Raw genomic sequence first — 72,089 nt, forward strand, 5'->3', positions numbered from 1 at the left:
ACGACTAAGTTAAAATGCATATACATATAGTGTATTAAGATGTATTAGTACACTTTTGAAAGACTTCATGACACATATCAAAGTACTTCAACTTAACAAAAATTCTTACAATTACATTCTCATTCATTTTCATCAACAATTCTACTCGTATGCACCCGTATTCGTACTCATACAATACACAGCTCCTAGATGTACATACTATTGGTATATACACTTAATGATCAGCTCTTAGCAGCCCTTAGTGAGTCATCAAACATGTGGAAACCATGATTTCTCAACTAGCATGAAATATCTCACAAAATTACAAAAATATTATAAATCATTCATGAATTATTTACAAGAAAACAAACTTCTAATCCATGAGTCATGACCAAAAACACATATAAACACTTTCATTCTTCAATTTTCTTCATCTAATTGATCTCTCTCAAGTTCTATCTTCAAGTTCTAAGTGTTCTTCATAAATTCTATAAGTTCTAGTTTCATAAAATCAAGAATACTTTCAAGTTTGCAAGTCTACTTTCAAGCTTTCTAATCCATTCCAAGTAATCATATAAGATCAAAAAACCTCTGTTATTTAGAGTAGGTTATCATTCTAATTCAAGGTATAATTCATATTCAAACTTTGATTCAATTTCTATAACTATAAACTATCTTAATTCGAGTAAAAATCTTACTTGAACTTGTTTTCGTATCATGATTCTACTTCAAGAACTTTCAAGCCATCCAAGATCCTTTAAAGCTAGATCATTTCTTGTCACTTCCAGTAGGTTTACCTACTAAACTTGAGGTAGTAATGATGGTCATAACATCATTCGATTCATATATATATAACTATCTTATTCGAAGATTTAAACTTGTAATCACTAGAACATAGTTTAGTTAATTCTAAACTTGTTCGCAAACTGTTTACAATATTTATTGTAATATTTAATGTCGTGTGGTTATTGTCTTGTATTAATCTAGTGGCGTGTGCATTTTAGTCTTATAATTGTAATAGTCTAGAATAGGCTATTTACCACGGTAATTTAGTATTAACAATGTGTTTGTAACTTGGGAGCTTGCTACTATATAAAGCAAGCTCCCCACCATTGTAAAAAGCAAGTCATTAATATTATTTTACTTTCTCTCACTTGCATCTCTCTTCAAGAAACTCTCTCAAAACCCACTAACACTATCAAGAACAGATCGAACACCCTAATTGTGGACTAACAATTGGTATCAGAGCGGGACTATACACTCGTGTAGTAGATCCTTGTCGCAAGGTGTTCATCGCGTTTTTAGTGTTCGTGTTTCATTCGGTTTTGGTTGGATCTTGAAAACTTACATGTGTTCTTATTTTTTTTTTCTTGAACTGATCTGCCCATTTTTTTTTTGTTTAAAATCTTCGTCTTAAAAAAAAAAAAAACAAAACAAAATCATCAAAATAGTTCTGATTTAATCATTCACATAATTACATTATTTTATCTTTATTCTTTATTTTCAGAAAATCAATTTCATGTTCATCACTTCCTGCTACTGCTCGTCATTTTTAACATGAACACAAAATTTGTAATCACAAATTATTGATCTACTTTACAAACTAAGACTAGATCTGAGTCCCTGAGCAATCTTTCAAGCTTTGTAAACCTTCAATCGAACCAAAACACAAGCAAAAATTTCCAGATCTATTTTTTTTTTTAAAGTCAACAATTCAATTCGAATGATTCTGTGATTCTTAGGTTACTTTGATGCTTGTAGAGTGTAGGCGCACGATTTAGAACATATCTAATGAAGGAATCGTGGTGTGAAAGTGTCTAGATTTGAAATTCAATTGTTGTCTTCATCTTCAACAAATAGGTCATGTTCATCATCAAATCTGCAGATTTTGATGTTGTTGGTGCTCGAGAACATTTGTCCTAAACATGATTTATCTGCTCGAAAATCTTTGATCTTGAAGTTTTGCTCGAGAACTTTGACCAAACTCACCCTGTGTTTCAATACTCCTGCTCGAAAATCTTTTTCTGTCCTCCTGCTCGAAAACATTTATCTTATGCTGGTGCTCGAAATTTTTTTTTGTGCTCTAAATTTATTTTATTGTGTTCTGGTTTTAGCTTCAAAGGGAAACAAATACTAAACAGATACGAGTTTGTGAAAAAGACGATGGCAAAATTGTAATTAAACTGAACTTTAGTGTTGGGTCTCACTGGTACACATGTGTGTCGGCTTATAACAAAAAAGGGGGATACAATTAATAGTAACTAGCTGGATGGCATGACCGTAATTATGTGGAACCTTTTCTTGTAGGTCCCACGAGTTAGTCTATTTGTTCCCCATTCCATTTCCATGTCAGCTGGTCCCACATTTTTATGTCATACGTTTTTAATTGGTGATTGTGAGGCTCAAATTTTGTCCACAATAAATTATGAATTCAAATGTTTGCAAGATAAATTCCTTTTGAATTGTTTTCCCACTACTACTCAAAAAACATTTCAAACTGTGTCCTAATAAATTGTTCTAAAACCTTGAAAAATTGTTTCAAACTTATGTTTTTTTTATAGATCGAAAACCTTCAAGTGTGGTCTAAAACATTGAAACTCCCTAAAACTTGTCCTAAAACATCTTAACAAAAGTAGATTGCTTAAAAGGTTGGACTTCCAAATTGTGAAAGAATAATTTTAGTGGTTTTCATGATAAAAGGTCTCTTCTTTGAAAAGTCAATGAGTTGAAATCCGTTAAAATAACACATAAAGTAAAATCTTAAGCTTATGTTTGAAATTTTACGGATGTCAAGGTTGCGGGTTCGAAATCTTTTGAAAAAGATAAACGTTTGAAAAACATTGATATAGCATTGTTCAAAAAGATTTGACCTTAAAACGTTGATCAAAAACCATTGCTCGAAAACTGGTTGATGTGAAACATTGACCGGAAACCTGTGCCCGAAATCTCAACTGAACGAAAACATTGTTTTTTTGACCAAAAACCTTGTCTGAAAACCTTTGTTGTTCGAAAACTTGGCCAATCATGTGGTTGCTCGAAATCTATGACTGAGAACCTTGGCCGAGAACCTTTGACCGAAAACCTTTGATGCCTTAAATCTTTGAGTGTACGAATTTTGATTGCCCGAAAGCTTTAACCTGATCGAAAACCTTTGATTGAAAACATTAATCAATAGGTTTTGACCAACTTCTATTTCGATCAAAACATTTGGTACTCAACAACGTCCAGTGTCTTAAGCGGTTGACTGACCAAAAACCAACGAAACCTTATTTTCAAAATTTGATTCATGTGAATCATATTTTGAGGGGGAGAAAAGTGATATTTCTTAAGTTTATTTGTTGTTTCATGGTTACCCATCCAGTTAACATGGCAAATCGTGATGATCATGTGTCCACCGATGTTGAGGAAGAGGTACAATTATACACTGATATTACTCGTGAATGTTACAACTCTGTGCAAAATAATTATGTGTTTATATCTGATGTATTGCAAACTTGTCCTGAAACACCTCTTGATAAAAATGATACAATTGCATGTAGCTCTGCTTGTCATACCCCACTCCCACATGTTCAAATGAAATCGCCCATTAAATCTGAATATGTGCCTGTTTATGATGAATGTGTGTTTCCTATGCTACCTGATATGTATGTAGACAACTTTGCCAAGATGAATAGAGACCTTAGATCATTTGCCAGTCAAATTAGCGAACTAAAAAATGAGAACTCTAGGTTGAAATCTGAATTGGAAATAAAAGTGTCAAATCATACATATTTGAAAATAAAACAAGATCTAGCTGACAAAGTAACTGAATTAAGAGAGCTAGAAAGTAGTGTGAAACCCCTACGGATAGAAAGGACAGATTTTAAACTGAGGAACGCAGTTCTCACGGAAAAAGTTAAGAACGCTGAAAAAGAACTTAAGAAACTTAATGATTCTAAGATACTTTTCCTAGAGACTGTAGAACAGAAAACTAGAAAGCCTTTGAGTGACCTGGCCGAGAAGACTTATGAATGCTCTAAGTTAATTACAGAAAACTTAGACTTGAAAACCCAACTAAGTTTACTTGAAGAAAAACTTTACAAAACTGACCAAGCTAAAGTAGTCTTAGATGGCCACATTTTCAAACAAGCTCTGTTCATGAATCGACCCAAAAACTCCTACCAAAAACACCAGGGGATAGGGTTTGAAAATCCTCAAATACAGTCCAAGATCTCCAAAACTGATTCTAGTTTATATGATGGTAGATATATTAAGATAGGTTTACCAGAGAGACTCACTTTTGCCAATGAAAGTGAGATTGAGGAGAGAATAGCCAATCGATCAACAAAAATGAAACGTGAGGTGTCGTTAATATATGACAAATTAAATGCAACTTACATGAGAAAAGATGGTTCATGTTATCACACCCCTCTCGATTTATTCAATGATTTTGAAAGTTTGAATGCTCAAAATAGTCCTAAAAAGCGTATAATCTATTTACCAACCTTGGTTTTAGAAAGATACATCATCAGTCTGGAGGACGAACTTGATAAAAATAAAATCAAATATTTTGACAACGAACTCAAATTTCAAATGATCATTAAGGCTTTACAACACCAAATCTCTGTCATTGAATCCCAAAACAACAAACTAGTCTCCAATGCTCATAAACTTGAACATCAAATTGCAAATCGGGTTGTTAATTTTTGTGAATTGGTTTCAACGAACAATGGATCACGGGACTCCAACCCAAGATCTGTGAATGACTCCACTAATTGTGAAGGTCTAGCACAAGAACTCAAAGACTTTAGTGACTCTCTTTTGACCATGTTTGACACTGTTGAACGTATGTTAGAATCATCTAGGTCCAAATCTCTATATCACTTCTTAGATACTCAACCCAAGATTCCAGAAGTTAAGGTAGAACCACAACCCTAGAAAGAACCTATCTCTTTAGGAGCTCAGGATGTTGAGACTGACCTTACTCAATTTGTTGACAAGCTAGAACGAGAAAACATAGATCTTCAGGTTATATGTGAGACCTACAAGAAAACTCTAGCAACAATTGAGAAGATGCCTGTAGTTACCAAAGTAGAACCTACTTATGATTTTAAAGACTCTGTTGTAGTTTCTATTGATGACCTTGTCTTAAAAATTCAAGAGTTAAAAGCTCATGTGAATCTACTTAAGGAAGAGAATGAGACTTTGCATGACCAATGTGATTCACTGGAAAGTATGAACTTCGTGACCAAGACCATATATTCAAAACCTGGTTCTTACAAGATCTGTCCTGGTACTGAGACCATACTGACCTCCACTAACACTCCAAACTCAAATGTGTCAGTTGGTTCCCTAGTTACAAAGTCTGAGTTGTCCAATGCTTCAATGTCTACTCTCAAGACTATGAAAAAGCATGTGACTTTTGCCAAGACCAATACCAAACCCATAGTGTATCAATCCTCAATGTACTTGAAGACTGCTTCACGTAAAACACCAAAGACCTTGGAGGTTCCAAAACCAAAAGACAACGGTCCTCATAACTCTATAAAGACAGTGAGGAAATCTCCCAAGAATTCAAAAGTTCACCTGGTTGCCCAACCCGAAAGGTCCTTAACCCTCGAACCAAAAGATCAGGGTCCCTCAAAGTCTGCAGAGAACCCAACCAACCACTCCAAACATGTTCAAAACAGGAGTGGTGAAATGTCCCGTTCTTATTGATTAAAAACGTTCCATATTAATTGATTTCGTTGCAAGGTTTTGACCTCTATATGAGACGTTTTTCAAAGACTGCATTCATTTTTAAAACAAACCATAACCTTTATTTCATAAATAAAGGTTTAAAAAGCTTTACGTAGATTATCAAATAATGATAATCTAAAATATCCTGTTTATACACGACCATTACATAATGGTTTACAATACAAATATGTTACATCGAAATCAGTTTCTTGAATGCAGTTTTTACACAATATCATACAAACATGGACTCCAAATCTTGTCCTTATTTTAGTATGCAACAGCGGAAGCTCTTAGTATTCACCTGAGAATAAACATGCTTTAAACGTCAACAAAAATGTTGGTGAGTTATAGGTTTAATCTATATATATCAAATCGTAACAATAGACCACAAGATTTCATATTTCAATACACATCCCATACATAGAGATAAAAATCATTCATATGGTGAACACCTGGTAACCGACATTAACAAGATGCATATATAAGAATATCCCCATCATTCCGGGACACCCTTCAGATATGATATAAATTTCGAAGTACTAAAGCATCCGGTACTTTGGATGGGGTTTGTTAGGCCCAATAGATCTATCTTTAGGATTCGCGTCAATTAGGGTGTCTGTTCCCTAATTCTTAGATTACCAGACTTAATAAAAAGGGGCATATTCGATTTTGATAATTCAACCATAGAATGTAGTTTCACGTACTTGTGTCTATTTTGTAAATCATTTATAAAACCTGCATGTATTCTCATCCCAAAAATATTAGATTTTAAAAGTGGGACTATAACTCACTTTCACAGATTTTTACTTCGTCGGGAAGTAAGACTTGGCCACTGGTTGATTCACGAACCTATAACAATATATACATATATATCAAAGTATGTTCAAAATATATTTACAACACTTTTAATATATTTTGATGTTTTAAGTTTATTAAGTCAGCTGTCCTCGTTAGTAACCTACAACTAGTTGTCCACAGTTAGATGTACAGAAATAAATCGATAAATATTATCTTGAATCAATCCACGACCCAGTGTATACGTATCTCAGTATTGATCACAACTCAAACTATATATATTTTGGAATCAACCTCAACCCTGTATAGCTAACTCCAACATTCACATATAGAGTGTCTATGGTTGTTCCGAAATATATATAGATGTGTCGACATGATAGGTCGAAACATTGTATACGTGTCTATGGTATCTCAAGATTACATAATATACAATACAAGTTGATTAAGTTATGGTTGGAATAGATTTGTTACCAATTTTCACGTAGCTAAAATGAGAAAAATTATCCAATCTTGTTTTACCCATAACTTCTTCATTTTAAATCCGTTTTGAGTGAATCAAATTGCTATGGTTTCATATTGAACTCTATTTTATGAATCTAAACAGAAAAAGTATAGGTTTATAGTCAGAAAAATAAGTTACAAGTCGTTTTTGTAAAGGTAGTCATTTCAGTCGAAAGAACGACGTCTAGATGACCATTTTAGAAAACATACTTCCACTTTGAGTTTAACCATAATTTTTGGATATAGTTTCATGTTCATAATAAAAATTATTTTCCCAAAATAACAACTTTTAAATCAAATTTTATCTTAGTTTTTAATTAACTAACCCAAAACAGCCCGCGGTGTTACTACGGCGGCGTAAATCCGGTTTTACGGTGTTTTTCGTGTTTCCAGGTTTTAAATCATTAAGTTAGCATATCATATAGATATAGAATATGTGTTTAGTTGATTTTAAAAGTCAAGTTAGAAGGATTAACTTTTATTTGCGAACAAGTTTAGAATTAACTAAACTATGTTCTAGTGATTACAAGTTTAAACCTTCGAATAAGATAGCTTTATATGTATGAATCGAATGATGTTATGAATATTATTACTACCTCAAGTTCCTTGGATAAACCTACTGGAAATGAGAAAAATAGATCTAGCTTCAAAGGATCCTTGGATGGCTTGAAAGTTCTTGAAGCAGAATCATGACACGAAAACAATTTCAAGTAAGATTTCCACTCGAAATAAGATTGTTATAGTTATAGAAATTGAATTAAAGTTTGAATATGATTATTACCTTGTATTAGAAAGATAACCTACTATAAGTAACAAAGGTTTCTTGATCTTGGATGATTACTTGGAATGGATTTAGAAAACTTGGAAGTAAACTTACAATCTTGGAAGTATTCTTGATTTTATGAAACTAGAACTTTTGGAATTTATGAAGAACACTTAGAACTTGAAGATAGAACTTGAGAGAGATCAATTAGATGAAGAAAATTGAAGAATTAAAGTGTTTGTAGGTGTTTTTGGTCGTTGGTGTATGGATTAGATATAAAGGATATGTAATTTTGTTTTCATGTAAATAAGTCATGAATGATTACTCATATTTTTGTAATTTTATGAGATATTTCATGCTAGTTGCCAAATGATGGTTCCCACATGTATTCAGTGACTCACATGGGCTGCTAAGAGCTGATCATTGGAGTATATATACCAATAGTACATACATCTAAAAGCTGTGTATTGTACGAGTACGAATACGGGTGCATACGAGTAGAATTGTTGATGAAACTGAACGAGGATGTAATTGTAAGCATTTTTGTTAAGTAGAAGTATTTTGATAAGTGTCTTGAAGTCTTTCAAAAGTGTATGAATACATATTAAAACACTACATGTATATACATTTTAACTGAGTCGTTAAGTCATCGTTAGTCATTACATGTAAATGTTGTTTTGAAACCTTTAGGTTAACGATCTTGTTGAATGTTGTTAACCCATTGTTTATTATAAAAAATGAGATGTTAAATTGTTATATTATCATGATATTATGATATATAATATATCTTAGTATGATATATATACAGTTAAATGTCGTTACAATGATAATCGTTACATATATGTCTCGTTTCGAAATCATTAAGTTAGTAGTCTTATTTTTACATATGTATTTCATTGTTAATACACTTAATAATATATTTACTTATCATTTAACATAATTAACCAAGTGTATCAATATCTTAATATGATTCATATGTACCTAGTAAGACGTTGTTATAACGATAATCGTTATATATATCGTTTTCGAGTTTCTTAAATTAATAGTCTCATTTTTATGTATATAACTCATTGTTAAAATACCTAATGAGATACATACTTATAATAAAATCATGTTAACTATATATATAACCATATATATGTCATCGTATAGTTTTTATAAGTTTTAACGTTCGTGAATCACCGGTCAACTTGGGTGGTCAATTGTCTATATGAAACCTATTTCAATTAATCAAGTCTTAACAAGTTTGATTGCTTAACATGTTGGAAACACTTAATCATGTAAATAAAAATTTCATTTAATATATATATAAACATGGAAAAGTTCGGGTCACTACAAGTGGAACACCGGTAAAACAAGAGTCCGAAACAACCAGAAACCTGCAACAATCAAAAATTCAACATCAGTTGGAATCTGCCATTGATAAGGTTGTGTGCACGGTATCTGGTGGTTTGTCAAAGAATCAAAAGCGAAATAGTCGCAAGCAAGCTCGTCGGGCCAGACAGTCCTACTTTAACATGATCCATGTTGAGACCAAGTCACCTGATGCTTCAACGACTACACCCAAGACGGTTGAAAAATGGGTTGCTTTTTCAAAGAACCCCAAACCAACCAATCAAGGATCTCCAAAGTCAACGATGACTTCGAGTAAAACATCCTTGAAACCTAAAGACCCTCAGGCTTCACAACCCGAAATTTACATTCCCCATAGGAAAAGAACTTACTCCAGTTACGAGACCACGATAAACCCTCCATTTCTGGAAACTACTTATGGGGAGAATGGGGAGATTACGAGGCTTCGCGATCAATATGGTTAGCTTCCACACAAACCCATTAAGCCATCCATAGGTCCGAAAAATACCCCACGCACCAAAATTGACCTTGTTTCTAAACACTCAAAGAATAATTCTGCTAAACAAGTGTCAAATAAGAAGTGGACAAATAAACCATTTTCAACACCAAAATCCACTTCTTCTTCATAACCAACTAAGTACTCTTCGTATGAGTTACTTAAAATGAAGCCGAGATCCGTTTCTCTGTCTAGGTTAAATGATTTTCCATTCTCATTGATTCCACCCGAACTACTTTCAAAGGATACACCGTGTATCAAACTCAAGTGGAATTCAACATCCATAAGTCAGATCGACAATGCCTATAAATGTTATTCAAATTTGACTTTCAAAAAATGATTTGAATTCATGATGGTTCTTAGACACAACGGTTCAAGACCCGGACTTAACCCACTAAAAACCCGATTGTACACTCAGGTATGACCCACTTGCAACCCCAGATGATCTGATGTGTTGTTTGAACCTATCTTTCCTCCAACCTCGTCCAATCCCCGGTTACTCCAAAACCAATTTTGCCCAAATCCATAACCTTTGGTACATCTAGTTCAGTATTTGTAGGCGAATCACCATCCGTTGAGAACTACTCATCCGAGTCTCTTCTCCTGGATGAACTTGACAACTGCATGTGTCTAGGGGGAGCAATGCATCTTCCTAGGGAGAGCAATGCATGTGCCTAGGGAGAGCAATGAGACCCGCAATGAAATGACGGTTATCAAAATCTGAAACGTCAAAATTTTTTTTAGGGGGAGAAGGGGGGAATGTGGGTTCCCATATAGATCATGATGGTTCCCATAATAGATCTATATGGGACCCACACTTCAAAGAAGGTTTTATCCATAACCTTATACAGTGTATGCACACATTTCAGTGTATGCCCAGATCTATATGGGACCCGCACTTCAAAGAAGGTTTTATCCATAACCTTATACGGTGTATGCACACATTTCAGTGTATGCCCAGAGTCTCAACTGTCTTTCTTTCTTTCTCTTAAAAACATTTCAATGGAGAAACGTCAAAATTTTTTTAGGGGGAGAAAGGGGGAATGATGGTTCTCATAGAGATCATGATGGTTCCCATAATAGATCTCTATGGGACCCGCAAACCAAAGAAGTCCCTGGAAATGATGATTCTCATAATTGATCTCTAAGGGACCCGCAAATCAAAGTAGGTTTCATCTAAAACCTTATATGGTGTATGCACACATTTCAGTGTATGCCCCATGTCTCAAATGCCTTCCACTCTTTCTCTTAAAAACATCTCAGTAGAGAAACGTCAAAATTTTTTTAGGGGGAGAAGGAGGGAATGATGGTTCCCATAGAGATCATGATAGTTCCCATAATAGATCTCTATGAGAACCGTACTGCAAAGAAGGTTTTCACCCAAACCTTATATGGTGTATGCTCATATATCCGTGTATACCCAACGCCTCAATTGTCTTCGAATCTTTCTCTTAGAAACATTTCAATGGAAATGTCAAAATTTTTTTAGGGGGAGAAGGGGGGAATGTGGGTTCCCATATAGATCATGATGGTTCCCATAATAGATCTGTATGGGAACCGCACTTCAAAGAAGGTTTTATCCAAATGGACCCGCAAAGAAGGTTTTCACCAAAACCTTATATGGCCCGCGTCTCAACTGCCTTACATCCTTTCTCATCAAAACCTATTTTTCTGTGTAGCAAATTGTCAAAATATGTTTTAATTCCAAATAAATCATATTTTGAGGGGGAGAAAAAGACCAAGAAAATAAAGGTTTTATCAAAACATGACACGTCATATATTGAGGGGGAGGGTAAAAGGATTAAAACCAACATGTGTTCCATCCAAAATGGCTACTACATACTTCTGTGTAGAACCCTCGTCTCAAAGTGGTGTCAAACACACTTCAAAGTGGTGTTAAACATCAAAACGAATTTTGCACAAATAACAGTGTAAAACCCATATTTACACACATAACTCTCCCAATAAACCAAAGCTAAAACGTGCAACTATCAAGGGAGAGTTTAAAGATTCAAATGTCAGTAATGACGGAGGATGTGTCCTGGTGACTGCCTCAAGAGGATGTGTCTAGATGACTGCCTCAAACAAAATAGTCATCAAATGACGGAGAATGTGTCCCAGTGACTGCCTCAGGAGGATGTGTCGAGATGACTGCCACAAATATGGAATGACCCAACAACTTGATGCAAATTAAGTGCTTGGAGTCTCGAACTGCTGAAGGGGTTTCGTAAAACCATGAATAGAAACCCTGCGTATCGGCCAGAAATCCTCTATCAACACCTTATGTTAGAAGGTGGGACCTCATACAGGGTCCAGAGGTCAGACTTATCTTAATGAGGGAGATCTGTCTAGTTCAACGGAGAGGCAATATGACAATGCTTAGGCTTACCTTGGTAGATTTATCAGACCTCCGTAAGGGTGATCACCTCAACGATTAGTCAGCATTTAAACCTGACCACACACACTCCTTAGAGAGTGCAATAACTGAAAGAGATGTGTCACCTCATGATATATCAATGACTTCAGGACGCGATGTAACATCTTCCTACATTACATCGATTTCGACCGACACTAATGCGGTGTTAGGTACAGTTGGAGGACTTGGTATAACCAAGAGCGGCATAGTCACACAAAAGTCCCATGATACTTTAATCATGGAGGTGGATAGCTTGCTAAAACCGACTGGAACTTCGGTGACCAGTCATCCTCAACATCCACCGAGGTTAAACTTGGACCTACCAATACCGGTGAGGCCCCCAAATACGGAAACGTTTTGGTTTCAGAAAACTTGTCTAGTGTAACAACTAGCATGCCTGATTTAAACCTGTCTAGTATAACAACTAGCTTGATTTTTATAAAACCAAAAATGGTTTCTGAAGATCCTATTTTCCCTAAGGATCAAATTTTACCTTAACCTCTTTGTCTCTTCTTAGCAGGTACACGTTACCTCTCCAGCGATAAACATATATTCTCACTCTGCTATTTTGTGATGAACACAGGATGCCATATTCATGCTACACATGCTGAACACGGTACACCATATTCATCATGCGAGGAGAATGACACACGAGTCAAAAACAAACCAATCACGATTATGAAAAAGACGACTCAACATTTGAGGGGGAGCAAAAGAGGTCTTCATAACTAAGAAAGATCATATCATGCCACTTTCAAGACCTCTTTGTCGGAACCCAAGAAGAAGATAAATCAAATCAAACATAACACTCCTGGATCAGTTCTTCATATGTGCAAATGTTCGTGTTCAAAGTTGATAGCATCAAAAGCTTTATAGCTTCAAACCGAAACCAAAGCCCAGAAGAAGGCTGCACAAGAAACTGCAAGAAAATGATCATAGGAGGTGTTAACATTTGTAAACATAACACTCTCGGATGAAAAATCTAAAAGAATCTACAAGAGTCACGGGAGGTGTTATATCTTAAAGAACCCATGCCACTGCAAAAACACAAAAAGAAGAAGACATGATCGCACCTTTCAAAGAAGAAAGATCAATGAACCCTATCAAGAGGGAAGATTGTTGAAAATTTCACGGATTACACAACCATAACACTCCTAGGTGAAGAGTGCAAGTACACGCACTCAGGAGGCGTTTCAACAAAGGTCGTAATCCAAAACCCCACGACAAGGGGGAGATTGTTTACAATATTTATTGTAATATTTAATGTCGTGTGGTTATTGTCTTGTATTAATCTAGTGGTGTGTGCATTTTAGTCTTATAATTATAATAGTCTAGAATAGGCTATTTACCACGGAAACTTAGTATTAACAATGTGTTTGTAACTTGGGAGCTTGCTACTATATAAAGCAAGCTCCCCACCCTTGTAAAAAGCAAGTCATTAATATTATTTTACTTTCTCTCACTTGCATCTCTCTTCAAGAAACTCTCTCAAAACCCACTAACACTATCAAGAACAGATCGAACACCCTAATTGTGGACTAACACAAACAAAGTTAATCCTTCTAACTTAACTTTTAAAATCAACTAAACACATGTTCTATATCTACATGATATGCTAACTTAATGATTTAAAACCTGGAAACACGAAGAACACCGTAAAACCGGACATACGCCGTCGTAGTAAAACCGCGGGCTGTTTTGGGTTAGATAATTAAAAACTATGATAAACTTTGATTTAAAAGTTGTTCTTCTGGGAAAATGATTTTTCGTATGAACATGAAACTATTTCCAAAAATCATGGTTAAACTCAAAGTGAAAATATGTTTTTCAAAATGGTCATCAAGACGTCATTTTTTCGACTGAAATGACTACCTCTACAAAAATGACTTGTAACCTGTATTTCCGACTATAAACCTATAATTTTTCTATTTATTTTCATAAAATACAGTTCAATATGAAACCATAGCAAGTTGATTCACTCAAAACGGATTTAAAACGAAGAAGTTATGGGTAAAACAAAATTGATTAAAAATGGTTAATTTGACTACGGGATGAATTGACAAAAATCTATACTAACCATATCCTAACTAACTTATATTGTATTATACATGTATTCTAACATATATTATGTAATCTTGATAGACCATAGACACGTATACTATGTTTTGACATATCATATCGACATCATCTATATATATTATTTGGAACAACCATAGACACTCTATATGCGGTAATGTTCGAGTTAGCTATACAGGGTTGAGGTTGATTCGAAAATAATATATACTTTGAGTTGTGATTGAGTCTGAGACTTGTATATACTGGGTCGTGGATTGATTCGAGATAATATATATTGATTTATTTCTGTACTACTAACTGTGGACAACTAATTATGGACTACGAACGTTGGACTGTTAACTTAATAAACTTAAATCATTAAAACATAATAAAACATATTGTGAATATATTTCGATCATACTTTGATATATATGTATATATTTGTTATAGGTTCGTGAATCGACCAGTGGCCAAGTGTTATTTTTCGACGAAGTAATAATCTGTGAAAGTGAGTTATAGTCCCACTTTTAAAATCTAATATTTTTGGGATGAGAATACATGCAAAATTTTTTTAAATGTTTTACAAAATAGACACAAGTACGTGAAACTACATTCTATGGTTGAATTATTAAACCGAATATGCCCCTTTTAGTCTGGTAATCTAAGAATTAGGGAACAGACACCCTAATTGACGCGAATCCTAAAGATAGATCTATCGGGCCCAACAAGCCCCATCCATGTCGCGAATGCTTTAGTACTTCGAATTTATCATGTCCGAAGTTGTCCCGGAATGATGGGGATATTCTATATGCATCTTGTTAAGGTCGGTTACCCGGTGTTTACCATATGAATGATTTTTATCTCTATGCAGTTTGCGAAATGCCTGATATGAGATGTATATTTATGAGAAATGAAAAGGAAATCTTGTGGTCTATTATTACGATTGATAAATATATAGGTTAAACCTATAACTCACCAACATGTTTTGTTGACGTTTAAAGCATGTTTATTCTCAGGTGATTAATAAGAGCTTCCGCTGTTGCATGCTAAAAAAAGACAGGATTGGAGTCTGCATGCTTGTACAATATTGTTTAAAAACTGCATTCGAAGACTTAAGTTGTTGTGTAATATTATTGTAAACTATTATGTAATGGTCGTGTGAAAACACTACATTTTAGATTATCATTATTTGATAATCTTCGTAATATTTTAAACCTTTATAGCAAATATAAAGGTTATGGTTTGTTTCAAAAATCGAATGCAGTCTTTGAAAAACGTCTCATATAGAGGTCAAAACCTCGCAACAAAATCAATTAATATGAAACGTTTATAATTATTATGAACGGGACATTTCAAACATAATACTAATACTAAATAACTTTAACTGAGGGTTTAAATTTAATGGTCTTCCACTAATTAAATAGGTTACAATCTATGGAGTTGAATTTATGCTAACTAGATAATATAATTATATTAACAGTTAAGAATTTAAAATTCTAATTAGTGAAATGACCCGTAGAATCACGGGTTTGTTTAAACGAAATAATTTAATGACATGTTTTAGGTATTAAGTGAATGTAAACAATTTAATGACATGTTTTAGGTATTAAGTGAATATAAATGCTAAAGTCATTTATTTTAATAACCCGTGGAACCGTGGATTCAACTAAGAAACTTGTCGACATATATTTTCGCATACGTATGTAACGTTGTTAATCTCGTAAATAGAATTCATATTTGAATATTGATAATATGATAATTATAATTATAATTATTATGATAAAAATAAATAATAATAATAAAGTTTGCTTAAGCATTTATATTTTTAATAATAATTATTAGTAATAATGAATGTTTTTTGAATTTTTTTAGTAAATTAAAATACAATTATTATATAAAGCTGTACAATATGCTTTAAAATTTGTAAATGTTTTCATTTGGTGTTCTGTAGAAGATTGTACAATTTGTTTTAAAGTTTGTAAATATGGTCGTGTGGGTGTTTTATCATAAAGTTGTATATAATGTTTCAATATTGTACATATAGTTATGTGATGTTTTACCATAAGATTGTATATAATGTTTCAAATAGTGTACATACAGTCATGGGGGTGTTTTAAGTTCTTTTCATAATAATCGTATAATTTGTTTTTATTTTGTATGTTATTTATGACATTATCGTGTTTTTTAATATTTAATTAATTAAGTAGAATTTAATAGAATTATTATATAAAACTATTGAAATGACCCGTGGAATCACAGGTTTATTTAAACGAAACATTTTAATGATATATTTTAGGTATTAAGTGAATTTAAACGCTAAAGTCATTTAGTTTAATGACCCGGCGAATTCCGATTAAGAAACTTCTCGCTGTTTTTACAAACACATTGATGTGCTTAACTTGGTCGGTTTCTCTCACCATCATCTTTCAACTTTTATCACAATTACTATTTTCGTAGTCATAAAAGTCTACATTAGAACCTTTTTATTGAGACGTGTATTTCACATACATTTATAACGTAATTAATCTCGTAATGAGAACTCATATTTGAATTAGAATAATAATAATTAATAATTATTGAGAGTGAATTTTTTTCCCGAAAAAACATGAAATAAATAAATAAGTAAATTTAATTCAATTAGTCATTAATTAGATTAATGACATCATCTAAAGGGCTTAAATTTTTTTCTTTTTCTTTTTGATTTTTCTTAACAAAAGAATTAGCTTAATAATGACATCATCATTATAGAATTTTAATAGAAAGTATAGAAGATACTAATGACATCATCATTTATGAAATTAAAATGTAATTAACTAAATGATGACATCATCATTTTAGAGGTTTATTAGACTATATATATAATGTGATGTGACAAATTAGATGTATCTTAAAATTTCTAGTGTGACCAATTAACCTTGCTTATAATAATTAGTAAAGCGTGGCTCCATTAACGTAATAAAAAGATGTCAAATTGTGAATTCGTCCGACGGAATTTGGTAGAAGTTAGTGCAAGTATGCAACATGTGAATCTACATCTACATTTATAACAAACAAATTCCGTTTTCTCATTGGAATTTAGGATTAAAATTTAGGATTGTAGACGAAATATCTATTGCCACTACTACAAAAAAGGAGTTTCCAAACCGGTTTTTAGGCCTTTTAAACCGGTTTTAAAACAGCTTTGCAAAAGGAGGGGTTTAGAAAGTTCAAACCGGTTTTAAAACATGTTTGCAGGGGGGGGGGGGGGGGGGTTCGGAACTGGTTTAAAAAAAAGAGGTTTGCAAAGGGGGTTTCAGAACCGGTTTAAAAAAAAAAGTTTGCAAAAGGGGTTTCAGAACTAGTTTTTTTTTTTTAAAATAGGTTTGTAGTAGTGTGCTTTTAGGCTTTTAGCCATGGTTCCTGTTAGTGTATAAATAAACATCAGTATATATGGCTGAATCATATATATATATATATATATATATATATATATATATATATATATATATATATATATATATATATATATATATATATATATATATATATATATATATATATATATATATATATATATATATATATATATATATATATATATATTGTTATAAGTCAAGTGTCATGGTGTAGTGACCGACACTTTTGATAAAGTAAAATTTGGTGAATCAATATATTTGGTGGATCACGGATATTACTGTTCCACCTAACTGCACAGTGAATTATTGTACTATAAGTATGTTATCGATTGTAATCAGTAGGTACACCATTCTTGAATAAGAATTTAATCTCTTCTTTCTTCTTTCATATTTCTTCAAAATAGGTATTACAATATATGCCATATACAATATTAAATTATAACATGTTATCAGCACGAAGAGCTTCGTATAATCAAGGTTATCCAGACAATCACAGGTCACTAATTAAAGGACTAAAGTTGCAGTTGATTCCGCTGAAGATGTAGCAGAAAAATTTAGAGATTGAGACGCCATTGAAGTAGTACGTGTTAATTCCGGACATGATTATAGTCTCACCTGAATCAGATAGTAAGCATATCTATTATCCATTCTTCATAAATAAAGCCTATATCTACAATTAACAAATTTGACAGTTTTTGTTCAAATGATTTCAAGATTAATTAACAAAATTGTTTTATTATTTTAAGGATTTCATACCATAACACGATTCATGAAATCCATATCTAAACTATGATTAAAAAAAGAAAAATTTGTAGAAAAAGATATATGCCCAAAGTTCAAACAAATCAATTTAAAGGGTTAGAAAGTTCAAACAAAGCAATTTAAAGGGTTAGATATGCATACCTTTGTTGATCTTTGCAAAAAGCATATGAAGAAGAAATTTGACTACTTTTAACAAACGTGGTTTCTTGATCTGAAGATCTTGAAGATCTGGATTCTAGATTTCTGGATGAGAGATACGGAGTAAAACCTTTGTTTTAAAACAAGTGTGTTTCAAATAGTCTTTCAAGAAAAGAAGTCAAAAAGTTTGCTACAGTAAACTATTACTACACAAAGTTAAAAAGGTAGGTCAGATGTTACCTCCGATATTGAAGTGTCAAGATCACAAAATTATTTAAAATAAATGGAAAAAAACAATGGTTGACAGCAAGTGCCCCTTCATAGTTGAGTTGAGTCAAAAGAAAGGGTGGTCAAATTGCCTTTAAAAAGGTGAAAAGCTATCAAATTATTTTGTCTTCAAATAATTATAATAATTAGGAATATAATAAAAAAAATCATTTTGAAAGTAAATGGAAAAACTAAACTCGAGAGTTTGACAAAAACATTTTCGAGCTATTACAAAAAGAAAAAAAAACTTTAATTTAAAGTATATGTTTTTTATTTAACCTTTGGTTAAAATGTTTAAATGAGTGAAATATGGAGTTATTTTCATTAGAATACAAATAATGAAATACAATTTTCACTCACAGAAAGTTTATTTTTCATTCTACCATGTGCACTTAATTTTTTACGTAGTACAATATATAAAATTTAACGATTCTATTAAAAGTATTACGAAGTAAAACTCACATCCTTTTTCAGAGAAGAATTAGACGTACCATTTAAAAAATACTACTCTGTATTATCATTTTAAAGTATTAAAAATATAATGTAAATAAGGGCCCATTTTTATATTTTTCGAACAGGGCCTTCAAAATGAACGAGACGGCCCTGGGCAAAAGACAACGAAAATTATAACTTTTTAAGCATACATGCGTTTATAATTTAGTAGGTTTGATGCTGAAATTTAAATTTATAAAAGTTGATTTATTATATTTATAGTTATAGATTACTAAATGATTAAATAAAAGAATAATTATTATTAATTTCTTGAAATATCTTATGAGTTACTCATATGTTCCTAATTCTAATCGGATATTAATTTACATGTCTAAGCCTTACTTGCTAAGAATTCACAGTACAATGACACCTAATTGTGTCTACAAAATAGCTTTGGTGAATTAAGATGTTTTTATTTTTTGATTGGGAGCTTCCCAAGCTCTATGTTCTTGGAGAACTCCGCAAGGATCTTACCACCTTCTTTATTTACTATATTTGAGTCTTTAGAGTACTTTGTGGTAATGAATAAATAGATATACACATGTAAGAATAAACGGGTCTGGAAAGATCTAGAAAATATAATATATTAATCGTGGATATTTCAAGCGGGCTTCACGGGTACGGATATCTGCTGGTTGCGGGGTTTTTTTTTTCTCACCTATTGTCATCCCGAATTATTATTCTATATTAATTTTTTTTGTAATACAATATTATTTTCTATTATATCACTCTAGTATTATGAATATCTCAACATCTTATTTAGTCCTATAAAAAATTCACAAATTAAAAGAAAATGATAGTGAATCTTTTTGAAAACCTTGATTAACTAAACCCTGAGCAACCTTGGACTTAAATGATCTAAATTTTCTAAGATACCTAGTTTGTTATGTGTCACTCCTAAATAAATAAGTTTAGACCATAACACATATATGTTTATTAGGTGATATCTTTTATGTACTGCGGAATGTAACTTGTTTGCAGATAATACATTTTGATTATATTGCTGAAATTTTAATATGAATACTGCTAGAGTACAAAATCAATCAAATGGTGAAAATTTATGTATTGCAGATAGTGGAACCACACACATTATAATCAAATCTAGGAAATATTTCGTTGATTTGAAATCAACTGACAGAATTATAAATACTATATCAGGTCCTGCAAACTAGATAAAAGGAACGGGAAAGGCAAAATTCATATTACCAAATGGTACGAATTTTCTGATAAACAATACTTTGTTTTCTCCCAAATCAAAGAGTAATTTGTTAAGTTTCTCTGATATATATCATAATGGATATGATTAAAAGCGCATATGATAAAAAGCGCATATCATGAAATGCGCATATGATGAAAAGCGCAGCACATATGATTAAAAGCGCAGCGCATATAATTAAAAAGCGCATATGATGAAAAGCGCATCGGATATGATTAAAAGCGCATATGATAAAGAGCGCATATGATGACAAGCGTAGCGCATATGATAAAAAAGCGCAGATGATGAAAAGCGCAGCGCATATGATTAAAAGCACAACGCATATGATTAAATACGCATATGATGAAAAGTGCATATGATGAAAAGCGCAACGCATATGATTAAAATCACATATGGTGATTAATGAAAAAGCACATATGATGATTAATGAAAAGCACGTATGGTGATTAATGAAAAGCACATATGGTGATTAGTGAAAAGAATATTGAGAAAGAATCACCAATATTTCTTGAAAGAATTCAAGGTTATATATATGGACCAATTCATCCATCATGTGGACCATTTTGATATTTCATGGTTCTAATAGACGCATCTAGCGGATGGTCTCATGTTTGTGTGTTATCAAGCCGTAATATAGCATTTGCAAAGTTTATTGCACAAATTATTAAATTGAGAACACATTATTCTGATTACACCATTAAAAGGATGAGAATTGATAATGCTGGTGAGTTAACATCTCAAGCATTTAATGATTATTATATGTCTACAGGGATTGTTGTTGAACATCCAGTTGCTCATGTGCATAAACAAAATTGGTTTAGCTGAATCAATAGATAAACACTTGCAGCTAATAACTAGACAATTGGAAATGAGTACAAAACTCTCAATATTTATATGGGGACATGTAAATTTACATGATGCAACATTGATTCGCATTAGACCAAGTGCAAGTTATACATATTCTCCCTTGCAACTTGTTTTTGGCCATCAACCAAATATTTCCCACCTTAGAACATTTTGTTATGCGGTTTATGTTCCTATCGCACCACCACAACCCAATAAAATGGGTCCTCAAAGAAGGATGAGAATATATGTTGGATATGAAACATCTTCAATCATAAGATACATTGAACCCATGACGGGTGATGTTTTTACAACACGTTTTGCTGATTGTCACTTTAATGAAACATTGTTCCCTACATTAGGGGGAGAAATAAAAAATAAAGAAAATGATGTTTCATGATGTGAACCTCAATTAATGTATCTTGATCCTCGCACAAAAGAATGCGAGATCGAAGTTCAAAAAAATAATGAATATGCAAGAACTTGCGAATAAATTGCCTGACGCATGTACAGATACAAAAAGAGTGACTAAATCATATATACCAGCAGCAAATGCTCCAGCTCGAATTGAAATTCCAAAAGCTGGCAATAATGTCACTCTTGAGTCTTTGCCACGCCAGAAATGTGGGAGACCAATTGGTTCCAAAGATAAAAATCCTCGAAAAAGAAAATCAGCTGATAATGAGGTACAAGAAAGTGTTCAAGAAAAACCACAAATCAATACTCCTTCTACAGAGGAGATTGATGATGTAAATACGGAATTTTCAATCAATTTTGCACATTCAAAAATATTATGGAACCGAAATTAAATGAAAAATCTTGATGAGATATTTTCATATAATATTACAATGACATCATGAATAAAGATGATGATCTAGAACCAAAATCTGTCATTGAATATCAAAATAGACATGATTGAGCTCAATGGAAAGGAGCAATACGAGCTGAATTAGAATCGATCAATAAAAGAAAAGTTTTCAGATCAATCGTTATCACTTTTAAACACTTTTAAAGATGTGAAACGTATGAAATACAAATGAATTTTTATCCGAAAAAGAAATGTGCAAATGAAGTTACAAGGCAAAACTAGACTTGTAACTCAAGATTTTCCACAAAGACCGAAAATGAATTATGAGGAAAACTTATCCTCCTGTAATGGATACAATTACTTATTAGATACTTAATCAACCTGGTAGTTACTTAAATGCATCTCATGGATGTTGTAACTACTATTATGTATGGATCACTTGATAGTGATATACATGAATATACCTGAAGGGTTTAAGGTATCATAAACATCTAATGCAAAACCCAAGGGAATGTATTCTATTAAATCACAAAGATTTTTATATGGGTCTATACAATCGGGACGTATGTGGTATAACTGATTAAGTGATTACTTGATAAAAAAAGTGTATACATGTAAACTTATTTACACATGTGTTTTTATTATGAAAAACAATGATCGGATATATATCGTAGTTATTTATGTCAATGTTCTTAACATCACATGAACAAATAAAGAGATCTATGAAATCATTCAACTTCTAAAGAATTATTTTGAAATGAAAGATCTTGAAAAAACCAAGTATTACCTTGGATTGCAAATTGAGCATATGCCTAATGGTTTACTTATACATCAAACAACTTATACCGAAAAGATTTTAAAATATTTTTTTAAATAGACAAACTCAATGTTGTTAGATCACTTAATATTGACACTGATCTATTTCATCCCTGCGAAGATCATGAAAATCTTAACAGATCGGAAGTTCCATATTTTAGTGCAATTGAGGTTCTTATGTATCTTATAAATTGTACAAGACCTGACATTTCTCTTGCAGTTAATTTGTTGGCAAGATTCAGCTCAACTTCTACCAAATGACAATAGAACGGGATCAAACACATATTTTGATACCCTTGAGGAACTGCCGATTTAAAATTATTTTATTCTAACGCTTCAAAACAAGATTTGGTTGATTATGTATATGCATGTCATTCATCAAATCCTCATAAAGATAAATCTCAAACTCGATATGTATTCCTAAATGGAGGTACCACAAAATCATGGCGTTCTCAAAAACAAACACTTGTTGCAACATCATCAAATTATGCCGAAGTGATTGCATTACATGAAGCCACTCGGAAATGTTTTTGATTAAGATCAATGACACAACTCATTATTGATTCTTATGGACTAGAATGCGATAAAAATTCAACAACTATCTATGAAGATAATGCAGCTTGCATAGCACAGATGAAAGAAGGATATATCAAAAGTGACTGAACAAAACACATACCTCCTAGATTCTTCTCATATACTCAAGATCTTATAAAAGACAACCAGATTAAAATGAGATCAAAAGATGTGACGACTCAGCGATGTCTACTTGAGGGGAAGTTAACTCTATGCTGCACTCTTTTTCCCTTGGCTAAAGTTTTTATCCCACTGGGTTTTTCTTTAGCAAGGTTTTTAACGAGGCAGTAACTTATAGTTGATCTCTAGTGAAACAAAATTGTCGTCCAAGGGGGAGTGTTATAAGTCAAGTGTCCTGGTGTAGTGGCCGACACTTTTGATAAAGTAAAATTTGGTGAATCAATATATTTGGTGGATCACGGATATTACTGTTCCACCTAACTGCACAGTGAATTATTGTACTATAAGTATGTTATCGATTGTAATCAGTAGGTACACCATTCTTGAATAAGAATTTAATCTCTTCTTTCTTCTTTCATATTTCTTCAAAATAGGTATTACAATATATGCCATATACAATATTAAATTATAACATATATATATATATATATATATATATATATATATATATATATATATATATATATATATATATATATATATATATATATATATATATATATGATTCAGCCCGATCGATTTAGCGTAGGATTAGAATGTGTTTTTAGATAGCGATAGTGTAAGTGTATATCCAGGCTTGATATGGGGGTTGGGTCGTTGCGGTTGTTTGTGCAACGACCCGAGACATCATACTCGACAAGGCATTATAAATTTTTGTTAAACTCAAAATTCACCCATTTAGGGGTTGGTCATATTGCCATGAAGTATCCACCTATGACACTTTTCCCATATCGTTTGGGGGGTAAAGGGGAGGGGGTTTTACTTGGACGTGCCCTTTGGATCGGTTTCAAGGTTTCCTCCCGGACAGCGATGGGGGGCGGTTTATTATCGTTGCTTCGGCATAGTCGAAACGGGAGATGATCGCAATGGGTGGTTTAGTCACTTTCGAGTGATCCCAATCGCTGTTAAAAAAAAAAAAAATCAGAGCTAAAAACACATAAAACTTCATATCATATTATCTATATTGAACTTATAATTTTTGTAAAAATATATTTTTTTTAAACTTTTTATGGTCTTACTCAAGGCCCTCATGGGTATCATAGAATTCCAGACCGACTTAAAATAGCTAAAACATTTATACTCTCCAAACCATATAACATATTACAATTAATATTTGTACAATAACAGTCTATGAGTTTCAAAACTAATTGTTATGCATCCTTATTAAAGAGGAAAAATCGCCCCAATGGGATCAACAAAGCGCCACAAATATTTATTAGTAGCGATATTGCGTGACTAAATGTGCGCCGCAAAAGCTTTGTCCTAACTGATATTTTATACTGTTTTCTAGCGGGTGAAGTTTGGAGGTTCACTTTTTTTTTTTTTTTTTAAGTAAAAAGAAATGAGGAAACTATTTTGCGGCGCAACTAAGTGATTTTAGCAATTATTTATATATTATGTTTTTTTTAACGGCGAGTTTGGAATCACTGTCGTGAAATACCAAAGGAGTTCCCACCATCCGATCATATTCGTTCCACGTGTTAAGGATATTCTACCGAACGACTGTCATATGACATGCTATGCATGTAGTCACATTTGGGAAACATCCCCTAACAATTGTCATAGGATATGCTTAAAAAACAGCGATGCTTCCGGAAGCATCCCCTAAACAACTGTCACAGGACATGCTCAGACACCGATGACTCCAGATGACTCCATAACCAATTGCAAAACAAATTGCATTATAAACTCTCCAGGTGAAACTCGAACTTGAGACCTTACGGATATCCAAAAGGATGGTAACCACTTAACTAATTAGAGATGTTTTACTTATTTATCTGCTTATTCGTCACGCTTAATTACTAAAAGCTTAGAAAGTTTTGGACAATAGCTTGCTGTATCTCATGCATGCTAAAAGTTTGAAAAAATTTGGACACACAAAGTTGATCCATTTCATCTCATATATGCTAGATTTGACTGAAGGTACCTTACATTACGCTAAACTCCATTATAATTATCCTCTGATATAGCATATGTGAGTAAGGGATTTTCGTCAGTAAAGATGGTGACTGTTAGGAATTTGTGAAGGCTCCAACAAGACAAGTGATTGATCATAATCACTAACCCACGAACGACAAATGAATAATTAAAGCATAACGATAAATAAACGACACGAGATTTAACGTGGTTATATTACAACTCCAAAACACGGAGAAAAGTTTACTCCACGGGCGCAAACCAGATATTTTTCTTTATTATTTTCGTGCACATAGTATAGGGTTACATATGGTGCTATTTATAGGAGAACAATAGCTTAGGGAACATGTAAATAACATTCTGGAAGTTTCCTGGCCGATCTCGCATCGCGGTCGTGATTCATGCATCGCGGTTGCAATAGCCTCCTGGTTTAACCTTCCTTATTCCTTCCTTGTTTGTTTAAGCTTATTCACACCTAACAGTAACAAATAAAAAGGTGTGTGAGTGAGGGTGAGAGAGTTATGGTGAAGGTAGCATTGTGGATCGGTGGATCCTCTATTTTTTATTTTTTTTCTTTGTCCAGCGTCCCAAGAGTATTAATGTATATCCGTTTTTTTTTTTTTTTTTTTTCTAAAAAAAAGCACGTTTAAGCTATTAGAAGCACGTTTAACATCATACAACAAATACCACTATTTAGGAGAGTTAGCTAGGTAGTAACAATAATAATAATAATAATAATACTCTACAAAACGAACATCTTCACCCATACAAACTCACTATTTTGTATTTATCTTCTTTTTATGTAACCTTTTTGAATTGCTCTTATTAATTAATTAATTAATTAATTAATTAATTAATTAATAGATAACCTTCCGAACTAGACACAATTCTACCGCGTCTATATAACAACTAAACATGAGTTTTCAATTCGATCCATCACTTCATCTTCAACCCTCCCCGGAGTTTAACACCACCATGTCCACTCCCGGCGGCAGCAGAAGAAACTCTAATGTTTCCACTACCCCTGGCGGCAGCAACCGTGTCTCAAACATCCAACAAGTCGAAGATAACACCCAACTTATTAATACCGAAGAACAAATTAATTCCGAACACACACCCAATGATTTTCAACCTCTTGAAAGCGAGATCCCCGGGTTGAAACGTCACGATTCTCTAGATATTGAATCCGCTAAGTTTCATGGTCACCATGGCCACCATAACACTAAGGTACGTAATTATTATTTAGTATTATCGCCTTGAGGTTTTGGCTAATTTTGAGACTTCATGGGATAACATGTTCGAGTTTTTGCTGCATATGTGTTTAGTTATGGACAACGTTGTGTTTGTGATCGTTTTTGGCTAGTTGTAAGCCTTTGGCTAATGTGGTTTGTATATACTGTACATACATACTTTGAGTTTTAATATAATACACTGCCTTTTCTAAAAAAATTATTATTTTAAAATATTATATGTAGGTTATAGTGTTTGAAACGTATCAAAGTTTAAAAATAATTGTGTGTTTAATAAAATATAAAATTTTACTATCTCTGTCTTAAATCAAATGTCTTGTCAATGATCGTGAACAATACAATTTTAAGTAAAGTTATTAATAATTACACCGAGTCAAATGTTACTTTCATCCTGTTTAATGTTTGAGATGTATCAAAGTTGAACCAACATTGTGTGCTATAATCTTTAATTACCATCGTTCTAAATTAAATGTCTTAGTTAATCTTTGATACAGTCTTAGGTAAAATATAGAGATTTTTCTCCTTTTTAAAGTTATATGACACTTTTGTCTTTTATTTAAAGGACATTTTTTTGGTCAATTTGAACGCTAACCCGTTGAAATAAATATATTTGAAGGATTGGGGAGTGATACTGAGGCTAGCTTTCCAAAGTATCGGGGTAGTTTATGGCGATATCGGGACGTCTCCATTGTACGTGTACTCAAGTACTTTCCCTAACGGAATCAAGCACAAAGATGATATAATCGGCGTTTTGTCCATCATCTTTTACACTTTTACCTTAATTCCCGTTATTAAGTATGTTACAATCGTCCTAAGTGCCAACGATAATGGTGATGGTATGTATCTTCGATCTTAAGTAGTTCCCTTTATCACCTAATTTGTTGATTTAATTTGAGTGATTTGCACAAAATCATTTGAAATTAAAAGGGAGATATGATAAAACAGAATGATTAACTGCTAATTCGTTTATAATATAAATGATTTAAAGTGATGATTAAATTTTTTATTGTTAAAACACACTATACATGATGTAAAATGACCGTATTAACTTTTAAATAAATAAATAACAAAATATAATCATTTTGGATATATTTGAAAAGAATATTAAATAAAAATGAAGGTGCTTGATGATTAAGAGATAATTCTAACACTGAATACATTTTTGTAACATTCAACACTACTTGTCAATTTGTCATTCATAGTTAAAATATAAGAATGGAACACTGAAGGATTTAGTTTCAAAATCATTGATTCATTTCATAAAAGACAATTGATGAGGTAATCTTGGTAAGAGCTTTTTGTATTAGGTAGTTACATTAAGAAGTTAGAGCAGATATTCGAATCACTCGGTTGGGTGTAGGCCACATCTAAGGCTATAAATAAGCTGACGTACTCGCGAGCTACTCAAACTTGACTCGCCAAAAACTCGATTCGAGCCTAAGCGAACATGAGTTCGAGCTTGAACTTATTTTGAAGATCATTTAATAAACGAGCCGGAGCTCGAGTTTCATATCTCGAGCTCGAACAAGCTCGTGAGCCTAAACGAGTTTTTCATTTATATACACTAAAATATTATGTTTGTAATGATATAATATATAAGTATATAGTAATTGAAATTATTTAAATAATTGTTATAATAATAATAATATTAAATATTAAATATGATTTAAGCAGATGAAAAAGTTTTAAAAACACAAAAATATTGAAATAGATAAAATTAAATAATATAATTTTTTTTTTGTACTAAACGAGTCGAGCTCGAGCTTTAAAAATATCATAAGAGTCGAGCCCGAACTTAAGATATAAACCGAGCCGAGCTCGAGTTCTAGCTATTTGAAATTTAAAAGAGCCGAGCTCAAGCCTAATCGAGTTGGAGTTCGGCTCGGCTCATTTACAGCCATAGCCACATCTATTGGAGACCATGTATGTAACAAAAAACGTGATTTATTAAAATGCAACTTTAGTGAAAAAAATAATCAAATATTAGGTTTTTTAAGGTTAGATCTAGAATCTAGATGTGAGAGTCCTCTAATGTTTTCATAATAATTAATTTGACTCCGCTAGAATCTTTTACATAAATAAAAGGGAAAAAGGACATATTTCGTTTTCGAAGTTTAGATTATTCAACTCTTTAAATTAATTATTAATTATATATATTATATTGATACATTATTTGTTTCACTCTACCATTTCAGTAGCATATGTTGGGTATATGTGGGTACGTACTTGTCCTTCTATAAATTTTGAAATTATTTAAAAGTTTTTTCTATTTAAAAAGTAGAATTTTTTCTATTTAAAATTTAAAGTAATATTTTCTATTATTTTTTTTTTTTTTACTTTTTAAATATTTAAAAAGTACTAGCAATATTTTAAACCCAACCCATAACTCAAATTGTCACCACCAACAATATCTGTGTTTACTAAGACATAATAAAACTGAAATACGCATGTATTAACCCATGAAAATTTGATTTTACCATTTTCATGGTGTCTCAATTTTATTTTTAATTTTATTTTTAAAAACTTTTTCTACTTATTGACCGGAGGTCCACTCGGAAGCAATCTCTCTATCCGTTGAATAGAGAGGGATGACTTTTTCCACTTTTGAGGGTGTTTTCACTATGGGTGGAGAAATGACTTGTCTTTATTCTCGGATAGGGGAAAGATTGTCTACATCTCACCTCCCCATACACCACTTATGTGGTATTGGATTTTGTTGTTGTTGTTGTATGCATGTATTAACCATTCATCTTTATTAGTCAAAACATTTTACCATTTGTCTATACATAGATGCACTAAGGTATATTAAGACCACTCCCTATGGTTAGTTACCCGCCCATTACCTGCTCATTACCCGTAACTAACCATAGGCACCACTCAGTTACCCGCGTTAGTTACCCGCTTTCACCATAGATTTAATAGAAGAGTTATAGGAATTGCGGGTCCCAATGCTTTTTATTGTTGGACTTGATGCTTTATTGCTTGTATGTTGTATATTAAGAGGAGTATTGTTTTGGCCATGATAGGGAGTGTTTAATTATGAGTTAGTTATAGGATATTGGTGTTGATGTGGCGCTGATGTGGAAGGTTAAGAGGATGAATACTTTAGTTACGATAGGGAGTGGCCTTAGAATACCATACGTATAATAATCCCACGGTTTAGTTTATTACTTTTATTTGATTAGATGATTAGACCACTCCCTATGGTTCCATTACCCGCTCATTACCCGTAGTTACCCGTAATGAACCATAGGCACGGTTTAGTTATCCGCGTTAGTTACCCGCACTCACCATGGATTTAATGGAAGAGTTTAGGTTAGTTATAGAAATTATGGGTCCCAGTGGCTTTTTATTGTTGGACTTGATGCTTTATTGCTTGTACGTTGTATATTAAGAGGAGTATTGTTTTAGCCATGATAGGGAGTGTTTAGTTATGAGTTAGTTATAGGATATTGGTGTTGATGTGGCGCTGACGTGGAAGATTAAGAGGATGAATAGTTCAGTTACGATAGAGAGTGGCCTTAGATTAAAGAGAAATTTTACTTTTTTTTTTTTTTTTTCCTGGTAACAGGAGGTACTTTTGCATTGTACTCGAAATTGTGTCGATATGCAAAGGTCGGTTTAATCCCGAGCGAGCAACCCGAGGATCAAGAAGTCTCGAATTATCAACTTGAATTACCCAAAAAACGAAATACAATAGCATCAAAGTTTAAGAAAAATATCGAACGTAGCACCTTTGCTAAGTTTACCCTTCTATTTGCCGCCATGCTCGCGACTTCCATGGTGATAGGAGACGGCATCCTTACTCCATCCATTTCGGGTAATTACTTTTACCATTTATTTATTATAATTTATAATTTATAGTAATAGTAATCATTATAATAATTTTATTTATCTTGTACGTATTCGTGTCGGTCTGTGTGAGTTATCGGTCTAGAAAAAAAGAAGAGTATATTTGACAACATACATGATAATTCGTACAAGTCATTCTACAGATTGTTTCCGCTTGTAATTATTCAAATTATGCACTATTTATTACTTGCTCATTTTTAAATATAACTTTTTCCTGCATAGTATTATCGGCGGTTTCGGGACTTAAGGAAGCAACAAATGCAATGACCGAAGGTACGTACCTTACATTTGTTGACTATATACCTAACAATATACTTTCGTTACTTATATTTAGTTATGAATTTTGCTAACGACAGTTGGATTGTCATTATCGTGCATAAAAAATTCAATAAACGTCAATATAAAGTTAATATGTAATCGTCATGTACAACTCTTTTATGCATGTTAACGGAAACTCTGTTAACAAAATCAATAATATATTTAGTAGATATATTTTTTATTCCTACGCTTAATTTATTTAGTAGTATATTCTTTTAATTATTTATTTTTTATATATTTTGTGATGGGTGCATGAAGATTCAATGTCAATCAACAAAAATACATCGATTCAAGCCTTGATTCTTGCATTAACTTGAATAATTACCAAGTTGACATATTTGATGCATGCACCAGTTGTTGTCCAAACTTCAAGATCCACCAAATAAGAATTTTTAATACTATAAAACTGAATATAATTGATCTTTCAAATTTTTAAGATTTCATCTTTGGCTAAAGTTCAAGTCAAGTTTCATTTATTAGTTTATTACTCGATTATAATATTTCTGAATAAAAGAATAATTATAATTATAATATATTAATATTTCTGTAACCGTGTACCGGGCGGATCTCAAAACCCACGTACTAGGTTTACTCACATTAAATAATTAGCCCGGAATTAATAAGTTTTTAAAAAAGGAAGATTTCTTAAATCTTTTAATAAGGATCATTTCCCTTGTATACTAAAGAAGATGGTTTGGCATATTTAAAATTAGTTATTAACTAAATCTATAATAAGGATCACTATTTTAATATATTCATATTTATTCATCAATTAATCATTTGTATATATGCTTCTTGTGATGCATGCATAATATACAAATGATTAATTAATGAATAAATATGAATATATCAAACCATAGTGATCCTTATTATAGATTTTAGTTAATAACTAAATTTTAAATATACCAAACCATCTTCTTTAGTATATATGGGAAACTAGTAAAGAGTGTGAGCAAATATGATTTTCTCTGTTCAATCATTATAAAATATATCTGTCATGTACCCACAATCGTGAATTTTATACCTCTAATGACCGTTCATAACCCCATCAAATAAAAATATAAATAGCATTACATATAGTCAGTTTAATTAATTTAAGGATTTACCTAGAAGTGTCTCCAAGCGAAATGTATAGATAAACATAGCTCCAAATTTTTATAGGAGCCAAAAATGTTAACAACTAATTATTAGTATTTCATTTATTTATTTAAATACAGTGACAAATTAAATATCCTACTTACAGTCTATTATGTCACAAAAAAAAGACCTTAATGGATTGGTGTAAATAGGTATTGGGAACAATATATTATGAATTATAGATTATAAAGAGTTGATTAATAAGTTTGCTTTAAAACATGTTAAGATAACAATTTTATATAATATACTACGGAGTAATAGTTTTTTTTTTTTTTTTTTTTTTTTTTTTTTATACGTGTTTAAAAAAAAGTAATAGTTTAATTATAATGAGTTGACGACTATATGATAATAACGTTTTGTTATGGTTGTTCTAAGATGTTCTAATTCTAATGATTACGTTATCATAGTACTACGTATTATATTTTACACGTATAAAAAAATTTAACATTTATAAGGGTTCATTTCTATGTTTTGAACAGGGCCTGGATTTACTAATTACCCTTTCTGTTTAAGAAATTAATAATACTTCTCCCATTTTTATGAATTCAATTTGCATTTTATCCTGAAAAAACATGTTTCCTCAACAATGTCATGTACCATCCTTTTGCTACTATGAACCAGTCACGAAAAAATAAAACTTATTTTCACAAAAATAAAAGAGGGAGTTATCTAATTAATACTTTGGGAATGGATTGATGCAGGGAGAATAGTTGTGATATCTGTAATAATCTTGGTAACTTTATTCATGATCCAAAGATTTGGAACTGATAGAGTTGGCTACAGTTTTGCCCCCATCATTTGTGTATGGTTCTCCCTCATTGCTGGAATCGGTGTATACAATCTCATCAGATTGGACCCTACAGTCGTTAAAGCCATAAACCCGAAATACATCATCGATTACTTCACACGCAATGGAAAAGAGGCGTGGATTTCACTCGGTGGAATCGTTCTCGCTATTACAGGTATTCTAAAATCAAACACGCTAGTTGTATTCCATTTTGTTATAGGTAAAATGTATTCATACTGTAATATTGCTATATCATTCATATGAACATTAATTGATTTGAATTTAGGTGTTTTCAGGTATCGCCGATTAATATGTCAGATTCTACCCATCGTGGATATATATATATATATATATATATATATATATATATATATATATATATATATATATATATATATATATATATATATATATATATATTGGTAGGATCAAGAGGGAAGTAACCAATCGGGGGGAAGTAATTTTTTTTTTTTTTCGTTTTTTGAAAAAACTTTGTTCACGAACATTATAGATTGGATGAAAATATGAACATTTAATAAAGATACTTTGTGATAAATATTTTTATTTTAGTGGAAAAACACTCGAAGAAGTAATATATAACAATTATCGTGTTTTTCGAGCTTATTTTGAGGTTTTAGATATTAGGGTTTGGATATTAGGGTTTGGACATTGGGGTTAAAGGATACAAGTTGAGAGTTTTTAGGCTAAGTGTGTGTTTTGAAGGTGTGGGGGATGAATGAATGGTTAGCCTTAATTCTAAGCTAGGTGGAGGTATTTATACTCCTTATTACGAGAACAAATTACATCTATAATTCTATGCCTAACAATACGCGTTTTAAATTACTAGCAGAATGTGAGTATCCGTGTGCACGATCGAGCTAATATGTATATATTTTTTTTGAACTCACGGGTTATGGGTATCTGCGTGTCGCCGGCACGAGCTAATATATTAACCAATTTATGAGTTGATGGGGCTTGATGGTTAAAAAAGTTTTTGACGGGCGTGTCGCGAGTATAAGGGATCGGTGCCCGTTGCTCGCGGGCACCATCCGTACACTCATCCCACAAGTATACGGATGACTTTCTCTGTCTAAGTCTCCTTACCATATGGCGGAAGACTATTTATGTGTATAACTTACATCCACGTACTCCATATGCGCGATTGGGTATTGTTGTTGTAATTCGCTCACACTAAATAATGTGGTATTGTAACAGGAACCGAAGCGATGTTTGCCGATGTTGGACACTTTACAGTAAAATCGATACAAATAAGTATGGGTTGTGTGGTTTACCCGGCTGTGATCGCAGCATATAGTGGTCAGGCGTCATGGCTAACAAAAAACAGTGATAAAGTTGCCGACACATTTTATAAATCGATTCCCACAGCTTTGTATTGGCCGGTATTTGTGGTGGCTGTTATGGCCGCGATTATCGCAAGTCAGGCTATGATCTCAGGAACGTTTTCGATTATCAAACAATCACTTTCACTCGGTTGCTTTCCTCGTGTTACTGTTGTGCATACATCCACTAAGTATGAAGGACAAGTTTACATACCAGAAATGAACTATCTTCTTATGATCGGTTGTGTTCTTGTAACCGTGTCGTTCAGAACTACGGAAAAGATTGGTAACGCATATGGTAAGAACTATCTTCATGTTGGTTGCAACTTATATTTTTTGGCTGATAAACGGTTTTAACGAATTAGGAACTCCTCGCGTTGATGCGAGGGTATTGTTCATGTCACTTCTTGTTTTTAAAAAAATAATAGTAAAAGACAAAATAGATAACGCCATGTTGACGTCAACATGACGTTAACGCCCAGGTACGATTTATTTCACTTCTTGTTTTAGTATAGATACTAATAATATTAATATTAATGAGCGGTTCCAAATACTAATAGTAATAATCTTATGCTTTTGTGATGTTTATTTTTAACTCGAAATCTGTTTTTGTGTCTTGACCATGAAGGTATTGCGGTGATATTTGCTGAGACGTTGACATCGGGGTTCATGTTGGTGATCATGATCGTCATATGGAAGACGAATATACTTCTCGTAATGTTATATGTACTCGTGATTAGCTCAACTGAATACATATACCTAAGCGCGGTGTTTTACAAATTTGGACAAGGTGGATACTTGCCATTTTCTTTTGCCGCGGCATTAATGTTCATAATGTGCACATGGAACTACGTTTACCGATCAAAATACAACTACGAGCTCGATCACAAGGTGTCACGAGAAGCAATAAAAGACATTGTTATGGACACAAACATTAGGCATATGGGTGGACTTGCAATCTTTTACTCTGAGTTAGCACATGGCATTCCCCCAATCTTTAAACACTACGTTGACAACGTGCCTGCTTTACATTCTGTTATTGTGTTTGTTTCCATCAAATCATTGCCAGTTAGTAGGGTTGCACCAGAAGAGCGGTTTTTGTTTCGAAGAGTAAAGCCAAACGAGTTGTATGTTTTTAGGTGTGTGGTAAGGTACGGGTACACAGATGTGCGCAATGAAAAAGAGTCGTTCGAGAAGATTTTGGTTGAACGTTTGAAGGAATACATCGAGTATGAAAATGTTGTTGGTAAAGAACAAGAAGGCCGTATAAGGGACGAGGATGTGGTGAAGCTAGACAAAGCGTGGCGAGCTGGAGTCGTGCATTTGGTGGGTGAGCACGAGCTTGTTTCAAGCGATGGGTCATCGATTGGAAAAAGGTTCTTGATTGATTATGCTTACAATTTTATGAAGAAGAATTTAAAGCAAAGTACTACTGTGTTCGAAATTCCTCATAAAAGGATGTTAAAGGTCGGTATGACTTACGAGCTTTAAGGATGATGAACGAGCCGTGGTTTAGTATATTGAATATACAAATAATTTCAATGGTGTGTATAGTAATAGGAGGTCATTGAATTCAAATCTCACTGATGCATTATCGCAAAAATGTATCGATATGAACAATTAGGAACAGTTAATCTTAGTTAGCCTATTGGGGTGTGGTTTTTAAAGTAAAAGAAAATGTTGAACATTTTCAAGAGTGATTTGTGAGTGTTTCTTCTTGAAGTCTGTCTTTCATATATTTTTTTCTTTCTCATTACTCTGGATTAAAATATATGAAATTAATTGTAGATGTCTAATATTTGTCACAAGAATGTAAGAATGCAAGGACAAAAAACAAAGACATTGTGATAAGTAGGGATGTGTACATGCATTTTATACCTCTGCTAGGAATTAACAACGTTTAAAAAGTGGGATTATGGGTTAATAGACAGAGTGGGCTTATAAACAATGTGTAGTAAACCCAAGATGTATCAGCCCAGATATGGTATAAAATCTAAGACCTGCAAACTTGAAGTAAGACATTTGGGATTTCTAAACAAATAACGAAACTAACATACTTTTCATATCTTGAAGTTAATATAATTCTTTATCCATTTGGAACTTTATTTTCTTTTCCTTCTTGGCCTTTATTGTCATGATTAGGGATGAAGAGCTTAAGATATCAGGCTCGAACCGACCCGAGCTCGAGCCCGAACTCTTTGAAATTTAAACGAGCCGAATTCGAACCTAGCCGAGCTCGAGCTCAATTCGGCTCGTTTACACCTCTATTTTAAGCTATATTTTTCCGAAAATATTGCTACATTATCAATATGCTAAAGCTTTAATGTAAACAAATCTAACATTCCTATGTACCATTCTTATAATATTTGAAATTTTTTTATATGTAACAACTCGCTCGCACAACGAGCAGATTTCTCTCAGCTCATTTGATATATTTTGTTAATAGTTTGGAATGCGGGATCGGAAATGGATCGAGTGACGTCGTATATATATATATATATATATATATATATATATATATATATATATATATATATATATATATATATATATATATATATATATATATATATCCATTTAATTTTTGTTCATCCATATACATATCCATATTCATTTAATTTGAGTTCATCCATCCATATCCATATCCAATGGATTAAGCGAGTTAATGGATATCTATTGAATATTCAAAAATATTTATAGTATTTCAAAATATGCGATGAAAACAAAAACGTAATATAAAAAAAGTAAATATAACATGACATAATTGAAATTTATTAAAAAAACGTGTAATGTTTGTTGAAAATACAACATACTTTGTTGAATACAGTATCAAACATATATCATGAGTCATGACAAATTATATATGTAATTTGTATGTTTATATTGTTAGATATACGCGTATTATTATAATATACCATACTTGATTCATTATATAGTTGCAAGCAAATGTGTGTATAATAAATAATAAATACATTTGTAATAGTAAATGTATATATATATATATATATATATAGGGGCAGGATCAATGGGGAAGTAACCAATCGGGGGGAAGCAAATTTTTTTTTCTTCGTTTTTTTTGAAATTTTTTTTTCCGGCATCAAGATCACACGAAAATATGAACATTTATAAGAGACACTTCGTGATGAATGTTATTATTTAGGCGGGAAAACGATCGACAAAAATAACATTCAAGATAATATTGTTCGTGAAGAATATGAAGGTTTTTTTTTCATGTTTTGTGAAGTAAAATTTAGCCCTATTTAGAGTTTAGGGTTTAGGGTTTAGGGTTTAGGGTTTGGTGTTTTGGGTTTATTCCATAAACCCAAAACACCAAACCCTAAATCCTAAACCCTAAACCTTAAACTCTAAACCGTTCGTGTTAAAAACTCAATCTAAACCCTAAATCTAAACCCTAAACCCTAAATTTCTAAACCCTAATATCTAAACCCCAATAGCTAAAACCTCAAAATACGCTCGAAAAACACGATAATTGTTATATATTATTTCTTCGAGCGTTTTCCCGCCAAAATAAAAACATTTATCACAAAGTGTCTCTACTAAATGTTCATATTTTCATCTCATTTATAATGTTCGTGAACAAAGTTTTTTCAAAAAACAAAAAAAAAAAAGTTTTTGCTTCCCCCCGCTTCCCCCCGAATGGTTACTTCTCTCTTGATCCTACCACTATATATATATATATATATATATATATATATATATATATATATATATATATATATATATATATATATATGTATTTAGGGTGTTAATGGGTATATCCATGGATGAAACTTTTCGTCCATATTCATATTGATATCTATTTAGGTTCATCCATATCCGTATCCATATTCATTTAGGTTCATCCATATCCATCAAAATCGGGTGGATCGGGTGAATATTTACTGAATCAGGTGACCATTGTCATCCCTAGTCATGATCCATGGGAAGATCCAATAAGCAATTGATGATGTGATCATGTTTATAAGTAAAGAACACCAATAATTATACTCAATCTTACGTGTACAAGCATGAAGGAGATAAAATGTAGAAAATCATTCACTCACTTCGAAAAATAACTCATACACTCAAGCGAAGAATATCATCCTCAACTTGAATGTAAAGAAACTGCTTTCATGTTTATAAATTTGATTTGACAACAATTTTAAAAAGGGCAGGCGTTTCATTTATAGAATTTATCTAAATAATATAGGTCTTAAATTCTAAATAATAGTCATAAGGACTATATTTGAAAAAACTCCTTAGTGATAGTTTGCAAATATAATGTATTATCTTCTTTTGTAAACAAAAAGAATTTTTAGTGAGAACAATAATCGTCTTTAAAAAAACTAGCCTAATGAAAAATTCTATTTTCATTTTTGACATGATTATGAGGACTGTTTATTGACACGTGAAGTCACTGTGGTTTGCAAATATTGCGGAGACAATCCCTCCGTCTGTCAGATGCTAAATATTCCGCTAATTTACGTCACATGTATTTCACATGAGGGTATTTTCATCTTTTGATCTTTCTCGTCACCTCCCTTCATACATTTTTGTTCACTTGCTTCTTCTCTACAAAGTACTCACAATGTTCGAAAAAAGACGAGTTTGTTGTCTATGCCAGATATATGTCTAAATAGATCACTCATAAACAATACGTGCTTTTGAGAAAGATTGAACTATCACATCAACATCATTTCAGTATTTCCCCGAAAGACAGAAAAATACCGACTGCTATCACCCATCACATATTTCTTCAGAAATACTAAGACTCATTATATAATTAAAACTATCGTAAAAGTGGTTCCAGGGATTTAAAGGGAGGTGCCAACGCACCGTTCGGAGTCTATGGACGCGATTTAATTAGTAGACACTCTTAAAACAACTAGTGTAAAAAGTCTCTGAGTGAGTGTAATATGGCACTGTCTTATCTCGTCTTTTAGTCTATCTATCATTCTCAAGTCTCAACCATTGGCACCCTCCATCCTTGTTGTCTTTTAGTGTAAACGAAAATTCAACAAAAAATATGGACTCAGGAAAAATTCAGTTTTTATTTATTCGGTGGGGGTGTTTAACATATATGAAGTGTTGAGATGACGATAAGGTGTAATCCAGTCTTTTCACAATAACCTTAAACCCAAAACAATAATCAAGTCATGTGTCCTATTGCTTTCATAGGTTTCACAAGAACCCTAAACCCAAAACACATTTGGTACTATGCATTTGTCAAAACAAAATATAATGCTTATTGCTTATTGTTACATCGTCATCCACCGATGCATTTGTCAATTATGTAGCAAAGTAAAACCATATATCATTAATATTTAGTAACCTACATATATCTGAATTTTAGATCTTGCGTCTTTTCATTATGAATGAAAATGATTCTGGGCACAATTTTCAAAACCCATGTTTATGGAGTTGATCAAACATACATGATTAAGCACGCAGTCAATTAAGCTCTTAATTTGTTAATTCATTTCATACCAGAAAAGGAAAAAAAGATTGCATCATTGTTAGTCTCAAATAGATTGCAAATTTAAAACTCGAAATTGTGATAGAAGCTCAAATTAGTACTATAAATAGTATGATACAGAAACATATAATCTGCCAAGAGCAAACCATAATATTAACATTTGTTATTCTTTACAAATTAGGGTTCATTTTTGTAACCCTACACACTCAAAAGAACCTAACAAATCGAAGCGCACACAAAAGCTTACAAACTGGTGTACTTAGTCGGGGTCAGGTTTAGTGTAACTTCGCGTCATTTCATCTATTATACAAGTAATTAAATCCGCCTTGACGCATGTAAAAACCCCCCTAATTTTCCAACCCATGATAAGAGCAACCATAAATCCTCCAATTTTTTTTTATAATCCACTGTAAATGTTCATTAATATGTTGTACAACGCATTAATGCATATACACAGTGGATTTATTAAAAATGGTGGTGAAAATATCAGCTTCATTCTAGTCATCACACCACATGAACCCTAAAATCTATTTCTTTTATCGATAACGTTGAATTTAAAAAGATTCGATGAAGTACCTTTTCTAGGAACTTGGTTACCTGCAGATCTATAATTTGATGAAGTTTCTTGGTGAAGATTACGAGTATGATCTTTATCGTCGTTACTACTACTACTAGCCCCTTTATTTTGGTTAGCCCTTTCACCATCAATCTCCCTAATCTTATGCAAATATTTCTTCAATGGTTCTGCATAATCATCAAACCCTAAATTCAACATAGCCCAACAAACATCATCACCATTGACAGTCTTTCGCTTTTCTTTACGACAATGATCCGAAGCTTCTCCAGTTACAAAGCTAATGAACTCGGAAACACATTCTTGCATGGTTTCTTTAGCTTCTTTGGAGATTTTAGCATTTGGGGGAAGAATCTGCTTCATGATACGACCCACATTAGCGATCGGTAGCAATCGATCTTGTTCGTTGATCACACCAAGATCTTGTTGAGAAGCACTAGTGGTGGCATCATATGTAGAGAAGTTTAAGACTTCTTCTCTATTTGGGTAGTTTGATCCTATATTGTGCACCATTTTAATTTAGTAAAATGTTGATCCTCTAAAACATGGACACGTTGGTCTTTTATATCAATAAGTCTACTACATAACTATATATGATATATATAGAAAAATTTTTGTATCTATATACCTATACCATCATCTATATTAGTTTGGCTCATTTACAGTTTTAATCATATTGTATGCAGCCTCTATCGTTAATTAAAAATTATATTTTAACTGGCGTTACAAAACGTCAGCACGGCACTAAAATTTAATCTATTACCGACCATTACAAACAATTGCTCAAAACATGCTAAGATCAACGGTGAAGATTAAAGAGAAACAAAAGATTATATTGTCAAACTAAAGAAAAACGAATCTAATAAAAGTAACAGAGAACTCATAAGTAGACAACATACAGAATAGTACACGTTAGGTTGCTTTACGATGTTAAATTTAATTTTGAAGGCCCAACTTGTAATTACTAAAAAGAAAGAAAATGACTTGCAATAACATTCAAGTCCTAATGGTCCCCGCTAATTAGGTCTCGTATTTTTGGTAATGGTGTCAATAATTATAGGATTAAGAAGAGTATTAAAATGCTTTTGATTATTGAGAGGAGCACGTGTCCACCTTGGAACATGGGTGCTATCAAACAAAACCTAAAAAGAACATATTAAAGCTTCATAAAGTAGTTTACTAAACTTAGGTTGCCAGGATTACCTACATTACATCATGGATTGCAGTTGTACCTGAGTGGTAGTGGTCTGCCTCTATCACACTTGAGGTCAGGAGTTCGACTCCACTCCAGGGCAACAATTAATGCAATTCTATCCTTGCCATATAAGGATTCACCCATGGTACTTTTCCCACATTGTGTTGGGGGGTAAAGGGGAGAGGTTTTACTTGGCCGTGCCCTTGGATCGGTTCAAGGTTTCCTCCCGGGCAGCGATAGGGGCGGGTTAATATCACTGCATCTGCATAGTCGAAACGGGAGATGATCGCAACGGGTGGTTAAGTCCCCTCGGGTGATCTCAAATTCGCTGTTCTAAAAAAAAAAAAAGATTACCTACATCATAGGTGTAATTAACTCTTGGTCACCATGAATCATATCTCTTGCTTCTAGTGAATTCCTATTACTAGTTAGACTAGGATCCACTAACTTTGGATTAAAATAGTGACACAAGTGTATTTAATTTAATGTATGAAGATACATCGCTATTATAGCCTTCATAACTTAATTTTACATAGTTACATCAATATCACATTAGTAAATTAATTTCTTTATATTTTTAAAAAACAATTTTTGTTAAAACACTAATAATACAAACATTTACTGTTTAAAAAACATAAGTAAAACCATCACATTAATACGAAATCTGTTCAAGAGTCTTTGAAATTTTTTAGAGTTAATTATAGCAATGGTCCCTGTGGTTTACTCGAAGTTATACCAATAGTCCTTTTCTTTTTGAAATTATACTGGTAGTCCTTGTGGTTTGATAAATGCAGGATGCTGATCCAAACTTAACGCCATGTAAATAGTTAACCAAACAAATTAACTGACGTTAAGTTTATCAAACCACATTGACTTCGATATAATTTAAAAAAGAAAACGGACTAGCTATCTCATATTTTCTCACCTTCATATTCATCATTTCAAATTATAAACTCCAAATTTTATGAACGTTTATTTTCATCATTTCAATTACATGAACTCTATTCTTATAAACATTTATCTTTCATCATTCGTATCCCAATTATAATCATGGAATAGGGAGTATATCTAGAAACTACCATTTTCTTCGTCTGGTTCCTCCACACGCCTTTGATATATAATGGGCAATTTAGTATCATTTGATAATACATGTTTAGGACTCGCCGGTGTTGTTTTCCTTATCTTTTTACGAAGCAATATAGTTTAGTTATTTAGTTAATTAATTAAACTTTAAAATTAATTAATTAATTCAATAATTAAGTGGTTAAAATGTAGATAGATAATGGTAAAGCTTGATGTTTTTTCATGTAGTATCATTTGATAATTGTACAAATGAATTTACCGAATATTATTTTAGCTGATTTATGTAAAGCTTGATGTTTTTTCATGAATTTATGACTACCGAATTTTTTAATTAGGTTGATTCACTGCAAGTCAAAGTTAATATCATCTCGAAGACACAGCTTCCGCAATATCCCAACATCAATATCAATGTGATTAAGTGGTATGATGAAGATGAAAATTTATAAAATTAGGGTTCAAGTAATTGAGATGACTAATAAGAAGGTTTATAAAAAAAAAGGTTTATAATTTAGAAATGGTGAAGATGAAAGTGAGAAAAAGGCGAAAACTAGTCTTTATCTTATACATGTGATTTGATAAATGTACAAGGTTGGTCCTAAACCTAACATCGGTAAATTTTTGGTTAACCATATACACGGCGTTAGGTTTAGGACTAGCGTCATGCATTTATCAAACCACATAGATTACCGGTATAACTTTTTTTTTAAAAAGTATTACCGGTATAATTTTTATTTGTATAAAAACTAAAAAGGGAGTGTATGAAAATAGATGTTAACTAGTTATCGAACCCTAGCTTCGCGCCGGGGGTTCGATTTTCAATGTATTTTATTGTGTTTAATTTGTAAAATTATTTCGTGGCTAACGATCATGTCGTTGAAGCGCAACTCGAGTCGAACTAAAAGGTATAACCCGTCAAAGATTTAAATGTTATTTTACATCCCCGCTTTTCGCTATGAAATTGTCGACTTTTAAAAATTTCACGCAAAATCATCGTGTATGAAAAATACCTCAATTATTTATCGTTTTTTAAAAAGCGTTCGTTTTGCCTATAGTTAGTGACATTGTGTTCCTAAAATTACTTCGAGTTTAACGATGTTGTCGGAAAAATTTAAATCGTTGCGTGCGAGAAGATATGACCCGTTTGATATTTAGGCAGTGTTGTAAAAGTCGGCCGACTTGTCGGCCGATGCGTCGTTTTTTTGGGTTCTCCGTCCGTTTTTTCTAAAAACGACTCAAAAGACGGTTAAAGCTAAAAGTTCGGTCAAAGATGGTCAAAGTTGGTCAAAAACAGTCAAATTTTCGTCCAAATGTGATATGTTTTAAAATTAGGGTTTGTTTTCATTTTTAGGGCCGCTCTTTTCTCTGTGTCCTTACTAATTATGCACTCGGTAACATTAATTGAGTTTGAAGTTTGATTGTATTTAAATTCAAGTTTTTATTTAAGAAATTTATGGTACAAAATCAACTATTTTATACATATATAAATATATATTTAAGAAATTATTAATAAAGTCAGCGTTGGTCAACGACCGATGCGTCCCAGACGCGTCCCCCGACTCGGCTGACGCGTCCTTTTTAGGTCTCGACCGATGCGTCCCCGACTCGCGACTTTTACAACCTTGTATTTAGGTGAAGTTTAGTTAAGATTTTTATGAAAATGGTTATTTGACACTTTACCCCCCTGTTTGGGGGGCCGATTTTAATTGTTGAACAAAGGTTAGGGGCTTTACTTGCGAAAAGGAAAAAAAAGTGAAAAAAGGAAGAAGAAAAAAATGTGAAAGGACGAAAAAGTCCCTGATTACTATTCATCATTTTTTTGTCTAATAGTTAATACTAGTGAAATGACCCGTGAAATCACGGGAACAGTTTAATGATATGTTTAGGTATTAAATGATTGTAAATGCAAAAGTCATTTATTTAATGACCCGTGGAACCACGGATTTCGACTAAAAAATTTGCCGTTATTTTTAAAAACATATCGATGTACTTAACTTGGTTTGAATAAATGAATTACATTTATTCTCCCACCACCCTCTTCCGATTTTCATCACATTTATTATTTTTCTTGTCATAAAAGCCTACATTATAACCTTTTATTGAGACATGTGTTTCGCATACATATATAACGTAATTAATCATCGTAAAGAGAATATATATTTAAATAACAATAATATAATTATAATTATAATAATAAATAAAAATAATAGTAAAGTTTGTTTAAAAATTGAGTATAATTTTAATAATTATTATTATTAATAACAAATGCTTCTTGAAATTTTTTTAAATATTAAAATACAATTATTATATGAAGGTTGTATACCTTTATTTATATATACATATATTTTGTTACTCGTAAATATAAGATATTTACTTATTAACTAAATAAATAAATAAATAATTAATTAATTAATTAATTAAATAAATGTAATATACATAGATAGATAACTGTTATTCGTCATTTTTAAAAGTTGTAGGACGTTGTTTTTGTTTTTAGACTTTGAATTTAGTTAATATATTATCTAAAAACTATACATATTTTATCTATAAATAGCTTCTTCTTTTTAATTTTTATATAGTGTTTTTTAAATAGAATTAATTAATTTCAATTAATTAATAATGACATCATGATAAAGCATAGATAAATGTTACTCGTCATACATATTTATCTATAATAGTTTTTTTATTTTGTGTTTTTTGTTTAAAATTAATTAATTTTAATTAATTAATAATGATATCATGATTAAGAAAAATGATTTGTCTGTAAGTACATGTTAATTGTTAAGCTGCATTTAGTAATATCGAATTTTTAGAAGTTGTGATGTGGTCCAGCGGTTGGTGGTCTGCCTCTTTTAGGGAAGTTCGACCCCCGTTGACTACATATTAAAAACACAATTTCATCCATGTCATGAAGTATCCACCCATGACACCTTTCCCATATCGTTTGGGAGGATAAAGGGAGGGAGTTTTACTTGACCGTGCTATTGGATCGGTTTCAAGGTTTTCTCCCGGGCAGCGATGGGGGCGGGGTTATTATCGCTGCATCAGTATAGTCGAAACGGGTGATTTAGTCCCCCTCGGGTGATCCCAATCGCTGTCCAAAAAAAAAAGTAATATCCATTTTTTAAAAAGATTAATGTTATCATTTAATACTTATTAATTTAAATTAATAGTTATTTGTTATTCATATAAAATATACATACATATACATATTTGATATAAATAGCAATTATAAATTAAACACACTTTACGAAAACCTTCTTACAAATGTCGTTTAAGAACCTACACCTCTTAGATTTTTTATTTTTTTTATTTAATTTTTTAGTAACTGGTAACATATATATCGACATAGTTAAGCTTCAAATAATTACCATAAATAAATACGGAGTACAATTTTTTAATTATGGGTTTAAATTTTTTAAATAAAATTAATTAGTTTTTATGACATCATCAAGATGCTCTTAAATTTTTTCTTTTGTTTTTTGATTTTTTTAATAAAAGGGAATAGTGTCATTTATGAAATCATCATTTTAGAATTTTAATAGAAACTATAGATGGTAATTAATATACAGGTATCTATATAGTTTATTTGAGATTGTAAGTGTTCAATTTCTAAAAATGATATTATTTGTTGTACTAGTTTAAGCTTGTAGGAATATTACAAAAACTAAAAATGTACAGGTTTGAACATATTTTAAATGAGAGGTGATCCTCACACACTACTTTTTAATCCATGTACATCTAATTGCATATTATACCATTAACTATACATACAATAATAATATAAGTTCAACTCCCTAGATTAATTCAATGATATATCTTTAAATTTATAAAATAAAAGAATACATGAATGTGTGTAGGAATAAAAATGTTATGATACATCAAAATGGTATGATACAATTTGACTTATCCATTGTCCATATCTTGAGGAACAAAAACTAAAATGGAAAGACTAATAGCCTTTATGTAGCTAGGTGTGTTGTCGGTTAATGGCAGGCCATGTAATGAAGTCGACTTGTCTTAATTATTCAGGAAACTATTACGGAGTAACATTTAGCAGATTATTAGTTTATTACAAATTCCAGTTCTTAATTAAGTAATTTTGTCTTGTAGAAATGAGTGCACGTATGTGAAATTTAAAATTGCTTAGCTAGGATATTTCTGTAATTAATCTAGAAATTAAGTGTTGTGATTAAATATTTAGAAAGTGATTTTGTAACTTAAATACTAGAATTGTGCTAACCCGTCAACTAGGAGGCGTTAGTCAATGTACAAATTTGACGGAAACAAACCATCTTGACCCGACGTTAATTTTAACGCTTGTAGGACGTCAGTCACGCAAGGCGATGTCAGTTTTCCTTTGGTCTAATCATAATTTTACAAAGCATGTATTGTTATATTTCAGTAGGCTTATAACTACCTTTAGTGGCCTGGTTCAATATATTCAAATTGAAAGAACCAATAAAAGAGAGATGTGTTGTAGAAGATATAGGAGAGAAAGAGGTTGAAGGGGTGTGATGTATTTAATGTATATGTATGTTTTTGTAACTTACATTATGCACATATATATAGTACAAATTTTACTATCCATATTTGACTAATTACCATCCATATTTAACTACTAAATTTACAACACTCCCCCTTGAATGGTAATTTTTTTTAAAGAGAAATTAATACTGCCTCGTTAAAAACCTTGCTAAAGAAAACCCAGTGGGATAAAACTTTAGCTAAGGGAAAAAGAGTGCAGCATAGAGTTGACTCCCCCTCAAGTAGACAACGCTGAGTCGTCACATCTTTTGAACTTGCCTCATGCCAATATTGTGAACGTATGTTTTGAAAACAGCGATTGACAGTGCTTTGGTATAAAGATCAGCAGAGTTGTTGATTGAACGTATCTCATTTTAATCTGGTTGTCTTTTACGAGATCTTGAGTATATGAGAAGAATCTGAGGTTTTCATCTGAAACTGTATCTTCTAAATCTTTTATGTACAAGTTTGACCCATGTGATTTGTCTACAGTCTCCTTCATGGTTTGCTCAAACTGTTGTTTCAATTCCTATTCCCTTTCAGTCTTTTTCTGAGCCTTACCAATATACCATTCTTTTCCATCAAACTTATGACCGTTAAGACCGTTTATAGCTTTAGCGCCTCGTCAGCATTTATGTTTTGTTCTGTCATTTTTGATACTCTTCTTTCATTTGTACTATGTAAGCTGTATTATCTTCATAGATAGTTGTTGGGCTTTTATAGCGTTCTAGTCCACAAGAATCAATAATGATTTGTATCATTGATCTTAACTAAAATCATTCCCGAGTAGCTTCATGTAATGCAATCATTGATCTTAACTAAAATCATTCCCGAGTAGCTTCATGTAATGCAATCACTTCGGCATGATTTGATGATGTTGCAACAAGTGTTTGTTTTGAGAACGTCATGATATTGCGGTGCCTCCATTTAGGAATACATATCCAGTTTGAGATTTAGCTTTATGTAGATCAGATAAATAACTTGCATCTGTATAACCAAACAAATCTTGTTTCGAGTTGTTAGAATAAAATAATTATAAATCAGTAGTTCCCCGAAGGTATCAAACTATTTGTTTGATCTCATTCCAATGTCTTTTGGTAGGGGCTGAGCTGAACCTTGTCAACAAATTAACTGCAAAAGAAATGTCAGATCTTGTATAATTTGTAAGATACATAAGAGCCCCAATTGCACTAAAATATGGAACTTCTGAACCAAGAAGATCTTCATGATCTTCTAGATGATGAAATGGATTAGTATCAATATTAAGATCTAACAACCATATGAGTACTTAATGGTTTTTGTCTTGTCCATATTAAAATATTTTAAAATCTTTTCGGTATAAGTTGTTTGATGTATAAGTAAGTCATTAGTTATATGCTCAATATGTAAATCAACGTAATACTTGATTTTTTTTTTTTTTTTTAAATCTTTCTTTAGAAGTTGAATGGCTTCATAGATTTCTTTATTTAAGATAATTGATATAAACAGCTATGATCACATATCCGAACATTGTTTTTATAAAACACACGTGCAAATAAGTTTATATGTATACCCTTTTCTTATCAAGTAGTAATTTAATCGATTATACCACATACGTCCCGATTGTATAAACCCATTTAGAAATCTTTGTGATTTAATGGAATATATTCCATTGAGTTTTGCATTAGATGCTTATGATACCTTAACCCTTCAGGTATATTCATATATATATCAGTATTAAGTGATCCATACAGATAAGTAGTAATAACATCCAAGAGATGCATTTAAATAACTACCAGGTTGATTAAGTATCTAATAAGTAATTGTATTCATTATAGGAGAATAAGTTTTTCTCCTAATTCATTTCTGGTCTTTGTAGGAAATCTTGAGTTACAAGTCAAGTTTTGCCTTGTAACTTCATTTGCACATTTCTTTTCGGATAAAAATTCATTTGTATCCCATTGTTTCACATCTTTAAAAGTGATAACGATTGATCCAAAAACTTTTCTTTTATTGAGCGATTCTAATTCAGCTCGTATTGCTCCTTTCCGTTGAGTTCAATCACGTCTATTTTGATATTCAATGACAGATTTTGGTTCCAGATCATCATCTTTATTCATGATGTCATTGTAACATTATATGAAAATATCTCATCAAGATTTTTCATTTCATTTCAGTTTCATAATATTGCATAATTTATTGCAATTTATGTATTTACATTTATCAATATCCTCTGCAGAAGGAGTATTGATTTGTGGTTCTTCTTGAACACTTTCTTTTACCTCATTATCAGCTGATTTTCTTTTTCGAGCATTTTTATCTTTGGAACCAATTGGTCTCCCACGTTTCTGCCGTAGCAAAGACTCATAAGTGACATTATTGCCAGCTTTTGTAATTTCAATTCTAGCTGAAGCATTTACTGCTGGTATATATGATTTAGTCACTTATTTTTTGTATCTTTAAATGCATAAAGTAATTAATTTGCAAGTTCTTGCATATGCATTATATTTGAACTTTCTTTTCGCATTCTTTTGTGCGATGATCAATATTCCTTAATTGATGTTCACACCATGAAACATCATTTTATTTATATTTCATTTCTCCCCCTAATATAGGGAACAATGTTTCATTAAAGTGACAATCGACAAAACTTGCTGTAAAAACATCACCCGTCATGGGTTCAATATATCTTATGATTGAAGATGTTTCATATCTAACATATATTTCAATCCTTCTTTGAGGAACCATTTGTTGTGATTGTTCAATTAAAAATACACTGCACAATCAAATGTTCTAAGATGGAAAATATTCGGTCTCCACCAAAATTAAGTTGGTAATGGAGAATATTTCAGTAGGCTTATAACTACCTTTAGTGGCCTGGTTCAATATATTCAAATTGAAAGAACCAATAAAAGAGAGATGTGTTGTAGAAAATATAGGAGAGAAAGAGGTTGAAGAGGTGTGATGTATTTAATGTATATGTATGTTTTTGTAACTTACATTATGCATATATATATAGTACAAATTTTACTATCCATATTTGACTAATTACCATCCATATTTAACTACTAAATTTACAACATGTATATATTAATAATAATAATTTATTTCCTATCCTACTTTCAATAATATTTTACCACATCAACTAAGTATAATCTTTTCATTTACTCAAATTTCACACCCATCCGGCCATCCCTATTACTATTAGATCACACATAACGCGTATGTGCTTCACCCAACCCACTGTGATGTGTCACCACAAACAGTAGCGGAACTTGACTCCGACTCGAGAGGGGGCGAAACTAATTGAAGGGGGTAAGAAATTAATCGAAGGGGGGTAAACACTAAAAAAAACCTTATTTTTTTGTAAAAAAAAAAAAAAAATTAGTGTAATTTTTTTTTTTTTTTCAAAATCGAGGGGGGGCGGATACCCCCTTTTGTCCCTTAAATGTTCCGCCCCTGACCACAAACGTCCCACAAACGCTGGTAATGGGGCGTTTGTGTTTGGGCTTTTGTCAAAGGAACACAGAAGACTTCGGTGCATTTGTGATTTTTTTTTTTTACTTTTTTTATTCATTTTCTACATTTTTTACCACCTTAACCTCCAATTATATTGTCACAGCACCCACAACCCTCTTCAACAACCTTCCCCACTACAACTCTCACACTTAACACGTCAAAGGCATAAGCCAAAAAAACTCTTCGACCATTACACGTCAGCCTCCTCTTTTATCATTGGTCTTAACCTTGCTCCAACATATTGCTACATATTTTTTCCTCAAAACGTGCATCATTTGTCTCCACGTTCACAGTTAGGGTTAAAAATGGTCTTAATATGTTCACAAGTATATAATAATTGATCAAATTAAGCGAAAAGCTTTAGACATATAACAATTACCAATACGGTATGTATTACATCGTTAATGAATAAATAAATATCAAGAAAGTTATCTCTCTTCGAATACCATAATTGATTGAGAGAAACGTATAATTGAAATTATGTCCATCTCTTTAGATAGTTTACACTACAATTCAAACAACATCATTCTAGTCCATAGGCAAGTAAAAATAATCTACAGTTGATTAATTTAGTAAGACAAACTAATTACTTCTTTATGTTTGAGCAAAACTTGCAGCCAAGCAATTAAGAAAACTAATGTTCTATCTGTTCATACTTAATTTTCGAAGAGAAGTAATTAACATCGTTTTTCGCAATGAGTTCATAGCCCCATTTTTTGGTACGTCTCACACACACACACACACAAAAGATCAAATCTTTTTGGCTTTAGAAGCAAAAGAAAATTGGCAACCAACTTGCTGTTAGTTTTCTATTTACGTCAAAATTGAAAAATAATAAGGGGAAAAGAGGTTTAATTTGATGACGACTAATATGTTCTTCTCTAAAATAAAGAGATGTTTTTTTTCATAAAAATAACATATTTTATATAAATACGAAAAATATTTTTGAAGTGTTCAATAAAAGATACAAGAGAGAATAGCATAATAAATTCGATTAAGAAAAAAGAGAAAACAATACACATAAAAGTGTTTATTTGTATAAAGTAAAAAAGATTTGTTCTCTTATGTAACATTCCAATTAATTAAGGTATTATTTTATATAATTTAATTATTAAGTAATTGGATGGTATGATTTATTTTAATTAAATGGATAATAGTTAATGTTAGTTAGTTAAGTTGGAAGGGGGCTAGAGATGAAAAGTTAGAATTTAGGACCTCCCATGATAGAGTTTTGGTGGGGAGGGTAGAAAGTGCAAATAAGATAAAGTTATTTTAATAAAAAGAAGTAAAATACTGATAAATGAATATCAGTTGCAAAAAAATAATACAGAAGTGTATGTGTGTGTTGTATATGCCGACTCAACAAGGAGGAAGAAGAGGGAGTCCTCAATTGAAGAAATTTTGTCCATGCAATTAGAAATTGGTGCAATCTAGTGTGCCTTAATCATTCTAGCAAGCTTTAAATCTTCAAATTCTTCTTCTTTGTGCACAATTAGAGTTCTTGAATCCCTAGAGACAAGATATGAATGTTTATGTCTAAGTATTGCTAATATTGAGCGTTTGTGAGGAATCTCTAGCTTAAAGGTTGTTGTTTGTTGAAATTGTGCACACTTGTATGATTTAAAACGAATTTGTTAGTGATTTTGGAAGTAAATTCATGTATGAACTTGCATTTTGTGTTTGTGATATGAAGATGGTGAATTTGATGATGTTCTAGCTTAGAATCAAGTCATGCACACTAGGTGTTTGATGAAATGCCTCAATGAAATGTTTATGTGTTTTAGTTGAAATTTATGAAGAAGAAAGCTTATACATGAAATGTTGCATTGTTGTAAATGATGAAATTTGAATAATTGATGAATTAGGGTTGCTAGTAATGGAAATGGATTTATGCACATTTTGATGTTTAATGGAAGATTTGAAGGAATTGCATGTTATGATTATATGAGATGAACTAGAGATTTGTATGATTAAGGAAATGATGTTGGCTTGATAATGTTGTTATATTGGAAAAGGTAAGTTAAATGCTATGTATGTAAGTGTTTATGTGTATATGGTAGCAAATAGGGGGTTAAGTCAATGTATAAGTGTATGAAGGTGTGGAAGTTTATGAATGTTGTAATTTTGATTGAATTATGTTATTGATAAGATTAGCTCATGTATAGGTGCTAATCAAGGTAAAGGAGCCTCAAGTGATCAAGGAAATCCGTTTAATCAAGGTGAGTTTATAGGGGGTAAATTGGGCGGGTCAAGAGTGGCTTAGTGTTCTCGGATTGCATCCGTGCAAGAGAGTAATGACTAAGTGCACTAGTTGAGTAGCTTAGATAGAATTATTAGGTTCGCCTAATAATTATATCTATGGATGATGTTTAGCTTAGGCAAGATTATTAAGGTTGCTTAGTAATCTTGTCTATGGATGGTTTAGCTTAGACACTTTGGGTGTCTATGTGTATGTGTATGATCGAAATGTGGTTAAAGTAGCTTAGGCATAAGAGTATGCCTATGGCTAGCTTAGACATAATTACTAGGGTTGGCCTAATAAGTTATGTCTATGGTAAGTGATTAGTTGGATCCGAAAGTAAGTAAGCAACCGTTAGGTTGAAAGACAAGTAATGTGATTGTTATGCCCAATGTTTTATGCTATATTATTCGCCTATAACTCACTAAGTGTAAAAGCTTAACCCCGTGATGTTTTATGTTTTTAGGAACGAAAAGTCATCGTGAAGGCAAGGAACCCGTTTGAAGTTAGAGGAGCAGTGGCATTAGAGTAAGTGGTAATGCAAGTCTCTTTTGAATCAAGCTCTATTGGTACCGCTTATCAACGCCGAGTCTTTTGTGCTTGTCATTTATGATGTCGTCAAGTTTTAGGACCTAATGATGTATATGAAATGTGTAAACGCGTTTTCTTGACTTAAAGGATGTTTGTAGTGTCGAATGATGTTAGAAACTGGTTTTATCAAGTTTAAATATGCTCTATGATGATTTGGTGTGTTTCGAGTTAATGACTTGGTAAAAATGTGGTTTTAGTTATTAAGTTGTTGGATAGTTCCAGCTCCCGTGTAATGTCGCGCCGCGGCATAAAGCTTGATTTGGTAACAGAAAGGCAGCTAAACATGGTTCAAAATTTCATTGTGTGTCGCGCCGCGACCAAAGGAGCCGCGCCGCGGCAATTGCCTTTGTCTGGGCAGAAACTTAACCTTTAAAAAAAAAAATTCTATCGTATAAAAGGCGTTAAAAGTTGGTATCAGAGCTGTGGTTTAAGGGACTTGGATAACCCACGATAGGGATTATCTAGGCTTAAACCATTGTTGTTAAAGGGTAAGCGGTTTAGGACTTGCATGAATGTTAAGGTCGAATGATTGTGCCATGCTCCATAGGATAGAGTCATTGACGAGACTTGTAGTGTAATGCTAAGATCATGGTTGATTTAAGTAAGGAGTTTAATACTCATTAGCCATGGTTCATAATGGATTAAATGCGTAATAAGATGGTGTAGTGACAACAGGCCATTGTCATTACTTCATTTTAGTACGCATGAACGTCTACTATGGTCATGGTGAATTGAGTTAGGAATTCTTTCGGTTTGCTTGGTTATGATAAATAATGATGCAGGTATTTGAACTAATGAGTTGGGTGTTTTGTTTCAGAATGGCTATCGTATCTCCAAACAGAGGTAATGATGAGGACGATGAGTACGTCCACACCCCATCAATGGAGTCTATTGAAGGCTCACAAAATGAATCCGATGAGGTTACTATGCCAAATGATATCTCGGGACAAATAGGACAAGCTTTGATACGATACACCCGAACATTCTTAGAAAAGATAAAGACGTTGATAAATGATCAATTGGATGAAAAGTTAAAAACTCTCATGACCAATAATCCTACCTTAAGAGGAGAAGGGGGAAGTGGGGTAAGACAGGAAGAAGTAGAAGCCCCGAGAAGAAAAGATGATCGTTTTGAGTACAAAAACTTTGCAAATTGTCATCCACCGGAGTTTCATGTTAAAGTTGATCCGATTGTTAGTCAAAGGTGGATTGATGAGATAGAAGAAACTTTTATGTTATGTGAATGCCCCGCACACTTAAAGGTAATTTACGCGGCTCATCAAATGAAAGGAAGTGGTTATGAATGGTGGAATTTCATAGTTAAGTCTCATGGGCGAGACGTAGCTACAAGTTTTTCGTGGGACAAGTTTCGTGAAATGTTTATGACTCAATTTGCTCCACCCGCCGAAGTTAGTAGGTTGAAATCCGAATTCATGAATATCGAACATGGAAGTAAATCGGTGACCGAGTTTAATGCCGAGTTTAATGATAAGTCCCGGTTTTGCCCGGACTTTTTTTCAAGTCCCAAATTGATGATGGATCACTATCATGAGAAGTTAAACCCCGAAATAAGTGAGTTTATTGATAAGAGCACTTATAAGACTTTAACCAAAATGATGAATAGGGCTCTTGTGAGGGAACATGAACTTAGGAAGAAAGCGGCGTTTAAACGAAAGTTAGAGCAAGATTCAAAGTCAACGCAAAGTATGAGCATGAAGAAAGGTAAGTTTAATTCCGAGTCCCCGCACAAGTCGAAAGGGGGTTTTATGTCGAGAAAGAATGGTGGTAAAGAAGTGAAGTCTTGTAATAGGTGTGGTAAGAATCATGCGGGTGAGTGTAAAGCGGGAACTACCGATTGTTATTCATGTGGGAAGCCGGGTCATAGGGCCGCTGAATGTCCTAAGAAGGGTAAACAGTGTTATTATTGTTTTGAAAAGGGTCACTTTCAAGCCGAATGTCCTGAGTATAAGAAGGATTTAGCTAGTGGTAGTGTTAAGAAGGAGGTTAAGACGGAACCGAAGACTAGTGATAGCCGACCAAGAGCCCGAGCTCATCAGATTACCGCATTTGAAGCGAAGGAGTCCCAAAATGTGGTGTCAGGTACCTTTATTGTAAACTCTTTACCTGCGCATGTTTTGTTTGATTCCGATGCTACGCGGTCGTTTGTTTCTCATTCTTTTTGTAAACATTTTGGCATGACCCCAAGTATGTTAGAGCATCCTTTAGAGGTTGAGATAGCGGATAATAAAACCGTCATGGTGTATAGTATCATTAAGGGATGTGAAATTATTTTGGATGATGAAAAGTTTGTTATAGATTTAATACCCAAGCATATGGGAGAATTTCAAGTAATTGTGGGTATGGATTGGCTAGATGACAATGAAGGGATAATTTTGTGTCGTAAGAAAATTGTGTTAGTTCAATCACCAAGTGGGAAAGTTATATGGATTTATGGGGAACGGGCTAGGCGTGCTATTCCTATATGCACGTATGCTAGGGCTAAAAGATTTATGTCTCATGAGTGTTGTGCGTTTTTGGCACATGTGGTAGATGATTCAAAGAAGGTTGTTGAATTAAGTGATGTACCGATAGTTAATGAGTTTCCGGATGTGTTTCCGAATGAGTTGCCCGGTGTACCTCCCGAACGAGAGGTAGAGTTTAGAATAGATTTGATTCCCGGAGCCACGCCAATTGTTAAAGCACATTATCGATTAGCCCCGTCGGAAATGAGAGAAATGATGACTCAACTACAAGATTTGATAGATAAAGGTTTTATACGTCCTAGTAGTTCACCTTGGGGAGCTCCGGTTTTGTTTGTGAAAAAGAAGGATGGGACAATGAGAATGTGTATAGATTATCGTGAATTGAATAAGGTTACTATTAAGAATAAATATCCATTGCCGAGGATAGATGATTTGTTTGATCAATTACAAGGTGCATGTTTCTTTTCAAAGATAGATCTAAGATCGGGTTATCATCAATTAAAGGTGAGGGAAGAAGATACCCCTAAAACGGATTTTCGTACAAGGTATGGTCATTATGAATTTGTGGTTATGCCTTTTGGGTTAACTAATGCTCCGGCCGCGTTTATGGATTTGATGAATAGGGTTTGTCGACCGATGCTCGATAGGTTTGTGATTGTATTTATTGATGATATTTTGGTGTATTCTAAAGGGGAAGAGGAGCATGCGGTGCATTTACGACAAGTATTAGAAACTTTAAGAAGAGAAAAGTTGTTTGCTAAGTTCTCTAAATGCGAGTTTTGACTTCGTGAAGTTCAATTTTTGGGACATGTCATTAATAAGAAGGGTATTTGTGTTGATCCGGTAAAGATTGAGGCGATAATGAGATGGGAACCACCTACAAATCCCACCGAAGTTAGGAGTTTTCTAGGCTTAGCGGGGTATTATCGACGGTTTATACAATATTTTTCTAGAATAGCCACCCCACTCACGAAGTTGACTCGTAAAAGTGTGCCTTGGAGATGGGAAGAAAAGCAAGAACAAGCGTTTCAACTCCTTAAGGAGAAACTTGTTCAAGCTCCTATACTAGTTTTACCGGAAGGGAATGAGAATATGACGGTTTATTGCGATGCTTCTAAGAAAGGTTTAGGGTGTGTGTTAATGCAAAATGGGAAAGTCATAGCTTATGCGTCCCGATAATTGAAGGAACATGAAAAACGTTATCCCACGCATGATTTAGAATTAACGGTCGTGGTTTTTGCTTTGAAAATTTGGCATCATTATCTTTATGGTGTTAAGTTCTCTATTTATACCGATCATAAGAACCTAAAGTATTTATTCGATCAAAGGGATTTGAATGATAGGCAAAGGAGAGGGCTCGACTTGGTGAAAGATTATGATTGTGAAATTTTGTATCACCCCGGGAAGGCTAACGTAGTGGCGGATGCTCTTAGTAGGAAGTCGAGTCACCAACCGATTAAGATAACGAGTTTGGCTATGGTAATATCACCTCAAATATTTGATAGTATCCGAGTTGCACAAGGTGAAGCATTATCACCCGAAAACGTGAGAAAAGAAAGAATCAAGGGGCAAGTTAATGATTTTATAATAGATTCTCGTGGTCTAAGGCTTAGATATGGGAGAATTTGGGTACCTTTACAAAGTGGTGTTAGAAGTGAGCTCCTTGACTTAGCTCACAAATCTAAGTATTCAATTCACCCCGGTGCTACGAAAATGTATAGAGATCTAAGGAAAGACTATTGGTGGCCGGGAATGAAGAGGGATATAGTTAAGTATGTGCATAAATGTCTTACTTGTCTTCAAGTGAAATCCGATCATCAAATGCCTTACGGTAAGATGCAACCATTAGAAGTACCGGTTTGGAAATGGGAACATATTACAATGGATTTAGTGACTAAGTTGCCTAAGACCCCTTGACAACACGACGCAATTTGGGTTATTGTTGATAGATTAACTAAGAGTGCGTTATTTTTGGAAATAAGGGAAGCTTCATCGTCGGAAGCAATGTCCAAATTGTATATGAAAGAGGTTGTAGCAAGACATGGAGTACCGGTTTCCATTGTTTCGGACCGCGACACTCGATTTACCTCACGATATTGGAGAAAGTTTCAAGAAGAGATGGGCACTAAGTTGCATGTGAGTACCGCGTTTCACCCACAAACGGATGGTCAAAGTGAGCGAACTATCCAAACTCTTGAGGATATGTTAAGAGCGTGCGTCATTGATTTTGGTGGTAGTTGGGATGCTCACCTACCTTTAGTTGAATTTTCGTATAATAATAGTTATCATTCTACGATCGGAATGGCGCCTTATGTGATGTTGCATGGAAGGAGATGTAGAACCCCAATATGTTGGGGTGAAGTGGGTCAAAGGGAATTAGGAAGCACGAAAATAGTACAACAAACAACCGAAATGATAGATCAAATTCGTGAAAGAATGAAGGCGGCACACAAAAGTCTTATGTGGATAAAAGGAGGAAGCCGATAGAATTTCAAGTGGGTGATAAGGTAATGCTAAAAGTTTTCCCATGGAAGGGTATTATTCGTTTTAGAAAAAGGGGAAATTTGGGTCCAAGGTTTGTGGGACCATTTGAGATAGTGACAAAAGTCGGGAAGGTAGCCTATCGTTTAGCTTTACCCGATGAATTGAGTAATATTCACGACACGTTTCAAATGTGTCTCAATTGAGGAAGTGTTTGGTGGATGAATCAACTTATGTTCCTTTGAGTGAGATTGAGGTCGATGATAAGTTAAGATATGCGGAAAAGCCAATAAAGATTTTGGATCAAAAGGTTAAGCAATTAAGAAATAAGTCAGTGATGTTATTGAAAGTGTTATGGCAATTTAGAAAGGGTTCCGAATGTACGTGGGAACCCGAAGAATGGCTTATGAAGTATTACCCATCGTTGCATCAAGAATGGTTCGCGAGGACGCGAACAATCCAAGAGGGGGAGAGTTGTAACATCCCAATTAATTAAGGTTTTATTTTATATAATTTAATTATTAAGTAATTGGATGGTATGATTTATTTTAATTAAATGGATAATAGTTAATGTTAGTTAGTTAAGTTGGAAGGGGGCTAGAGATGAAAAGTTAGAATTTAGGACCTCCCATGATAGAGTTTTGGTGGGGAGGGTAGAAAGTGCAAATAAGACAAAGTTATTTTAATAAAAAGAAGTAAAATACTGATAAATGAATATCAGTTGCAAAAAAATAATACAGAAGTGTATGTGTGTGTTGTATATGCCGACTCAACAAGGAGGAAGAAGAGGGAGTCTTCAATTGAAGAAATTTTGTCCATGCAATTAGAAATTGGTGCAATCTAGTGTGCCTTAATCATTCTAGCAAGCTTTAAATCTTCAAATTCTTCTTCTTTGTGCACAATTAGAGTTCTTGAATCCCTAGAGACAAGGTATGAATGTTTATGTCTAAGTATTGCTAATATTGAGTGTTTGTGATGAATCTCTAGCTTAAAGGTTGTTGTTTGTTGAAATTGTGCACACTTGTATGATTTAAAACGAATTTGTTAGTGATTTTGGAAGTAAATTCATGTATGAACTTGCATTTTGTGTTTGTGATATGAAGATGGTGAATTTGATGATGTTCTAGCTTAGAATCAAGTCATGCACACTAGGTGTTTGATGAAATGCCTCAATGAAATGTTTATGTGTTTTAGTTGAAATTTATGAAGAAGAAAGCTTATACATGAAATGTTGCATTGTTGTAAATGATGAAATTTGAATAATTGATGAATTAGGGTTGCTAGTAATGGAAATGGATTTATGCATATTTTGATGTTTAATGGAAGATTTGAAGGAATTGCATGTTATGATTATATGAGATGAACTAGAGATTTGTATGATTAAGGAAATGATGTTGGCTTGATAATGTTGTTATATTGGAAAAGGTAAGTTAAATGCTATGTATGTAAGTGTTTATGTGTATATGGTAGCAAATAGGGGGTTAAGTCAATGTATAAGTGTATGAAGGTGTGGAAGTTTATGAATGTTGTAATTTTGATTGAATTATGTTATTGATAAGATTAGCTCATGTATAGGTGCTAATCAAGGTAAAGGAGCCTCAAGTGATCAAGGAAATCCGTTTAATCAAGGTGAGTTTATAGGGGGTAAATTGGGCGGGTCAAGAGTGGCTTAGTGTTCTCGGATTGCATCCGTGCAAGAGAGTAATGACTAAGTGCACTAGTTGAGTAGCTTAGATAGAATTATTAGGTTCGCCTAATAATTATATCTATGGATGATGTTTAGCTTAGGCAAGATTATTAAGGTTGCTTAGTAATCTTGTCTATGGATGGTTTAGCTTAGACACTTTGGGTGTCTATGTGTATGTGTATGATCGAAATGTGGTTAAAGTAGCTTAGGCATAAGAGTATGCCTATGGCTAGCTTAGACATAATTACTAGGGTTGGCCTAATAAGTTATGTCTATGGTAAGTGATTAGTCGGATCCGAAAGTAAGTAAGCAACCGTTAGGTTGAAAGACAAGTAATGTGATTGTTATGCCAAATGTTTTATGCTATATTATTCGCCTATAACTCACTAAGTGTAAAAGCTTACCCCCGTGATGTTTTATGTTTTTAGGAACGAAAATTCATCGTGAAGGCAAGGAACCCATTTGAAGTTAGAGGAGCAGTGGCATTAGAGTAAGTGGTAATGCAAGTCTTTTTTGAATCAAGTTCTATTGGTACCGCTTATCAACGCCGAGTCTTTTGTGCTTGTCATTTATGATGTCGTCAAGTTTTGGGACCTAATGATGTATTTGAAATGTGTAAACGCGTTTTCTTGACTTAAAGGATGTTTGTAGTGTCGAATGATGTTAGAAACTGGTTTTATCAAGTTTAAATATGCTCTATGATGATTTGGTGTATTTCGAGTTAATGACTTGGTAAAAATGTGGTTTTAGTTATTAAGTTGCTGGATAGTTCCAGCTCCCGTGTAATGTCGCGCCGCGGCAAATGGTGTCGCGCCGCGGCATAAAGCTTGATTTGGTAACAGAAAGGCAGCTAAACATGGTTCAAAATTCCATTGTGTGTCGCGCCGGGACCAAAGGAGCCGCGCCGCGGCAATTGCCTTTGTCTGGGCAGAAACTTAACCTTTAAAAAAAAAAAAAAATTCTATCGTATAAAAGGCGTTAAGTCTTATATAACCAAAAAATTTGTGCTCTTACGTAAACAAAAAAAGTTAACTATTTATGATTTTTATCAAAGATTTGTGCTCTTTTATAAACACCGAAAACTTTGTGCTCTTTTGTAAATATCAAAAAGTATAGTATTAATAATTTTTATCTTTTAAAATTGTTAAATATTTGTGCTCTTTTATAAAAACCAAGAAGTTCGTTCTCTTTTGTAAACATCAAAACTTTAAAGTGTTCATAAGTTTTATGTTAATTTGTGCTCTTTTATAAAAATCAATATAATCACTTCCTGGTTCATATTATGTTATATTGAGCTAGCTATTTTGAGGATTTTTTTTTTTAAATAGTAATATTTCTAAGGTATCTTACAAAAATGGTTTTTTGAAATCAAAAATTATAAAAATAGGGAAACTGGCATTTGAAATGTCGGTTTGCGACTTGTCAACCCAAACCGGCATTTCAAATGCATGTTTGCCTACGTGACATTTTTTAAACTTTTTTTTTTCTTCTTTTGAGATTTTACATACAAACTCGTTATAAGCTCGTTTTATTTTGAAAAGTTTTAAAGCTCGTTTTGTTTTAAAAGGTTTCAAAGTTCGATATATTTTGATTAGCAAATTAATTTTACAAATCAAATCGCATAAAGTAAGAACACAATCGAATGAATACTCACCAATTGCAAACTCCGAACAACAAAGCAACGAACGACTACCTTGAATGACTACCTTAATAACCCCTAGCAAAAAGCGACAAAAATTAAACAACCATTGAAGCCAAAAGCTCAAAATAAACAACCATTGAAGCAAAAAAAAACCTAAATCAGTTGAGAAGAAAAGAATATCAAGCAGTAAAGAAACCCTAAGTCAGTTGCGAAGAACAAAATACTGATGAGCAACCAAAGCTGAAGAATACGACGGTGACGGTGACGGTGCCGATGAAGATGAAGATGGTAGCGGTTGTGACGGATTCGGTTACTGACGGTGAAACCAGAAGTGGTAACACTAATTGGTGAGGTTGGGAGAAAGAGAAAACCGTGGAAGATGAAATTGGTAAAGAGATATGATGAGAGTACGTTAGTGATGGAAGAATCCAGAGAATTGGGTGTCGTAAGTGTCCGGTGGAAGTAAAAAGACGGAAGCGAGAGATGCGGGTAAATGGGTGGAATGGGTTGAGGAACAGTCTGGAAAGATGCAAAAAGACCATAGTATTCTTTAAGAATAAAATAAGGGGGTGAACAGTAAAATGATGGTTTGTATATATATATATATATATATATATATATATATATATATATATATATATATATATATATATATATATATATATTAGTGAAATGACCCGTGGAATTACGGGTTTGTTTAAATGAAACAGTTTAATGATATGTTTTAGGTATTAAGTGAACGTAAATGCTAAAGTCATTTAGTTTAATGACCCGTGGAACCACAGAGTCCGACTAAGAAACTCGTCAGCTGAACATTTCATCAAACACCTAAAATGTATATTAAACAATCCACATCCAATCATAAGAGATAATATTAGTTGTCATTTTATTTTAAAAGTGTAAATTAAAATATAAATTTGGAATTGGTTTCCTTCTGCCTAACTTTTATACCTTCTCGTACTCAATTCAAAATAATTAATTAAAATAATTCAAAATTATTAAATTTTAATAATTAAAATAATTATTAATAAGATTTAATAATAATTAATTAATTAATAAGATTTAATTTTAATCTAAAATTATTTAGATTAATGACATCACTCACTATGCTTAGATTTTTTTCTTTTATTTTTTGATTTTCTTTTAACAAAAGAATTATCCTAATAATGACATCATCATTATAGGATTTTAATAGAAAATATATATATATATATATATATATATATATATATATATATATATATATATATATATATATATATATATATATATATATATATATATATATATATATATATATATATATATATATAAAATTATTGTAGAACTTTGAATAAGGGATTTAAAAGGTTATATACATCATATATGGACTTTCGCCAATGACATGCACCTCGGTTGATAATGGTTGAGGGTATCTTTGCCACAAACGCACAAGGTCGGGCACTCTCATAGCAACAATTATTGAGTAAGTCACATATGTCCCTCATATATTAAGAATATGAGCCGGTCTGGGTTGCCAGTTCGACAAAATATATAGACTTTGGATGATCGGACACTATCCGATCCATTTAGATATTTTCCACTTTCACTTGTAGTTTTAATTTGACCCTTTTGAAATAAACACAACTTTTATCCACCCTTTCATAAGTAAATGAGTTAAAACTGCCACGTGTAATCCTGAACAAATTCCCATTGACAACCGTCTATTTAGATAAGCCCCGAGTTAGTAACTGATTTATCAATCATGGCCACCATTTGTAGCACAAGAGGAATATATGTGACTACAGTCGGCCCTTTTTAACAATATTAAAAACAGATTAAATCATGATCTAGACATCCATTAATACTTGGCATGCCCTTTTTAACGTGGCTAAGCATCCATAGGGCTACAAAAATGTTAAAACATTAAATTAAATTTTATAGTACACAAAAGGAAGAACATTAATATGGATACGAATAAATACGCAAATAACTGACTCAAAAGTTGACCAAATTAATACTAATATTAATATTTATATACTAAGTCATAAGAATAAAGCAAGTTAAAAGTCAAAAGGGGACTTTTTAAAAACAGAGCGAGACTACTAGTGCTATAAGGCATATCTATTCGAATACAAGATGACCTAAACGATGATCTTCTTTTTCGTCGCGAATTATAAGATTGTTGAATAATGCATGCTTTTTATAGCCCTGTGATACTTCGTTTCTAGTTAATTTTGCTAGACTAAATGTAATTAACAAACCATTTCATATCAAATACAGAAAGAAAATTCGATTTCTTTATAAGCTTTCCATATCGAATACAAAAAGAAAATTCAGTTCTTTTGTAAGTTTAAAGTAGTGATTTATTCATACAAAGATACGCCACTGGTGAAGTTTAGAAGTTTAAACTTAGAGACATTTTACAACAAACCAAGGGTACCAACAACTAGCCAATCTTGCGATGGTTAAATTCAAATTATAATAATTATGAGTTTTATATAATTTATTATGAAGTAGTTAATGTCTTTAGCATGTTGAAATTCAATTCGATTAGATTCACGTACTTTGGAAATTCTTTGTTTTTATACACACTTATTTAAACCAAACAAAATTAGAAATAAAGAAAAGACTTTTTTGCTCCGTTGGTCCTTCAATTATACACGAAATTGCAATCCGAGTCCCTCAAGTTTTTTTTTGGATTTTCGAGTCCTTAAAATTGCAAAATTTTGCAATCCGAGTCCCTCCGTCTAACTTCTAAATTGGACGTTAACCTTTGACATGTGCCATGCATGTGAGGGTAAAATCATCTTTTTTACTCTTTTCTTTGACTTTTTTGCTTCGTTGGTCCTTCGTTTATACACAAAATTGCAATCCGAATCCCTCAACTTTTTAATTCGAATTTCGTGTATAATTCGAATTAAAAAGTTGAGGGACTCGGATTGCAATTTTGTGTATAAACGAAGGACCAACGAAGCAAAAAAGTCAAAGAAAAGAGTAAAAAGACGCTTTTACCCTCACATGCATGGCACATGTCAATGGTTAACGGCCAATTTAGACGGAAGCTAGACGGAGGGACTCGGATTGCAAAATTTTGCAATTTTAAGGACTCGAAAATCCAAAAAAAACTTGAGGGACTCGGATTGCAATTTCGTGTATAATTGAAGGACCAACGGAGAAAAAAGTCTAAAGAAAAACATTAAATATGTCATTTGAAATGCAGGATTCTATGAGAACATGATAATGCAATCTTTATATATTGATATATATAAAAATTGATATGAAAAAATATGGCACAAGAATATATATATTGAAGGTTTACACATAAAGCCATATAGTAAAATTTATTACTATTTACTACTCCGTATAATAGAATAACTGTTTATACTTAACAACCAGACATCAACTCTAGTCGACAATAACATCATCTGTTGAGGGAGTTTTCCTTTGGAAAACAGCCTCATTTCTATATGCGTATTCGTTTTTTTGGCCAAAAAAAATCATCTGCAGTCGACAATTCGATATCTATATTGAAGGTCGAAGCAGGGTCTGTTGATCATTCCAGGCATATAAATGTCTCACTATCCAGCTGGAGATAAAACAAAATATAAGCACATTGACTCTACATTTTGAAGAAAACGAAATTTTATAGGATGATTCTTTTGGCGCTTTCTTATAATAGTGAAAAGTTAACTTTTTACCGTTCGTCACTGCGATCTTAAGTATTTACTCGACTTGCATTGTTGCAGAAAAATGCAATCTAACTTGGCAGCTCCATTGTATACAGATACATCAACTGCAGCCAGAACCAGAATAATGGTAAATAGGATAATAAAATGATAACTACAAATCAGTTTTTCACAACTACTATCCATGTATCTCAACTTTGGATTGTTTTAAACGAAAAATTCAGAAATTCATAATAATCATTTTTTTCTTTCTCAAAACTGATTAATGAATTCATCCGCAATTTATTTAATACCTGATATACGAATCGTCCAAATCATCAGTTAGGCCCTGGCAACTAACAGAAATTTAAACACGGCCTGCAAAGAAGAAATCGGTTTTACAATTTCATTTTATAAACAAAATTATTTCAACCATTTATACATTTAATTTATCTGGAAACAGACTGTCAAATGTAGAACCTAGCAAAAAATTTATAGGCTTGCGCTGATTATACAACGCCATAAATCGTTATACATTAGCCGTTTTGCCCAATAGCCAACCCAGTCGTTTTTCCATCTCTAATATTATTAAGTAAAAATAAAAATAAAATCAATGCAAAAAAATTGTGAAACTATGCTTTACCTGAAGCTTGTTACCTTTATGTTTTTTTTTTTCTTTTAATCGTCGCGTTTATGTTCTCATTACACTGCATCTGACTTATTCACGTTATGGTAATGCATTAAGCTTTCGATCAGATTCTAAAGCCGATATCTTGTGGTGGGATTTCAAGATCTTTCACTCATAACTCGAGTCATGTGCCTATTACTTCCATTGCAACTCGAACCAGCTTCAAGAACTCATTCATGTCATGAAAGTTGAAATCAAGAGCCCTTTTAACAGCAGATAAAACATCTTCTTTTGAATTATCAGCGGCTGCAAGACAAATCCGTGATTTCCTCGAGGCATCCATTGCCGTAATTACATCTTGTGCCTGTAAAAAATTTGAAGCATGGGTCATTTGTGCCTCCAGTAGGTCAAATGGGTCGATAGTCTCCAAGTGCATACAGATCCTTAAACCTAGCATTATTCAAGTAAACTACAAGTGTAGGTTTTTAAACATATTATAGACGTCTAGGCGTTTGCAAAATATTATAACAACCCGTATTGACCCAAAAAACAACCCGTTTTGACCCAACAACTCCCAACCTTCTTACATAAAGAAAAAGGAAACATAATTTCGTATCTAACTTATCGGCCTTTCGAGAAATGGACTTACAAAGTTAAGAGTTCGCATGAAGTTTGGATTGTTTTTATCAACGACATGTTTTCCAGCAACCGAAGGAACACTAGCACCGTTGGCTAATGCAGCAGCCTTGTCAACCATTGCAACGTTGTTCAAGTTATCAATGCCAGAAGCTGATGCTGATGCAGAGGAAGAAGGAGACTCGCCTATCAAATTACCGAGACAAATATAAGGTTAGATCCAACACATGTTACCAAAAGTTGACTAATCCAAAAATTAAATAACCCCGAAAAAACTGAATCAGATGATCAATTGTGAGATCAATCTTAACTGTAACTATAATTTATGTCATTACCATAATATAGAAATAGTGAAAGGCCCAAACTTACCAAATTGCCCTTACTTTACTGTAGCAATTTGGCATACACTGTAATTTTCAAGTTTTTCTGGGGTATTTGTGTCATTTTGTTGTTTTAATACAATTTATAAATTGGGCCCGATATTTACTCAGCCCAGCGAAGCGGTCCTGGGTAATTGCTTGTAAATACTAGAATGTAAAAGCTTCCAAGATTCTTAATATTATATATACTATTTACTATTTCACTATATTATATTATATTATAACTAATATTAAAACACATAAATTTATTTGAACATTAATGTTCAAGACTACTTTATATGCAAAATAACACGCGTATAGATGTGAGTGGTTTGTGAAACAGATATATTATTTACACATATCTAAAGCGGTGTTTCTGAAACAAATAGAAGACGCACCCGTAGGGCCTACTTGAAGAGACGTTTGCAACTCGTTCACAATTTTGCAGTTGGTGGCATGTGTAGAAAATATAACTTTCATGTGCGCTACTTCCATGCATTTGTAAGCTAAAGCTGCAGTAGCCATCTCCTTGGTTCTTTCATATTCGTGAGCACAAAACCTAATAACCACAACCAATAGTTCATTCATATAAAACAATAACTTCTAATTTTGTATCCTTTACGCTACTGTTTTAGTGTGCGTGTATCGTTGTAAACAACTGGAACATTCATAGATAGTCGGGAACCATTTGGCAGTAGGTTCGTTTATGTTCATTCGTTTAACATAAGACAGAACATGAACACATGTTCATTTGTTTTTTCATAATAAGTAGAGACGATATGTATGACTTACTCGCAAAGTTTTGCAGTGCTATTATATATAGACATTGATTGAACGATGCCACCCCCTTGGTTATTATTCGATGATTCAAACAACGAGGCTCCGTAAAGAAATTTCAGGGCTGCTTGCATATAAAGCGCTCTACTTTCAGTGCTCGATCCACCATTCTGCATATATTATTCAACTTTTGATAATCAGCATTGGAACAACAAGAGAAACATAACAGAGATCGCAATTTCGACCTGTTTATATCGTATGATCTTCAATTGGTCAAAAGGGCAACTTTCACAAACTAAACTAAAACCAAGCCAGGTCGACGGGTTGAATATGGCCGCCAAGTGTAGTCAAATGATCACAATCGTTATTGCTTTATTTTTGTTCAGATCATTTTAATACTACAGTTCTTAAAATTATATGTAATCCCTAATATACGAATAAAACTATAACAATGCAGGTGGGTCAACCTGACCTGACCTGTTATGACCCATACTAAAATCACGAGATTCGACATTTGAAGCAACCCACCCATTTTGCCACATCTATATGAAGGGTATATAAAGGTGGCAATTTTGACCCCACACGGGTAAATATGGGTTGTATTATCTCTGACATGTCAAATAGGTTGAACTATAAGATTTATAAAAATAAAAAGAAAAAGAAAAAAATGTCAAAAGTCATTCAAAGCGTATTCAAATGCATAAATAAATACAAAATCACTTAACTGAATAAACTTAGATTAATATTGAGGTTACGTTGTCTTTACAACCATATTAACATAATAAATATACAAAAAAAATCACAAATTATACAATACAAATAATAAAATAACGGACCGACTCAACTTGACCCACCATTTATACCCATTTAAGAAACCCAGTTTGACCCACTACCCATCCTGTCCATATTGCCACTATATACACATTCTGTAAAAACAAAAAAAACAAAAAAACTACAACCTTTATGCGATCAGCCATGTGCTTAAGATTTGTAGCCTCTTTTAAAGCAATTGTCGTAGCCTGACTGGGTAATTCCTTAACCAGGACAACACCGACTGAATTCCCAATTTTGCCCTCGTGCTTGTTTGCTGATGGATCTTTCGAACTTATAGGCTGGTTTACGTTATCTTTCTGATCTTTCCCATTCGATTTCGATGCCTTCAACGGCATACTATTTTCATTTTGACGCTTTGGTGGCAACGAGTTTGACTTTTCTTTTACATAAACATCCTTCTCTAAAGATTTCTTGGAATCTTGACCCGAAACAGTACTAATTCTAAGATTTTTGTTCAACAATAACTCCTTAGATTTGTGTCTTCCTCCTTTTGACTTTTCATCATACGCCTGTGTATCTACATTTTTGGTCAAACTGTCAACTCTACTACTATCCCTTACATTTTTGGTCAAACGTTCAACGCTACTACTATCCCTTACATTTTTGGTCAAACGGTCAACGCTACTACTATCCCTTACATTTTTGGTCAAACGATCAACGCTACTACTATCCCTTCTTGGTGACTGTAACTTATTCATATTCATGATCCTCATAGGAGAAGAAGATACGGATTCAACGGGCGACTCTTTTGTTTCGAGAATATTAGTTTTAACTTTATGAGAACTTGAAACCTTCGAAGAGCTTGTAGTGGCAGCGACAACCTTATCTCGTCTTGAATGATCCAACAATTTCGCATCTTCCGTGTTTTTACCTTCATCAAAAGACTTTATTAACCTTGCTTTCTTATCCTTCTTATGGTTAGTTTCACTCGTTTCCTTTGAGTATCTCCCCGTACCATCAATTTCAGTCACATTTTTTCTTTTCTTTAAAACATCTCGTTTATCAAATTTTCCATCGTTACTGTCCGCTTTAAGTTTCTTGCACTCTTTGGGAAAATCTTGAGTACGCTCTCTTTTGTTGCCGATCTTGGAATGATTCAAACTTTTCGATGGAATGTTTTCGCGTAATTTATTGTTCTCTTTCAGCTTTAGTCCGTTCTTTTCTGCAATCAAGTTGCGAGACTGACCCGAATCTTGAAACTCGGGTTCATTCACAAGAGGAGACTGTTTCGCACCGTTCAAGCTTCGAGTTTTACATGAGGTATGAACATTCTTCTTCGAAGAATTAGAAGACATCGAGGGCCTCTCCTGCTTTACTTCATTGAATACATCTTTCGATCCATGCTTTTTCTTGACGCCAGAAGACGGGACTTGTGAACTAATATGTTGGTGGATCCCATTAGGACATGAAGCATCGACTGAGTCCAACCCTATGTGGGGTCCAACAGGATGAATGGGTTGAGAACTGTGAACAGATGGACCGAGAAATCGAGCATTTGTAGCTTTTGTAGTTTCCTCCTCGCTTATGCTACACCGATTCATTCCAGGCCTGTATAGATGACAAAATGTACAATCTTTTAGACGAGAATTTTATTAAAATGGAATGTCATATGGTCAATTTGGGTTGTGTTTTATGTGTAATGGCTCAACAGGTAATATTAGAAGATATCAAATGGGTCAAATTTTTCGAAAGTCAATAGTGCAACTTTGATGCATACAACTTGTATTATGTTGCATAACCATCAGGGGAAAATAAAAAAATGATATAAAAACTTACAGCCAGTCAAGCATGCTGCATAGCCATTTTTCAGGAAGGCTACTGGGATTTACACCAGGCGGAAGAAGCCTCCATTTCTCACATTTATCGCAACCAACCCAATCTTCTTTGACTACAGGAACTACGGTAGGCGCAGGTACATCAGATGGTATCTCATTGCCCATTGTAGATGAAGACTGGTTTTGACTTTGCTTTCCATTTAATATCTCTTTCGAAGAACCGTTGTTTTCCTGTGTGCTTTCTACATTAATGTCCTCAGACGGTTTTATATGAGCCATTTCATCGATATCTTCATGTTCTAAATCGAATTCCCCGAAGAAATCTTTATACGTCTCTTTGACCTTTTCACCGTTCTTATTTTTAGAAGTAAAAGAATCGTTTTTTGAGGCGTGAGATTTTTTCTTATTTTTTGATGATGATGCCGATGCCCATGATGACTTGTTCCCGAGACTCAAATGGTCAACGCTTTTTTTCTTCTTAGGAATAACCTCAACGGCATTACACATATCGTCACCGTTCGTTGATTCCATAGAAACAGACTTCTTCTCAATTGACTGTGACTTCTCTATAGATACAGTTTGGTCAACTTTGACCAAATCAGACCCGTGAAGTGCTGTCACACTACTTTCTTGGCTCCCCTTGTTCTTTTCGGTCAAGTGCAACACATCATACGGAAGAGGAGATAAGAGAAGACTTCCGACAACTGGAAATGATGTCATCATCTGTTGCAATATCGAATTAAAGATCTTATCATTTCGCAGTGTTCTTAAGTTTCAGATATCGAGAGAAAGAAAATGTTTTGATAGATCCGACTAAAAGTTTTGATCGTATCACTAATTCAAGGGTATTTATGGAACTTTGGAAATTAAAAGCCCCAACTCCACCTTAATCTTAATAGCTACTACAATTAGCTTTTAGTTTAGGGGTTATCTTTTCAAAGTAAAAACTAAACCTCTGATAGCCAAATAATTTACTTTCACATTAAGACCTATTTTAAAAATATAAAAGGAAAAAAAAAAAAGTTGAAGGTCCTAAAAGTTCCAAAAATTTTCGTACCAAACATACAATAATTGTAAAATGTGCTCTTTTTCCCTTCCTCTCAAATTTGAGAACACGAAAAACAAGTATAATGTAACACTTTACATCTTCCAAGAGCCATTTAAGGAGCATAATGTAGTGTTTTGGCTAACTTTATCTTGTAAACAGAAGGGAAAAATGAAAACTTTATTATATATACAAGTTTTCTTTCCCTTTTTCTTCAACTTGAAACACAAAAAGTTATTACCGCATTTTCTTTCGTTTATACTTCTCTCAAACATAAAAAAATTTCTGTTAATTCTCTCCAAACTCAAGAACAGAGCTTGTAAACATACAAACCTCGAGAATACTAGTCGGAGATTCGTTTGGGCCATCTTGAGCCATTGGAAAGAACCCGTCACTATTTACAGGACTGGTTTCCAAAGAACACGACGGAGAGACATTAAGTCCAAGTCCACTATATAATTTGGTATTTCTTTTAGTTGACAAATCATCAGAACTGACTCTGATTCGAACTTTAAGTGACTTCGGGTCAGAATCATTAGCAAAGCTGCTAAAAGAGTTGGACTTTTCACCAGAGTTTGATACAACATCTTGTTTCAACTTTTTACTGTTTGACTTTGACTTTCTAGGTGCTGACCCTCTTGATTGGGAAACAGGGTTCTGATGACCAACCTGCAGAGTCATAAAATTTAGAAATGTGTATGCAGAATAAAATCACGAGTAAACTAAGAAAAGGAGTCAAGTTGAAATG

General features: G+C 33.0%; 3 protein-coding genes across 5 annotated transcripts in view; 1 reads left to right on the plus strand and 2 right to left on the minus strand.

The window, feature by feature from the left end:
* Positions 1–26,398: 26,398 nt before the first annotated feature.
* On the plus strand, positions 26,399–35,815 carry LOC139870046 (potassium transporter 19-like). Its single transcript, XM_071857898.1, has 7 exons — positions 26,399–26,710; positions 27,350–27,569; positions 30,305–30,553; positions 30,808–30,858; positions 32,742–33,002; positions 34,043–34,465; positions 34,796–35,815. The coding sequence occupies exons 1-7, from the start codon at positions 26,399–26,401 to the stop codon at positions 35,656–35,658; spliced, it is 2,379 nt and encodes a 792-aa protein (XP_071713999.1). The 3' UTR covers positions 35,659–35,815.
* Positions 35,816–40,163: 4,348 nt separating this feature from the next.
* LOC139870047 (nuclear transcription factor Y subunit B-4-like) lies at positions 40,164–40,730 on the minus strand. Its single transcript, XM_071857899.1, has one exon. The coding sequence runs from the start codon at positions 40,728–40,730 to the stop codon at positions 40,164–40,166; it is 567 nt and encodes a 188-aa protein (XP_071714000.1).
* Positions 40,731–64,888: 24,158 nt separating this feature from the next.
* The window catches only part of LOC139871967 (cysteine-tryptophan domain-containing zinc finger protein 7-like), an 8,434-nt gene continuing 1,233 nt past the window's right edge, over positions 64,889–72,089 (minus strand). For 2 of the 3 annotated variants that reach the window (XM_071859732.1, XM_071859730.1), the window contains 10 exons: positions 71,675–72,010; positions 70,298–71,019; positions 68,647–70,069; positions 67,703–67,857; positions 67,309–67,469; positions 66,565–66,737; positions 65,931–66,279; positions 65,602–65,665; positions 65,321–65,415; positions 64,889–65,208 (listed from right to left, as the gene is read on the minus strand). In XM_071859732.1, the coding sequence (XP_071715833.1) occupies positions 66,100–66,279; positions 66,565–66,737; positions 67,309–67,469; positions 67,703–67,857; positions 68,647–70,069; positions 70,298–71,019; positions 71,675–72,010 (3,150 nt within the window). In that variant the 3' untranslated portion in view covers positions 64,889–65,208; positions 65,321–65,415; positions 65,602–65,665; positions 65,931–66,099. The remainder of the gene's footprint in view (positions 65,209–65,320; positions 65,416–65,601; positions 65,666–65,930; positions 66,280–66,564; positions 66,738–67,308; positions 67,470–67,702; positions 67,858–68,646; positions 70,070–70,297; positions 71,020–71,674; positions 72,011–72,089) is intronic. The other variant, XM_071859731.1, reaches the window with a different exon arrangement.

Source organism: Rutidosis leptorrhynchoides, chromosome 10 (assembly GCF_046630445.1).
Source record: "Rutidosis leptorrhynchoides isolate AG116_Rl617_1_P2 chromosome 10, CSIRO_AGI_Rlap_v1, whole genome shotgun sequence".
Classification (NCBI taxonomy): Eukaryota; Viridiplantae; Streptophyta; class Magnoliopsida; order Asterales; family Asteraceae; genus Rutidosis; species Rutidosis leptorrhynchoides.

What these genes read in the sequence shown, in the direction of transcription:
- LOC139870046 (XM_071857898.1), top strand. Translation starts at nt 26,399, where the DNA reads ATGAGTTTTCAATTCGATCCATCACTTCATCTTCAACCCTCCCCGGAG. An exon ending in AACAAATGCAATGACCGAAG is followed by an intron (nt 30,859 to 32,741) that starts GTACGTACCTTA and finishes GGATTGATGCAG; the next exon opens with GGAGAATAGTTGTGATATCT. An exon ending in AAAGATTGGTAACGCATATG is followed by an intron (nt 34,466 to 34,795) that starts GTAAGAACTATC and finishes TTGACCATGAAG; the next exon opens with GTATTGCGGTGATATTTGCT.
- LOC139870047 (XM_071857899.1), bottom strand. Translation starts at nt 40,730, where the DNA reads ATGGTGCACAATATAGGATCAAACTACCCAAATAGAGAAGAAGTCTTA.